This window comes from Microcebus murinus, chromosome 6 (genome assembly GCF_040939455.1).
Source record: "Microcebus murinus isolate Inina chromosome 6, M.murinus_Inina_mat1.0, whole genome shotgun sequence".
NCBI classification, from domain to species: Eukaryota; Metazoa; Chordata; class Mammalia; order Primates; family Cheirogaleidae; genus Microcebus; species Microcebus murinus.
Genome location: NC_134109.1, coordinates 99,043,992 through 99,115,241, shown reverse-complemented (window position 1 = coordinate 99,115,241; position 71,250 = coordinate 99,043,992). Strand labels below are relative to the sequence as shown.

At 45.7% G+C, this 71,250-nt stretch overlaps 1 protein-coding gene and 1 long non-coding RNA gene across 26 annotated transcripts; one reads left to right on the top strand and one right to left on the bottom strand.

The window, feature by feature from the left end:
• The first annotated feature begins 2,028 nt into the window (after positions 1-2,028).
• Positions 2,029-9,806, top strand: LOC142871401 (uncharacterized). The gene is made up of 2 exons (XR_012919650.1): positions 2,029-2,092; positions 9,673-9,806. It is a non-coding gene; the product is annotated as an uncharacterized LOC142871401 (long non-coding RNA).
• Positions 9,807-31,292: 21,486 nt separating this feature from the next.
• On the bottom strand, positions 31,293-58,983 carry TPM1 (tropomyosin 1). Of its 25 annotated transcripts, none has more exons than XM_012758659.3 (10): positions 58,758-58,978; positions 57,855-57,980; positions 57,534-57,659; positions 45,859-45,992; positions 43,351-43,468; positions 42,045-42,115; positions 41,181-41,256; positions 40,668-40,730; positions 40,317-40,386; positions 31,293-32,093 (listed from the first exon to the last, which is right to left on the bottom strand). In XM_012758659.3, exons 1-10 carry the CDS (start codon positions 58,869-58,871, stop codon positions 32,011-32,013), a joined length of 981 nt encoding a protein of 326 aa, XP_012614113.1. In that variant the 5' UTR covers positions 58,872-58,978; the 3' UTR covers positions 31,293-32,010. The 25 variants fall into 25 exon arrangements, with proteins under 25 accessions (XP_012614113.1, XP_012614102.1, XP_012614100.1 ...); XM_012758647.3 differs by lacking the exons at positions 31,293-32,093; positions 41,181-41,256; positions 57,534-57,659 and adding exons at positions 36,764-36,959; positions 38,823-38,901; positions 41,709-41,784 and having other exon boundaries at positions 58,758-58,981; XM_012758643.3 differs by lacking the exons at positions 31,293-32,093; positions 41,181-41,256; positions 57,855-57,980 and adding exons at positions 36,764-36,959; positions 38,823-38,901; positions 41,709-41,784 and having other exon boundaries at positions 58,758-58,980.
• Positions 58,984-71,250: the final 12,267 nt, after the last annotated feature.

Sequence of the window (71,250 nt, the reverse complement as noted above, 5' to 3'; positions counted from 1 at the left end):
ATTTATGATCATGTGACTAGTAGGAGGAGAAGGGATTTGCGCTCGGGCCTCCCTGGCACCAAAGTCTGTGCTGTATTCCCAAGAGCTTACCTAGCAGCCCACATGTCCCCAGTGACCAGTGACCAGCCAGTGTGGTCTTTGTGAGGAAGAGCCAGCTGTTCCCCAGGCCAGGCCAGGCCTCCCGGGGTGGAAGGAGCTTAGCACGGTTGAGGTCAGCCACACTGGTTGTCAGCGTAGCAGATCCAGAATCTCGATCCGTCAGCCCCTTAGCAGTGACTGGCCCAGAGAGACTGAGTGCCAGCCACCACCCCTCCATGGGCTCATGCATGATCCAGGTACTAATCCATTGACTTGATATTCACATTCTTTGGTGTATTAGTTTCTTGTTGCTGCTGGAACGAATTACCACAAACTAAGTGGCTTCAAACCACACACATTTATGACCTTACAGTTCTGGAAGTCCGAAGTCTGAGATCAGTTTCACTGGTCTCAAATCAAGGTGTGGCCAGGGATACATTCCTTCTGAAAACTCTAGGGAAGAATCTCTCTCTCTGCCTTTTCCCGATGCTAGAGACCACCTTCATCCCATGGCTCCTTTTTGATCTCCAAAGCCTGCAGCATCTTCCAGCCTCTCTCTCTGACTCCGATGCTCCTGCCTCCCTCTTGCTACCTTTGGCTCATCCGAATAATCCAGGATAATCTCCTCATTTCAAGATCCTTAGTTCAATCACATCTGCAAAATCCCCTTTGCCAAGTAAAGTAACTTATTCATAGGCTCCAGGGATTAAGACCTGGACGTTTTGGAGAGGTCCTTATTCAGCCTGCCCTGGGTGCTCAGTTTTTCCTCTCCCCGTAGCAGGAAAGGCTATGTTTGAGCCGGGCTATGATCAGAGGCTGCGTGGGGAGCCTGAAACCAGAGCATAGGGGTGTGTATGATCTGCATGGACAGGCCACCAGCCAACTGTGAGCCATCTGGGCCCCCTCGGAGTGGAAACCTCTAACGCTCGGGCTTCCCTTCTGGTAGACGGCGTAGGCTTTCGTCGGACAGACTCCAGCACTGATTGGCAGGTTGCTGCTCTACTTACTCCTCACGCTCTGTCCCTGGCGCACTCACACATCGTCTTGTATGGTTGCTTAGTGGGACTGTCCCATCCTGGGTTTCCTTTAATCATCTCCATCAGCCTCTCTGACAAACTAGAACCTAGTGACAGCATTCAACTCAGCTGTTTGCCTGGGGACCTCACTGCTCCTCGCCCTTCTCTCCCTACCTCTCTGGCTTTTGGCCACAGACCTGAGTTCCAAAATCTGCTCCACCCTTCCCATATGGCTTTGACAACCTGCCTGTTAGGACTTTATCCTCTGGATTCTGTGCACAGATAATTGCATCCATTATGTGTCAACTTCTATGAGTCACCTTTGACCAAAGTTTTGGGAATACCTGACCTTAGCCTTTGTACTGACCTTTTTTTTTTTTTTTTTTTTTAAATCTCTGAGAATCAATTTTCATTTCTCACTCAATTTCTACTTCTCCGAATATCATTCCCTAAGTGTCCTGTGAGAACCTGTGTATAGGCTGGACACTGAGGACGGCCTTGGGGATACGATAGTGAGACTTGCCCCTGCTCTCAGGGAGCCCAAAGACCACTAGGGAAGGTGGATCTTTATCATCTAATTACACTCACCAATGTGTAATTATGAATGGGGATAATTACTCTTAAGAACAGAAACATGATTAATGAAAGTTTAGACAAAGAGACCTGCCCTAGATTGGGGGTCCTCCAGGGAACCTTCCCTAAGGAAGTGCCACCTGAACTGTGATCATCAGGTGGGTGGAGGGGAGGCGGGGAGAGCTGGGGTGTGAATGTGGCTGCACAGGGAAGGGCCAAGGAAGGGTTTTGGGTTTTTGCCTATGAGCAAAAGGCTTTAAGCAAGGGGAAGGAAGTGACGCAATCAGATTTGTGTGCTGAAACCATCCATCTTCCTGTTATAGCATGGAGAACAGATTTTTGTGGGAAGGGGAGGGCAGACAGAAATGGTGCAGGGAGAGCAAGCGGTTAGGAGGCTCTTGCAGTCACAGAGGCGAGTCATGAAGGTAACTTGGCCAGGGTGGTGGCAATGGAGGTGGAGGGAAGTGGTTGGTTTCTAGGGGGTGATTCGCAGGTAAAAACCCAAAGGTACATGCTTCAGGTTTGGATATGGGGCGAGAGAGTGGAAGGTTTCAAGGATGAAACCAAGCCTCATGGCATACTTAAGCTGCTGTTATAATAACCAGACGGATGTTTACACTTAATTGCAGTGAAGCATTTTTAAAAGGAGGAAATACCAGCTCTTGTGTATCTTGTGACAGGCCTAAGGAGAACAGCTGGCCTCAGTGTGAGGGGGTTGCCCAATCCTTGTGAACTTCAGACACGACTGTAGAGGTGGCTTCTGAGTGAAGTTTAAAGTTTACATGGCCAAGTTCAAGTCTGTGGGTGGCCAACAGAATTAATGCTTTTTATCATCAGAATCCCCCTAACAGTCTTTGTAGTAGGGTAGTAGGGAGAGGGACTGTCTCTAAAACCAAACCACCACCAAGAGGGGGCTGACCTTAGAACGAGAGGCTCACAGTAAATTGGAGCATTCTGGGAATCCAACCCCAAGAATGCTGGCCCCCTGCCCCACTTGTGGCCGCCTTTTGAACTCCAGGATTTGGCAGTCAGTCAAACCAAATAACTCTGGGGTACAAAAGTCAATGGAGTCCAGAACAATCTCTGCCCCACTGCTTTAGACTAGATGTCTCTAATAGGCATGTCTTGGAATTTTTGCCCTTTTCCCTTTCCAGTTAGAACAGATTCTCTGGTATAACCAAAACAGATTCTCTGGCATGGACACTTTCTTCTCAAAGCATCTGCTTTTATTTTTTTCTAACAAGGCATGTGCTTACTGCTTTGTTGGGAGAGAGCTTCCAAGATTTCAGACTTGAGTCTTTGGTCCCAAGTATCCTGGTGGCACCACTTGGATGTCCTAGTTAAAGCCACTTGTTAAAGTGAGGGGACCCCTTTGGAATACCCAGAGTCTGCCACCCAAGCGCCAGAGACCTGGCCTCCCAGCTCAGCAGAGGGACAGTGAGGGAGAGGAGTGTGGACCGTAGGGGGAGGCTGAGGCTCTCAGACAGGGAGCCTGGCCAGTGCGCTCCAAACCTGCCATTACTTTTGTTCAATTACACATTATGAGAAGGGGAAGGAACGAAGAAGGCAAATTAATGCTTAATAATTATTGCCTCCGATGCACATCTAAGGAAGGCCCCAGTACCTGATAGTCAAGATCTACCTACAGCTGGAACACCTAGGAGTTGGAGGTTGCAGTGAGCTTTGAAGGTGCCGCTGCACTGTAGCCTGGGCGACAGAGCAAGATCCTGTCTCTAAGAAAAAAAAAAAACAAGAAAAAAACAATGAATACCTGTGGTAATGATTTCATTCTTGGGCACATGAGGTGTGAGTCACTCCTTCTCACCCCTAGGGCACCCACAGCCACCTCAGTTCCATTCTGTCATCTGTTCTGCTTGCCCAGCACACAGCTTCTTCCCTCCCCTGTCAAGACGCTTGCTGGTGTTCGCTGTTGCACTAGTCCTTACGCCCTGTCTCAGCATGGAAACTTCCTTGCAACACTCCTTTCTGGCCTCCCCTAATCCTGGCCTCCAGGAACTAGATCCTGCCTCTGACCTCCCACTGGGCATGTGGGAGGTGTTTAGATCCTCATGAGCAGACTGTGAAGGGGGAACTATCCCCATTTGACAGCTGGGGATACTAGTGCCCAGAAACGTTAAGTGATTCATACAAGACCACCAGCTCTGGACTTGGCTGCTTTTGATTTTGTAATCCAAAGAATCCATATTATTGCAATCTTAGTTCTAAAACAGCAAAAATCATCACCCACTTACTTGGGTGGCGAGGATTAGAGAGAGATATAGATGTAAAATTAGTGAGATTAGCATAAATAAGGCTTGAGTCATTGGAAGCCCACTGAACAAATTTTAAGCACTCAATCTTGCCTCATGTGTTTTGTATTCATTATCTTGGGCTGTCATAACAAAATACCACAGACTTGGGTGGCTTAAACAATAAAAACTTATTTTCTTACAGTTCTGGAGGCTGGAAGTCTGAGATCAGACTTGACAATGTCAGCTTCTTTGGGTCCTCTTCTGACTTGTAGACAGCCACCATGCCTCCTTCCTTGGCAAAGGGAGGGAGACAGAGCCCAGGGTTAGGGGTGGGGTGGGGGTGGGAGAGAGTGTGAGCATGTATACTCTCTGGGTCTCTTCTTATAAGAACTCTAATCCTAATGTAGTAGGGCTTTAACGTATGAATATTGGAGAACACGATTGCGTTCATAGCATGTTCCTAGAGAAATCATTAACTGTCAGAGTTGGAAAAGAACACAAAGATCATCTTTTTATTTGCACATTCCTTCCCGGTAACTCATTTTGGTGTTCAGCCTCCTTTCCTAGGCTGGGGAGGGGGGAGGTCACCTTTCTGTCTACCCTCAGGCTCCAGGAAAGGTTGTCCAAACAGACTTTAAGAGTCCCTTTCAAAGGTCTTTCTTGGCCTGGTGCCTGTAATCCTGTCACTCCAAGAGGCCAAGGTGGGAAGATGGCTTGAGGTCAGGAGTTTGAGACCAGCAAGAAGCAGCAAGAGCGAGACCCCATCTCTACAAAAAATAGAAAAATTAACCAGGTGTGGTGGTGCGCCTGTAGTCCCAGCTACTCAGGAGGCTGAGGCAAGAGGACTGCTTGAGCCCAGGAGCTGGAAATTGAAGTGAACTATGGTGATGCCACTGCACTCTAGCCTAGGCGACAGAGTGAGACACTGTCTCAAAAAAAAAAAAAAAAAAAAAAAATCAAAGGTTTTTCCTGCCTTTGGGTTGGTTATTCACACAACTACCTCAGGTATTCCCAGAGAAAGCCCCCAGATTCTGAGAAGCTGGCTTCCACTCTAGATTCAATGTTCTGATCCATAGTTCACTCGGCCAACCTTTCCATCTTAAGGAAAGTGAAAAACTAAATTGCAGGGGCAGCTTTCCTCATTCCCAGAGCCATTTTACACTCTAGGTGAAGAGGATGTTGGAAAACAATCCAAAATGCAGGTCTAAAGGAGTTGTCCCAGTGTGATAGCAATGGCCCCCAAAAGCATCCTCCATGGTATAAGGTCAAAGGTTTAGCTTCTCTCTGAAAGATCATAACTTCCCATTTTTGTCCTAAGAGGCTTTTCTTATTGTGTTATTAGAAGTGGGCTCTCTGAGAAAACCTTAAGTGTCCCTTACTGTAATAGTTATAAGAAATTTAAAATGTAGCTATATCATCAGGGCACTCCTATGAAAGAAAGGTTAGAACAATTTTAGTACCTGAGGGACTTGAATTACAGTTAGGAAAATCAGAGTTGGGAACTTTCTAGAACAGGATGGGCAGTCTCCCAGAGGTCTGTACTATCTGGGTGGGGTGAGAGGATGAGAGCGCACAGGAAGGAAGCCCTGGGGTCCCCTCCAGGCGAGGGTGTCTGCTTTGGGGTCGCCAGGCAGACTATGGGGTGAATCTGATCTCTGTTGCTAACCACCTCGTTGCCATGTTACGGAGCCTCATTTTCCTCAGCACAGCCCTGAGAGCATGTGTCTCCTTAATTTGTGGCATGCACACACGTTTAATTTTGTACTCTAGGCCCCTCATTCCCCTCACGCTGGTCCCACCCTGGATACTAATGTCTTCCTCATAAGGATTTGCGGGAATCAAATTACATATAATGTATGAAAAGCGCCTGGCACGCAGTATGCATTCAATAAATGTTAGTTTTTCTTTCTTCTCCTCCTTCTAAAAATATATTAATGGTTTTAGGAGGGACCGTACCCTTAGCTGTCACTTAAAATCTGAGTGAAGATAACCAATCCCTATTTAGCTCTTGGGTGCCAAGCACTGTGTTAACAATGATCGTCTATTGGGTTCTTTCTGTGCGCCATGTGCTTTACAGGCACTGTTCTAAATAATCCTCTCAACAATTGTATGAGACAATTGGGGGGGGATTACTGTCACCCCCCATTTACAGGTGAGGAATCTGAAGTGAGCAATGGAACCGTCTAAGATCACACAGCTACTGAAGAAGGGTAGAACGAGGAGTTTGGCTCCAGAGTCAGCTCTGAGGACCAAATTAGGAAATAAGAGATCTTGAAAGGGGAGAGGGAAGAATGAAAGCATGAAATGCTTTTTCACCTTTTTTTTTTTTTTTTTTTTTTACCAAAAACCATTGCACACTTTTACCGCCATTTTCCACGTGAATCCTGTGAGGTAGGTAGATGTACTCTTATTCTACAGAAGGGCTCCGAGAAGTGACATTTTTCATCCAGGGACACCTAAAACTTCTCAGCAGGTGGCCGTCAGTGCCCTGTGAGTTTTCCACTGATGACAGTGGCATCCTTAGGGTTCTTGGGCTCATGCATATTGCTCCAGTCCCAGCCACAGGTCAAGCGCTGATTCTCTGCTCATGCTTGTTTTCTTGGGCCAGGATTTCTTCATGTGCCCCACATTCAGGTATATATTATTTTGATTTTGTAGCTCTATATGTATTTAACATGTTTTGCTTTTACAGCTATAGAACAGTTATAGGCTGTTATAAGAAGTTTACACATAATTCCATGTTAGTATATATTCAAATAGCATTCAAATAAAATCGATTTTAGTAGGCCTAGAGGTCCATGAGATATATCCCTTTAATCTTAGATAACTACAAAGCCAAAGTAGCTCAAATTAATAGCATTCGTTTAAAGATGTTTTCCTGAAATAGAGTTGCCACTAGTGACAGGAATGTGAGATGGAGGCTTATGGCAAAACTTCAAGTTGCTAAAGGACAATTTTGATAAAAAGGTAATATCATGACTCATGCAAATATAAAATGTGCATACATCAAATAATTTTATTCAATTTGTTAATTAATAAGGGAAACAGCTGTAAAGACTAGTTTAAAGTGTGTTTGAAAAGCTAGGTATTTGTAAGTGATTTAATAGAGGAATGTTAGGATACAGTTGCTAGATTAGAGACAAAACTTGTTCATATTGTACACAGCAATAAATTATAACATTTGGAGTTATTGTTTGTACTGGGCAGAAATCATTTGCATCTTCCCTAGGCAAAATTCAACAAGCCAACATGTAATTTCACTAAGCCTTGGACCTATAGTGATTCCAGTTAAGTATATTCCCACAGTCCAGTGGTTCCCAAATTGGGTCCATGAGACTTTCTAGGTATCCGTGTGTTTAAAACTATTTTAAGGCCGGGCGCAGTGGCTCACGCCTGTAATCCTAGCACTCTGGGAGGCCGAGGTGGGCGGATTGTTCGAGGTCAGGAGTTCGAAACCAGCCTAAGCAAGAGCGAGACCCCGTCTCTACTATAAATAGAAAGAAATTAATTGGCCAACTAATATATATAGAAAAAATTAGCTGGGCATGGTGGTGCATGCCTGCAGTCCCAGCTACTCGGGAGGCTGAAGCAGAAGTATCACTTGAGCCCAGGAGTTTGAGGTTGCTGTGAGCTAGGCTGATGCCACGGCACTCACTCTAGCCTGGGCAACAAAAGTGAGACTCTGTCTCAAAAATAAAATAAGATAAAACTATTTTAATAATACTAAGATATTATTTTCCTTTTTCATAGAGTTAACACTTATATTGCTGGTTCAAAAGAAATGGTGGGTGGCTGGGCGCGGTGGCTCATGCCTGTAATCCTAGCACTCTGGGAGGTTGAGGAGGGCGGATTGCTTGAGGTCAGGAGTTCGAAATCAGTCTGAGCAAGAGCGAGACCAAACCAAAACAAAACAAAAGAAATGGTGGGTAAAACTGTTGTCACTTTCACATAAATCAAAGCAAATGGCAGCAAACTGAACTTGTTGTCATTGTACTATTTGTCAACAAGCACTCAAAAAAAAAAAAAAAAAGCCTGTTTCACTTAAAAATATCCTTGATGAACAGGCTGTGGTGGCTCACACCTGGAATCCCAGCACTTTGGGAGTCTGAGACGGGAGGATTGCTTGAGGCCAGGAGTTTAAGATCTGCCTGGGCAACATAGCCAGACCCCATCTCTAAAAGAAAAAAAAAATGTCCTTGATGGAGCTGTAAAAATTACTTTTATTAAATCTTGGCTGTTGAGTACACACCTTTTCAAATATTCAGCGTGATAAAATGGGAAGTCCACACAAAGTACTTACTTCTGTAGCATACCCAGGGATGATAGTTGCCCCGAGGAAAAGCAGTTGTACAATTGAGTTGTGAGGTGAATTAGCCACTTTTTAAGTGGAATGCTATTTTTACCTAAAGGAACAGCTGACAAACACTTATTCTTTTGACTTAGGAATTTGGCAGATATTTTCTTGAAAATCAGTGAAGTAAACCTGTCATTTCAAGGAAATTGTGTGACAGTACTTATTGCCAGTGGTAAACCTTGGGTTTTCAAGTGAAAATTAGAATTTGGGGAAGCTTATGTCTGCTACCATAAGCTTGACAGCTTTCTAGTCTTAAAAGACTAATGAATATAATTTTTGAATATAATTTTTGAGATTGAATATGATTTGCTATTATATAATGAATATAATTCTTGATATATATATAATGAAATATGTTAACATTTGGAAATACAAATCATTAAATCAGTATTTTCTAAATGACCAATGCATGATGTTAGAAAATCCTACATAAGCAAAAGAGCCATTTAAAATGTGAGACAACCCAGTGGAATTTAATGTAACTGAATACAAAAAGTTCGGTGATATGGTTCCAGGTTCTACCTTGCAATTAATGTTTAAGTGGCTACTACCATTTGTTGAATTTGGTGTAGTATCAAAGCAGAACATCTACAGTTATCTGAAAAGTCTTTTAAAATACTCTTCCCTTTTCTAACTATACTATGTGTGAGGTCATATTTTCTTCATATATACCAATCAAAACAACATGTCAAAACAGGTCGAATACATAGACACAAGAGACCAGTTGCTTTCTGTTTATCCAAACATTAGATGAATTTGCAAAAATGCAAAATAATTCTACTCTTCTCATTAAAGTTTTCTGTTTTGGGAAAATATATTTTGATTAAAAGTGTTATGTTAATAATGGGTTTATTATTGTTATTTAAAAATGAATGAATTAGTAAATACATTTCTCAGTTCTAATTTCTTACATGTAAATATTGGTAGATACAACCCATGTAAACAAAAGCTCTTTGGGAATCTCAATAATTTTTAAGAGTATAAAGGGGTCTTGAGACCAAAAATGTCCTCTTTGGGCAGGGCTTCATCCCTGTCTGGCATCAAAGCACCTGCTGCCCACCTTTTTTGAATATGTTTTCGACAGGAGGCTCTGAATTTGGTATGCCCATACCCCATGAGCTGTTTTTTATTGGAATGATTAGAAAAGTATTCCACATGCAATGCTTTGTGATATTCTTCGGCCTCTACTTGCTTATATATTAAGTCTACCTCTATTCTTTTTCCCTCCAGCCTGTGACACTTCAAACAGCATCCTTTGGCCCCAATCCTACCTAAACACAGTGCCAGTGTAGACACTAAAACCATGTTATGGTATTCGGTGGCTGTCCAGATGACCCAGAATCTGCAAACATTAACCTTATTTTAAAAAGTCATCAAATGAAATGACAAAATTTGAAAGTCCACAGGTGCTTGAGGGTGAGCTTGCAGATCCTCGCTTGAGAAGCCCACGCCAGCTGGCTCAGGAAGAGGAGCCCAGAGCCGTGACCGGAACCGCTGAGAGGATGGGAATGCTGCTGTTGTTATCGCCAACTGTGTGGTTACTCAGTCATTTTTTAAGGGCTTTACCTGGAAACCTTCTCAAGAGTTATTCCTCTTAGTTCTATGTTCGAAAAGTTCTCTTCTCAGCTCTCTTGATCACGAAAAGGACCAAAGATCTAAGTCTAGGTCCACACCCATTTCTCTCTCCCAGAGTCTCCATCAGGCACTATATTCTCCTCTTCTCCCTCGTAGGTGCCTCTTTGTTCTGGGTACCGAGGTCCTGAGTCATCTTCCTTCAATTGTCCCACGCTCTGGCTTCACCGGGTGGCTATTAAGCTCTCCAGCAGGTCATTATGTGGTCGTCCCCAGGGACGCTGACCATTTGTGTTTCACAAAACATTCCTTTCTTCCCCTGAAGTCATTCAGTATTTTCTCCCATGATCCCTGTGCCTCAGAGTTGATATGCCGGCACTCGCTGCGAATTTGGTCATGTCCTCTTAGGTCAAACACTTCCCAAATATTTAGTTCCAGCTCTGCCATTTCCTAGCTGAGTGAACTTTGGCAACTCACTCTGCTTTCTGAGCCCCGACACCCCCATCTATAAAATGGTCAGAATATTACAACACACTGCCTGCTGTCAACCCAAATAAATGACTGAGGTGAAAAATCTCCATCAATGGAGGTTTATTAAGCCAAGATTCTGAGGATGCGCTCGGGAAAAACACAAACTGCAGACAAGATGTGGCTGTTTTTCTGAAGGGGAAAAACAGGGGAATCTTCAGCATTTTAAAGGCATACAGAGAGAAGGAAAAAGGCCTGGGGGAAGCGGGGGGGATGAGGTAGTGGTTACATTCTTGTGAGGCCCAAGAAATCTATTACATAAATTAAGAGAGTGAAGGAAGCATCAATTATGTAGCTGTCCCTGGGTGGGTGGAAGGAAGTCTGATTCTGTCTTATCTCCAGTTCTGTTACCTGTAAGATAAACTTGTAATTCATTATTAGTGTGGAGTCAAACAGGCTTTAGTTTTAGGTGCTACACATATGGCCTCCACAGTTATCATTCTAATGGCAGAATAATATTCCATGAGCTTAATTAATCATGATCCCCTTTGGGTCAGGATTTAGATTGTCTCCAGGTTTTTCTTTTGCTACTATTGATAACGCTACAACAGACAGCTTCTTACATATAGCTTTTGTGCCTTTGCTGAAAAATAAGCATCAAGGGTAGAATTATTAGCTCAAAGGGTATGAAAAACCTTTAGGGGTCTTGCAAATATATTTCTGTTGCTTTCCAAAAGGATTCCACAAATTACAATGCCATTAGGCATGCCTGATTTCATTGCAAACATTCCAGCATTGAGTGATTTACTATAAAATTGTATGAATTTAATAGGTGTAAAATGCTATCTTTTAAAAAAAGGCTATTTTTATTTCCACAAAGGAAAGACAATTTTCAAGGGCTACTTTTGAGAGGGAAAAGTTTCAATACCAAAAAGAGAAATCCAGGTAGCGGATAGTATCTTCATTTGGTCCATACCAAAGAGGTAGGAGAACAGTTTGGTCTCCCCTTTAGACAGTGAGAGCAGCTAGACCTGGCCCCTCTAACAGCCAGGCCTGTGGGATGTAGTAGAGTGAACACTCCTTCTAAAACTCACCAATAGACAGTTTCAGTTTTGCTGAACTTCCAACCCAGCAACATAAGTTAAGGAACCAGGAATATTAGACTGGCAACATGCAAACTGAGTATCATCCAACGACTGGCAGCTAGACCCAGTCAGAAGGAGTTTTCAGGCAAACAGAATCTGGTGTGATGTTTATAGCTGCTGAGAGGGAGCCAGGCCTCTTAGCTTTGCTATTTGCATCAATTCCCAAGAGAACTTGAGTGGAAAAATCCCACTCTGGTTTTCTCAGTTTTAGGTTGCCCATTTGCCTGAGAGAAGTGAACCAGAATCCTGGAAATACACTGACAATCTCAGGTACAAAGGATGATTTTAATTATGAAGACTTTTTTCATTACAAAAAACCAGGCCCGGTGCAGTGGCTCATACCTGTAATCTTAGTCCTTTGGGAGGCTGAGACAGGAGGATGACTTGAGGCCAGGAGTTCAAGACCAGCCTGGGCAATAGTGAGACCTCATCTTAACCAAAAAAAGAAAAATTAGCCAGGTGTGGTGGCGCGTGCCTGTAGTCCCAGCTGCTCAGGAGTCTGCAGCAGGAGGATCACTTCAGTCCTTCAACAAACAAACAAACAAAATAACCAGATAATCTTTTCAGTATTTCATATTCTGGTTCAAATACTCTTTTTTTTTTTTTTTGAGACAGAGTCTCACTCTGTTGCCCAGGCTAGTGTGCCGTAGCGTCATCCTAGCTCACAGCAACCTCAAACTTCTGGGCTTAAGTGATCCTTTTGCCTCAGCCTCCCACGTAGCTGGGACTATAGACATGTGCCACCATGCCCGGCTAATTTTTTCTATATATTTTTAGTTGGCCAATTAATTTGTTTCTATTTTTAGTAGAGACGGGGTCTCATCACTCTTGCTCAGGCTGGTTTCAAACTCCTGACCTCGAGCAATCCGCCTGCCTCGGCCTTCCAGAGGATTACAGGCGTGAGCCACCGCGCCCAGCCTCAAATACTCTTAATAAAATGCAAAGAAAATGACTGAGAGTTAACTCCGATAAACTCAAAATCAGTAGCAAATTATAGAGGGGAATGATTTATTAAGAAAAAGTTATTAACATTTTGTTAAAAATGATAATGTAAGCAGAGGTGATTTTGGGTATTTAGGGACATTTAATTGTGTCCCATCCTGGCTTGCCCTTTATATATTTAATTTTTTTCTGGTAGGAAAGTAGATTGTAGATGAAGATTTTTGAAAAAAAATCTTATTTCATCTTTAAAAAAATTGTATGAAGCAATTATTGTTGCCTTCATTTTGCAAATGAGGAAACAGACTCAAAGAGGCGAAGGGCCTTGCCCCAAGGTTGCACGGCTCAGGAGTATGCCTCAATTCTCTTAGTCAAGCCCTTCTACTTCTGCTGATGGTTTACTCTTCTTGCAGTTGAAATTGAGGAAAGGCTGAATTCTTCTACCCAGGTTGTAGAACTGGTCTGGGTAAGACAGTAATGATCTTGAGAGGATCATGCATGAAGCTCTTGGAGAGAAGCCACCGGATGGAGAATGTGTGAACAGCAGGTGGCAGCAGTGTCCTTGGAGTTCGTGGTTGTCCCCTGCAGTCCTCAACAAGCAAGGTTACTAGGCACCATGGAAGGCACGAATCTATAGCCTGACCTCTCATCTCTGACCTGTCTCCCACCCCCATCCACCTCCTGCTGGGCCAGGTGGATTACCCATTCCCTGCAGGGTATCCCCAGGAGTAAGTGGGGGAGAAGACTGAGAAAGAAGATGACTCAGGAGTCATTTATAATTGAAAGTCTTCCATCTGGATAATTAATATAATGGGTGGTGGTGTGACTTACCACCGTGCTACCTGCCTTCTCTGTTCCTCGATATCCTTTTCTGTAAAATGGGGATAATGGCCTCTGCCCCACAGGGTCATTAAGATGATTAAAGGAACATGATACATACAAAGCCCCTGTGTGCCTCACACACACTGTGCATACATGTTGCTCATTATTATTATTCTTTTTTTGTGTGTGTGTGTGTGTGTTTTTGTTTTTTTTTTTGAGACAGAGTCTCGCTTTGTTGCCTAGGCTAGAGTGAGTGCCATGGCGTCAGCCTAGCTCACAGCAACCTCAATCTCCTGGCTCAAACAATCCTTCTGCCTCAGCCTCCCAAGTAGCTGGGACTACAGGCATGTGCCACCATGCCCGGCTAATTTTTTATATATATATATTAGTTGGCCAATTAATTTCTTTCTATTTATAGTAGAAACGGGGTCTCGCTCTTGCTCAGGCTGGTTTCGAACTCCTGACCTCGAGCAATCCGCCCGCCTCGGCCTCCCAGAGAGCTAGGATTACAGGCGTGAGCCACCACACCCGGCCTCATTATTATTATTCTTTGTAGAGAACTTTATCATTTGCAGTGGACTTTCATACCTAGCCTTTCATTCTATCCTCCCACCATATTTTGAGATGCAAATTGGTATTACAGCCATTTAGTAGAGAAGGACACTTAGGTAGAACCAGAGGATATAAAAATTAGCATGAGTTTTGGAGTCAGACAGACTGAAAGTCCTTAGAGTAGTGGGACTTGTGAAAGCTACTTAAGGCTTCTGAGCCTCAGTTTAATTGTCTGTAAAATGGGTCATAATATTACCATGAGGATTATATAAAACAACATGTATGACGCCATCTGGTGTAGTTCCACATATAGTAAACACATAAAATTATTAAAAGGCTATCTTGAAAACACATAGAAAAGTTATAAGGAAGGCAAGTGAAATTACTAACAATTCCATGACCCAGACATATGCTTGCTATTATTGTGATGTGTTTTTCCCCAGCATTTGTAAGTAACATGGCTGAGATCCTGTCACGTATGCATAAGTAACTTGACCAGGAGCTGCAGCTGAGGACGTGGCTGAGCTGGGCTCCCACACCACGCCGGGCTGCTCCAGGTCCGGCTCTTCTGTGTATCCACTTGTCTACATGCCACAATGAAGTGAGGGCTTAACTGCCTTTTGAGAAACCGATGAAAAAATATTTCAAGTGTTTCAAGTTGGAAAGTATACACTTATATTCCAAAGCATGTAAAGAAAGCAGAAGTAGCCGAAACAATTTTATCCTATAGTTAAAGTCTGGAATTGTACCCAGAAAAGTAATGTTTCCTGTGCAGAAAATGTTAATTCCTGTGGATTTCAGTCTGGCCCACATTTTAATTATTAAAACATTACTGGTTAAGCTGTCACAACTACAAGGGGTAAATTTGGTAAAACCCGTGAATTAATCATTTGACAAATTGACTAAATTGAGGGAATTAGTGATTCAGCAGATTGAGTTTTTGGGTGCACTAATTTTTTTGGCAAATTGGCTTGCATCTATTGGACATGGAATAGTGCTAAATATATGTTCTTGTTGGATTGATTTAATACATGAATGAATGAATGACATTGAATCTTGCCATAAATAAAATGACCTTTCCCTCTAAAAATGAATGACTTTACATATCAGCATTTTAAGAGCCCTGAAAGCTTCCTGAGACGTTCTGGTTCTAGGGCCACGAATACTCACCCTGTGTGGATCCTTCCTTCAAATTCACACTCATTGCCTGGTGGGCTACTTAGTGAGCGCCGGTGCTTCCCCGTTGGTTCTCGGCCAGAAGAGCCAGGTTGGAATCTTGCTCGGCTCAACCACTCACTGGCCACAGAACAGTGGCCAAGTCAGTGCACTGAACTGTGTCCTCATCTATAGCCTAGGAGCAGTTCTGATGCCTGTCCTTCCTTGATCCCAGCAACACTGTCAATACCAAATGAAACATGCGAATGTTCTCAGGGAGCAGGGAAGTGCTAAATGGATTTTAGTTCATCATTGTGAAAACCAGAGTGCCCATGTGTGCTCTGTGCAGTGGAAGGAGGTACCAGAGGGGATAGGGGTGCAGTTTTTGGGGAAGAAGGGCCAGGCCAGCTGTCTGGGAGAGGGGGCCGCTCCTTACCTTTGTTCTGGGTGTGTGCTGAGGCCCCCTTTGCCACACGCCCAGGCCGGGCAGGCCACTGGCACCAGTCTCTGCCTTTCTGGTCCCTGACACCCATGACAAAGAGGCACATGCACCTGTTGAACTGCCTCCCCAGATCATCGCCAGCGAGGGGTGGGCAAACACCAGAGACCCCACAAACACCTCCTCACGGGCCAATCAGGGGATGGGGGTCATTTGCGCAGAGCCGCTGGGGGTGGCCATTGGGGAGGAAGGCCGGATTCTCCCAGTCACTCCTGGGCCCTGCCGGGCCAGGCTGGGCGGCATCCTCCGCAGGCTGCCCTCTCTGCTCTCCTCCGCCCCTCACAGCCCTGAGCCCGCCCTGACAGCGGCCTGCAGGGGTGTCTGCCCGCCACCTTTGCTGCCTCACAGCAAGGAACCCGAGGTCGGTCAAAGAAACCTGGTGGCGGTGGAGGTGCAGAGAGAGAACACAGCTGGGCGTGCCAGCGAGGGCGTGTAATGGCATCAGCCTGGGGACGGGATCAAAGACAAAAAGTGAGGGGGGAAGACGGGTGTCTGGAGAGCACTGTTTTTTTCTCCTTCCTTTTCTGGAACATTACAGTGAAATCATTAAAGAAAAGAAAGGAGCCCTTCAAAGGGGAACTGGCAATCAGTGCTGACTTCTGGTGCGTGGCTGGGTGACAGCACATCCCAGCTGCAGCCGGGAGATCTATGGCGGCCGGATGATGTCGCCGGCGGCTGGCCCTGGCCGGGCAGCAATGGACCACCCGCTCATTCCGGTTCACTCTCTCTTTCGAGAATTACGTCAGCCCTATTGGAACCTTAACGAAACAGCTCGTTATACTTGAAAGTGCATCTTCCTCCCAGGCAGCTTCCCGCCCGCCCTCAAAGCGCTCATCTATCTGCACAGCCTTTCAGGGTAGAAAGCGCTTATCCACAGTCAGACTGTGGCTGGAAGGGTCTGAGGTTCCATCTCGTCCAGCTATTACACAGATCCCAGCTGGGGCCCTCATCTCACCCCCCAGAGATCTGGTTCAATTTAGCCTGAACCCCAATTCCAGGGTCTGCGGCTAGGGCCAGTTTAAGACCATCGCAGGCCCAGGGGTCTTTTTAAATTACGGAGTCCACGTTCCACCCCACATAAAACATGTTGGGCTAGGCTCGTACTTCACATTAGATATCAATTTTTGCAGTGGGAAAGATCAAAAGGATTTCGTTTAGTCTTGCTTTGTCGTTCATTTCCTGTGTGACTGGCTGTGCTCTCGGGCTGTCATCGTGCACGCACGGGCCGTTTTATAGACTGAGAAAGTCAAACCTGAGCACTATTTTTAAGCAGAGAATTTACAAATACTAAATTTAAAAAGGAACGAAGTCGACATCCTTATATGTTCCGTAGACATTTAATTAAAATGTATTGCTTCCAATTTCATACTTTTCCCTTTGTGTTTTTTTTAAATTTTTATTTATTTATTTATTTTTTTGAGACAGAGTCTCACTTTGTTGCCCAGGCTAGAGTGAGTGCCGTGGCATCAGCCTAGCTTACAGCAACCTCAAACTCCTGGGCTCAAGTGACCCTCCTGCCTCAGCCTTCCAAGTAGCTGGGACTACAGGCATGTGCCACCATGCCTGGCTAATTTTTTCTATATATATTAGTTGGCCAATTAATTTCTTTTTATTTATAGTAGAGACAGTGTCTCACTCTTGCTCAGGCTGGTTTTGAACTCCTGACCTCAAGTAATCCTCCCGCCTCAGCCTCCCAGACTGCTAGGATTACAGGCGTTTGCCATCTCGCCTGGCCTTCCCTTTGTATTTTAGACACAATACATTTTTGGTTTGGGAGGTCTCACGTGTTTTCACAGGCGTTGGAAGAAAGCTAGCTGGCCGGAGCCCTGTGCCGGTGGGGCCTGCTGACCAGGTGGCCCTGCTGCTGGTCGCTGAGAGCCCTTCCCAAGGTTTTGGCCTGTGCCTGCCTCGCTTTCAGTGTCTCTCTGAGTGCTTGCTCCTGCACGTCTGCCTGTGTCTCAGTTTCAGCCGGTCCCAAAGCTCAGTTCCTTCATTGCTATACCGGACGTTTCACGAGGCTGAATTGTCCTGCAGACGAATCCCGAGAGCCACGGAGAGTGGTCACTGATGTCCTCTGCAACCTTCTGCCACCCACCCAGCGCCCACCCTCTCTAGCTCCACACCATGCCGAGGGCAGCTCTCCAGGGAGCCTGCGCCACGCCCTCCATCCACCTCCCTTGTCTGGCTGCTTCTCTCCCACACAGCAGGGCTGGCCAGGTGCCTGCGTCCCCCAGCCCCCTCAAACCTGCACAGTGACATTTTCTCCATCTGCTCACGCAGGCGTTATCTATCGGATGCACCCACCTCCTCCAGAGCTTCCGGAGTAGGAGCTGCCACTGGACACCCCCCACGATGGGGACCTTGCCATCTCTCGGGAAGAGGCTTTTGCTTGCCTTTTTTGGCCTGTTCTCACCATGAGAAGGCAGTAAGATGAATCTGGATTCTGGCTTCATTTCACCTGCTCCGATCCTGCCTCCTCCGGGCTCCCTTGACCTTCATCTTACCCCTGAGAGACAGAGTTATGTCTCACGGACAGCCAAGGAGTCAGGCGGCAAAGTCCCAGCTGCGATCCAGGCCTCTCCACTCTGGTCCTGGGCTTTCTCTAGGTCTCATTCCCCACCCCCACCCCGACTGCCTTTTATTCCTGGGCTTTCTACAAGGAAGAAACTCACTGCGCTGTGAACTTCCTCCAGCAAACAGCAGCTCTCTGCTTGTTGAAGGTGGGAAGGGGGAGGGGCGGAGCAGGGCCAACCTGTCCCTTAGCCGCCCAGGGCCACCGAAGGGCTTCAGTTTCTTTTAAAATCAGAAGGAAAAAAAATGTCTTGATATATGATATTACTATATTTGTCTTCTTACCAATGCAGATGTAAAATGCAATTCTTAATATTTTTTAGTGGAGGAAGGAGCCCACAGAGCCAAAAGCCCTATCGTGAACACTGCTGTCCCTTAACTGAAGGGACCTGGGCAACTGGCTTCAACAGTCTGGTCTTCAGTGCCACGTCTGTGGTATTAGGTCTCCTTTCCTGACGTCTTTGATTCCATGACTTTGGGCAAATTCCAAGTTTCTTCACACCAGGAAGAGGTTGGGGATTCTTTGTTTAAAGGTATTTTATGACCCGCATTCCATTACGCTATGAAAACGGGGAGATCGAAAACTTCTCTGCCAACTGACCCAAGCGGGCCGGACAGGATCCAGCCTGCTGCCTTCCGTGCACGCTCCTCGTTTCACATCCCGAAGGTGGGGTTGACTTTCAGATTGTCCCCCAGCAACCCAGAGTGCAGCTAGAAGCCTCACATGCCGCGGCTGACCCCAGAATTCTCAGACATCACTGTGCTGTGATACCCGGTGACACCGGCTCACGTGAGAAGGGAAGACGGAGCTTCAGGGCTCAAACTGGTGAGACCAACAGAATCCCTCTGGCAAATCGAGGAAAATCTAGAATCCCAGAGAGCCGGGGGATATCACCCCAGGTCAGACATCAGCAGCTTTCTCGACTTGGAAATTCTTGTGCTGGCAGCTCAGCCGGAGTTTGCTTTCCTTGAACTTGAGCAGCTGTAAACCCAGAAGTTTGGTGAGAGAGTCCATGGGGGGGGTATGCATGGGGGACGGTGGGGGGGATTGTGTGGGTGGGGGGATGACAATCACACTTTTACCAATAAACTTGGGGTGGGGGTGGGAGAATGGGAGGAAAACCAATTCTGGAATTCCCATCCTTGCCCGTTCCCTCCCCCTACTCCTTGCGGTATGGAAACCATTTAGCTGCAGACACACGATTTCCCAGGCATAGGGTTGGGACTACCCGGAGTAAATCACTGCCTTCTCTACCCCTGGGAAAAGTCTCTCTCGTGTGTTTGGATCATAATTCAGTCTGCCTCCAGCGAGCTGAGGCTCTGAGATTAAGGATGGAGCGCGCCAGTGCCCGTGGGCCTGAGACGGGATAATTATGACGAGCAGTAGAAAGACAAGATAAAGAGGAGGCGTCTCTAGGATAACACAGACCTTGCTTCTAATAAATGCGTCCCCCCCAAACCTGGAGAGGCAACATTTTCATTTCTCTAACCTAAATTGCTATTTTAAATAGAAATATAAAATATATTAAAATATGATTTTATTAATAAGATTTCTTCTATTTAAGCATAAATTTCTAGGAATCTGTGTATCTCCCAAAATGAGTGTTCCCTATGAAATAAAATTATATGTAGTGATTTTGTAAAAAATACTGAAACAAGCTATTGGTATAAATATAGAAGTATAAATGGCCTCTCTTTAGATGCAACAAACTTTTTCTGTAAAGGGCCAGATAGTAAGTAGTTTAGACTTCATGGCCCACGAAGTCTCTATCCACTTCTCAACTCTGTTGTCCTAGCACTAAAGCAGCCATAGACATTGCATAAATGAATGACATGGCTGTGTATAAATAAAACTTTATTTATAAACACTGAAGTTTAAGTTTCACATGATTTTCATATCTCATGAACTAATCTTCTTCTTTGGAGTTTTTTTTTTTTTTTTTTTTTTCAACCACTTAAAAATTTAAACACCATTCTTAGCTCTCAGGTTGTACAAGAACAGGTGGTGGGCTGAATTGGGCCCAGAGGCCATAGTTTACCAAGCTCCGGTTTAAAGGTTTCCCAGGGCGAATATGGCAAAGAAGGTAAAGTTTTGTTTTTTATTAATATAATCTTTCCTTAATGGCACTGGAATTTTAAAAATAAGATAAGTCGACAAGAAAAAATGAAATCAAAGGAGTAAATTATTAATAGAGAAATTTCAAAAGAGTGTGGGACAATATTTTGAAGAAGGTCCCACATCTGACACCTTATAAACAACTGTTACCTTCAGGCAGAAGGAGTTTAACCTCTGTCACATTCAGCAGACTTTTATTGACCTCTGTTATGTTCCAAGGAGACAGTAAGTGCAAAGATGATTAAAAAATAGCCCCTACCGTGTGAGAGTGGCTACTGCTGTTAAATATCGACGGGTCCATTCCATTTAGTGATGGGACTCATTCATTCATTGAACAAACACTGAGCACCTACTACGTGCCAGGCCCTGGGTTAGGTGCTGCAAATTACAAGGTAAGTAAGCTCTGAAGATGTTTGCAGTGAATGATTTCCTTCCTCACTCTTGTTCTTATCGTATTTGCTTGTGGGAAAAACTTAGGCACAGAGTGCAAAGGTGGCTGTCCCAGATGGAGAAGTAAAGAGGGAGACCAAAGTGTGACCATAATCTGCCTTAGCAGGGCCGGGAGCAGGGTTACGTGAGGTGCCCAGCATGCAAAACTGAAGGAGTCACTCATGCACACGTACTTGCCTGACACCAGAATGGGCACCTCCTTACATTTTGCACCCTAGCTCCTCACTTGTCATACCCCCGTCCCGGCCTGTGCATTAGTGCCCTCTAAGGACTGCTGTGGCCCTGGGAGGACTCGGAGCCCCAGTTTCATTGCAGAGCCCACACGGTCCTTCCTCTCTGTCCCCTCCCTCCCCAGCAGCACTGCTATGCACACCCCCTCCTACCTTCAGCCAAAAGGGAGACAGCCCCAAAGACAGGAACTGTCTCACAGCCATCCGGGTCTCCAGATCTCCCTCTGGCTCCGTGTAGAATCCTCACTGGGGTGGGCATTTGTGGACTTTGGGTACCTAGTGCTCATGTTCCCTTCCTAAGATGCCCCAATTTCCTGGTGAGGAATTGAGGAATTACCTCTCTCACAATACCCAGTCTTGTGGCCCCCCATCCCCCCAGGCCTTCCCCCCCCCTCAGGGCCCTACCCGGAGCCTGGCTATTGGGGGCTCCTTTCTAGGCCTGGGAATCCCGAGCTGAATGAATTGCTTTCTGTTTCTTGCCACCAACCACCATGACACCTACGGTGTCTCTGAGCAATGCCCATGTCACACACCACGCCAAGCCTCAGAGCCCTGCTACTCAGAGTGCGGCCAGCAGCTTCAGCACGACCTGGAGCTGGGGAGAAATGCGGAGCCTCAGACGGGCCCAGACCAGTCAGAGTCCGCACTTGGACAAGACCCCCGGGCGGGTCCCGTGCCCAGAGCAGTGCAGGCAGCGCTGCCTACACCTGTCCTCGCCCTCCTGCACCGTTTCACAGCCACAGGGCCCGGGGAAGGGGCTGTCCTGACATGCACGACTTCCTGAAACCCAGTGGGGCTCAGGGCTGGCCCTCCCTTTCCTCCCCAAGAAACCCTGGCGACGGGCTTCTCAGACACACTTACCTGGTGCTTAGCCGATGGCTGACTCTAAAATACAAGAAAAAAATTAGACACTGATTTCAGAAAATAATGACCTTTGAACAAACCTCTCTCCAGAGAAGCCCTCTGCACTTCCAAGGTTTGGGGCAATGGAGGCCTGAGACTCGTGAGGAGACTTCAAAGGGGAAAGTGACTGTACTGAGCCGCTCGGGCTAGGATGGGATGGTGGTGGTCGTTCCTTTTGAGAAGGGACCCACTCTGTCTTCCTCTTAGAATGGACCAGGAGTGAAGAAAGAGCATTAACAACCCTAATATTTATTGATAGCCCATCATGTACCAGGCCCTGGACATGTTTTATCTTTTATTCCCTCCCCCCTCTCTTTCTTTTTTCAGATGGGGTCTCATTATGTTGCCCAGGCTGATCCGAACTCTTGGGCTCAAACGATTCTCCTGCCTCAGCCTCCCAGGTAGCTGGGATTACGTATGCATGCTACTGCGCCAGCTCTATCTTTTATTCTTTAGCACAACCATAAAGGGCAGGCTTTTACACAGGAGGAAACCGAAATTCAGAGAGGCCCAGTAACTTACCTCAAATACCCCAGTTGCTAACTGGGAAGAACTAGGGGTCACACCCGGGTTTTATCATTGCTGCAGACTCACAAAAGCACACGAAACGTAACACGTAAGGTATAGATGTGGTCAGCATGTCCCCTACGTGATCAGGGGTGGTGGCGGGGATGATGGCTGCAGGGTGGAAGTGTGGTGTACTCGGGAGTCAAGGGCACAGACGGGAAGCCTGTGGCAGGGTTCAGCTCTTCACGGTGGTGAGCCCTGGCATCGGTGAGCCATGCAGTCAGTTTATGACACCCTCTGCACCAAAAGCATTTTAATTCAAGATAAAATATCACAAAACTATAAAATAAATGCAATAAGACTAAGGAAATTCATATTTTTCCAATGATGACTTTGTTAATCCTTTTTTTTTAAAAAACAAAATATTAAATTCTATCACTTTTTGTCATTCTTTTGGGTGCCCTGCTTTTGTGGACATACTCAGCGCAAACCCCTGTGGGAGAGTCCAGCTCTGATGAGGGGTGAACTGACCTCCTGCCCCCTTTTAGTCCCAGATCTGAGGCCGAGGGATGCTCGCCCAGCTAGTTAGAGGTGGCGGTGACCCCCCGGACCAGGAAGGCCACAGTGCACACTGTCGTTAGGGAGGCAGGCGGGCTCAACACTCACGAAGTCACTTCTCTAAGGATTTCTGGAGTGCCCGCTGTCCCCATTCCTGGGCTCTCGGTCAAGAATGTAACTGAAGCCTCAGGACAATAGAGTGTGAAAGGAAAGATGTTCCCTGGTGTCACATACCCTGGCCAACCAGACCCAAAAGTATGGAGCAGATACTTGGCTTTTATTCCTGGCGCTGGCTGGGTCCCAGTGTCCTGCTCTACACTGGAAACCCTCTCGGGGCAAAAGCCAAAGCTAACCGAGAAGCTCGAGCTCCTGTCTTTTCCAGCCCCGCTCTGACTGAGAGCAGTCTGCTTCCGCCCGCCGACCCCTGGCTTAGAAGCTAAAGACACAAAGGTGGGAGCCACCAGCCCAAGGGCGAAGCACAACGCAGCACCTCAGATGCCAAGGATTTCACCAGCGGAGGACCAGGTTATTATTATCATCTGGAGTTAACTTTCCAGTGCCCTGGGTAACATTCCAGTGTCCGAGAGTTAGACTGACAAGCAGGTGAGCCACGCTTTCGTGGTGTCATTGACAAGTCCCAGGAAACCTAACCCCGGAGGCAAACCCTGATCATGTCCAGGGGGAGACACAGGACTTGGGCACTTTCTTCTAGATGCCGCTGGGGGAGGCCTCCCTGGAGAGCTGGTGACAGGTGGTCCTTGGGGTCTACTCAGGCCCCGCCTCTCCAGCCTGGATAGGGGCCATCTATCCTTCCTGTTTAGCCATGCGGGATTTTAGTCCTGCCGGGTGACGAAGCCTGCTTGCATGGGATTTCAGGGGCAAAAGCCAACTGGGCTATCAGGCTAACTGGCCACGGGCTTGGACCCATCCCGATGGATCCTCCTGGTGCAGTGAACAGCAGCCGCAGCTTTGAAGGAGAAGACGACAGCACAACATGGCAGCCTAACAGGTGAGGAGGCAAAAGGCGAGGGGCTGTCTTGGCTTTGAGTCCCGGGGAGGGTGACCCTAGCGCTCACTGCGGGGATCCAAGACTCGGTGTGTTTAAATAACACAGCAACAGAAGTTGTTCATGGTTGAGAGTTTGCTGCGTCAGGCACTGCACTAAAAACTTTACATGTCTGATTGACACTGTGGTGCTCACATGGTAGTAACATTCTCCAGGGATGGAGAGTTGGGGGGGGGGTAAACTCACTACTAAAGGACACAGTGAGCATTGTGGAGGGGAAGGGCATGCCTCTAACCCCAGCTAGGAAGAGGCAATGATATAAATAAAATGTAACCAAAATGTTTGTACCTTCATAATACCCGGAAATAATAAATAAATAAAAACTTCACATGCAATATCGCAGGTATTCATGTCCTGAGCTTTATGGCGCAGGTACTAGTACTATCATCCATCCCGTTTTGCGGCCGGGGGAAATAATCACAGAGAAGTTATATGACTTACTTTAAAGTCACATAACCAGTAAGTGGCAGAGGTGGCTTTCAAGTTCTGTCATTTCAAAGTCCGGGCTCTCGGCCACTCTCTGGGCTGCCTCCCTAGCAGCGTAGTGTAAGTAAGTTTCTTTCATGGCTGCATCCTTCCCCGTCATTATTCACTATCCAGTAATTAAGGGTCTTCCCCAAACCGAGGCCCTGGGCAGTGCCTCTAAGCCCACACGCCCACCATTCGCGTTTTATCACCTCTGGGTTTAGACGAGGGGTACAGGAAGGAGTGGGTGGCTCCAGTGAAGGGACATCTCACAGTTCAATTTTGTGTGTTGTTGGGGAGCAGAGGAGACAGGGAAGAGGAGAAAGAGACAGCGTGTGTGGAGTTAGATTTCTTAAAAGTCCCTACCCCAACTAGTTTGGAAAAGTGTTTTGTATCGTTTCTCTTTTAAGAACCAAAAGCCTGGAAATCAAATAAGGGCTGTCCAGTCCAGGCCGGAGCAGGAAACACTATATAGTTAAAAATCAGCTTAACAATATTTTTAGGGTATTTCTATGCTTAAAAGAAACAGTTTTTTTTTTTTTTTTTTAAATAAAGCGTGTGTTTTCATTTCCTACAAGTCAGAAAATATCCACATTACAAAGAATCTCTTATCAGTCCTGGTTATGAGAGCAAAACATTAGAAAAACCCAAACGATCAAAAATAAAACAAATGATGGCACCTTAACCAGACAGAATATCACAAAGTGATATCATGAAGACTAGGTTAGCAACACAGGAAGATGCTTATGCAAATTTTTTGAATAAAAAATAAAGTTTTGAATAAAAAGCCTTACATACATCCACAAGCAAAACATATGGAAAATAAAAATGTCTTTTTTTTTTTAATGGTAGTGAGATTATGGGTGACCTTTTTTTCTTTATAGATTCTCTCTACTGTTTTTATAATGCTTTGGGACAAATAAAAAACTCAAAATGTATGCAATTATTTGGTGGTTTTTACCTTACTTGTACATTTTGCTTATTTACCTTGCAACTCTGTATCCAAATGTGGCAAGTGGCTTTTCATTGGAACTTGCAAATTGCTGCATGAAATTTACATGTTCCTTTACATACACAACACACATCTATAGCTGGTACACAAACTGGAACCCACAATTCTTCAGGCTCAAGTCTTTTCCATCTAGATTTAATTATCCATGTTTATCAATATTATTTTACATTTCTTGGGTAGGTACCCAAACTAGAAAGGCAAAAGGAGAGCTCACAACCTGCAGCAGTTCATATTAATACAGTGGTGAAACCCAGTTCTCTCTCGCACACCATCCCACTATTCATCTTTCTCGGAAGGCTAGAAAATGGATTATCTGGAGGTGCCCCGGGCTCCTAACCCTTCAGGGAGGCTCCGAAATTGGCTGAATTTCTGAAGCCTGGCAACTCAAGCAGATCAGTTCACTGTCTGTTCTAATGACTACAAGAAATAGCACTTGGGGAGTCTTCCCACAGACAAAGTGAATGTTAGCAGTGATTCTCATCCATGTGCTTTTTGAGAAATCAAAAGCTCCTTTTAGACTTCTCTAGTGGAGCAGAAAGCTGATTTTATAGTCTCTAAGAGTTTATGTGATTATTTATTAATATTCTTTCTTCCAAAGATTCAGACATAAAAGCAAAGGTATGGTCAGACTGAAAATTAAAGAGAAAATTCAATGGCATAAAGCAAGGAATGGGGAGGAGGAGAGAATTTTTAATGAGAGGCTGGCAGAAAAAAGATATAATAATGAACAAAAATTTGGTGGCCAGAGTAAATAGTAAAATCAAAGCCTTTATAAACCAGCAGAACTCTTCTGTTTCTAAGATTTGGGAGGTGAGGGTGAGTGGTGAACTGCCCGTGGCTGGAGTACCCTTAGAAAATTATACAGCATGCCTAAGAGAGCCTTTTCTACTGGTTTTAAGTGGTTAAAAAGCTTCCTGGGCACAGTGTAATTACATCTGTAATCCCAGCATTTTGGGAGGCCAAGGCAGGAGGATCACTCGAGGCCAGGAGTTTGAGAGCAGCCTGGGCAATACAGCTAGACCCTGTCTCTAAAAAATAAAAGTCAGGTGTGGTGGTGTGCACCTGTAGTTCTAGCTACTCCAGAAGATGAGGGCAGGGGGATCTCTTGAGCCCAAGAGTTCGAGGCTGCCGTGAGCTATGATTGCACCACTGTACTTCAGCCTGGGCAACAGAGCAAGACCCTGTCTCTAAAAAAAATAAAAATAAAAAAATAAAATCTCACAGGAAGGAGGCATGGTATCTGTTTTCCATGTACTCTTGTATCATTTACTCTCAATCTACCACATAATCATATGCTATTATTATTTTTCAGTGTGTGCATATATTCAGTAACTTTCTTTATAGACTCTTTGAGGGCAAGAAGTCTGTTTTATACTTTTTCTGTATTTTCCTACAAGCACCAACCTATATCCCCTAAAATGACGTAAACGACTCTTAAATGGAAATGGAATTTCTTTGTCCTTCAGGCCAAATTATGAACTTTAATTTTCATAAATTCTCTAGTCAATGAAAGACAATACGGAAGCCTTTCCTGTGTCGGAGAGAAAGTGAACGAAAGCCAGAATTGGGAGGAATTCCAGGTAGGAGTTTCCAAGTAGAGGGCTAGCAATTGAAGAGAGGTGAGCGGTTTCGCCAGGATTTGAGACTAGGAACAATTCATTGAGGCACATTTTCTTTACATTCTTATTCCTGGACAAATTATTCTGCCTTGTTCCTTTCTAATTTCTTGGGCAGGTGCTAGGCAGACAGTCCTGGAGTGTTCTGGAAAGGAGTGCTCTGTGTAAATACAGCAGGAAAACACGTCACGGGACTGTCAGGCTTCGAGCTGAATAAACCAGCAATTAATCACTTCCCGGCTGGCTGCAATCCCGTGGTGCAGACACGCCAGCCATCCCCACGAAGCCAGCATCCTCCTTAGAAACAAAGCCCCCATCGCCTGGGCGCTGGTTCCCGTTTCTAATATGCAGCTCGCTGCACTTTCAGCAACAATACTTAATCCTTTTGGGAGTGGTGATGGGGCTCGCTTCAGATAATGGTGTCTTTGACCACAGCGTGATTCACGTTGTCGTTCCTTGGCAACTGTTTTATTGTGGGGTGCGGGTTTTACGGAGGAAGTGGGCTTTGGGATGGGTGGGGAGAGTGGGGTGCTGATGCAGGATGGGGTCAGCCATCAAAATCCAAGGGTTATATTATTCCAGTGAGGGTAATGGGGAGTTTAAGATTTGATTTATGAGCCTAAACAAGAGATCCACTGGAAAGGCAGTACTCTGAACACTGAGTACCCCCTGAGTTGAACACACACCCGGACTCACCATCATAAAGTGCATTGCCCGCCACCCCCCAGCCCCACGCAGCGTCCATTAAGAGGAGCTGACCCTTCTAGTTCCCGCAGCCTGCACACCCTCACCAGGCCCCTAGGCCTACTCAGTCATCAGCCTTCCTCTGCAGACGGCGGATTGCACAGCGGTCCTGCCTAGCGGCTCCTCAGGAACAAATGAGGCCCGAACTGCGTCCTTTGCAGCTGCTGCCAGGCCTGTGCGCAGTGTCAAGCGCTGCGTCCACCTCCGCCTGGCAGCGAATCCAAAGGCGGCTTGAGAACGGAGTAACGGGCAAGGGGTCAGCATTTTGCTTAAGAGATTTGAATCGACTACATTGGCACAGATGACCAGCAACCTCCTGTGCACAGGTGACCAGCAACCTCCATGCTGTCACTTGTGCTTTGTTTCTGGGCCATTTGTCCAATCAATAAGCGTATTTTGTGTTCCATGTGTGGGTACACCCTGGTCATGCAATTGATGCCCTCCAGGGCAGTGGTACTAGGGATTTTCATTCCAAAAGAAGAAAGTTACTTTCGGTTTCCCTAAGGACCCAATGTGTGTGTGGGGGGAATGTCTCGGGGCTGAGGAACAGAAAGGGCACTGGAGGGGTGGCCACCACCAGGCGTCAGCTCATTCAGTGTTCAGCCCTGAGGAAGGGCACGAGCATGGGAAGAGACTAAACCAGCTCCTTTAGGGATGAGGACATCACTGCCCATGGGGTGGCATTAACTCAGGGTCACATGGTGAGCATGGAGCGGGAGGCAGAGCTGGCATCTCTGGTTTCCAGGTCCCTCTCTTTGCTGCCTGCCCCATGGGAGCTGAACTCGACTAGCTGAATGACCTTGAGCAAGCCACTTAATCTCTCTACATCTCATTTTCCTCAGATGCCACCGAGGATCTTAAGGCTCCTTCCGGTTCTGAGTCAGCATTTCAGTCCGGGACGTCAGCCTTGGCAGGCCCTGATAAGCCCTGACTGACTCTTTGTTCTCCATGGCCTTGGTAACAAATGGAAATAAACTCTCACAGGCAGCAGAAACCAGCCTTGTCCTCCGGGTCCAGGCCCATTTGTCAAAAACTTGGCAAAAGTTACATTCTTACTAGTGAACTCTCAACATAGCTTCATTCATTGTTTGACACACAAAATTGATGACATCTGTTGGAGGAATGTAGCTCTGAAAACCCTCAACGTCAAAAAGTATATATAATGGGAGGAACACTTCTTGTACTGCCTGACATTTCTAATTTCTTTCCAAACCCTTGTCTCCAATTCTAGGAATGATGGCTCCCTGAACACCTTCGTGCTTTTTCACTGGAGGATTTAACTTTTTTTTTCCTGTACGTATATCTGACTGTATTTTTTTTTTTTTAATCACATCTACAAGTAGTGTTGACAAGTTGAAAAAGTGGTTAACACACACTCAACTATTTGTTCAAGTAAAAAAGATATATACTTTTTTTCCTGGAGAAAAAAAATCTGGCCCTAAGTACTGAATGCCAGAGGAGACACAGCAGCATTTAAAAAAATTAGATGTTTCTGCTAACAACATCTCCGAGAGCGACAAGTAAGGGAATTGTTCTCTTCAATGCCAGTCTCAGAAAGTTCAGAATGTATCCACAAAGTACTGTTTTTTTTCACTAAAGAGCAGACTGTAGAAATCTCATCACAAATTTATGTTTATTGAAGATGCTTGTATTCTTATCCTGTACCCTTTTTCTATGGAGTTCCACAATGTTTAACTCTGAACAAGGCAACTGTTCCAGCTGTTCTTTCTGAAACCTGGGCCTGCTAATTTTCAGCAACAGCATTTACAGAGAATGAATCTCGAATTCTCTCTCTACAGTTCCTCATTCTCTAAATGGGGACCATATGGGCTTCCAGCCCTGGCCTTTCCATACTGAAGAGTCCCAACTAATCTCTTTGCCCTGACCTCCCAGAGCGCCATGTTCAGAGGTTATCACACTGGGCCAGACCATAGGCATGCACCATGTGGAAACAGGTAATCATTCTTCGAATTGCCATGATGCTTCGTAACTTATCTTACCTGATTCCTGGAACCCAGAGAGAAATTAGGTGTTAATCTACTCACTCATGGTCCTATCAGCTTCTAAATGGAAGATTAAGCCTACATCTTTCCAGCCTCCTCCTAACTATACCTGGTGCTTCACGTTTTCACCTGTATCTAGTAGCTATTTTTCTCCTGCTGTAAAATGTCTGAAACAAGTGGAAGTAGAACCACTTCTTCCCTGGGTGACAGGGCCTTGGGGTGACACAGGCCAGGGTTTGAAGCCTGACCCCACTACTCAGGGGCTATGGGACTATGAGTCTGGGCCTGCTAGTAAAATGAACATTGATGTGAAGCTGAAATGGAATATCCCTTGCACGGTGAGTGCAGGTTCTAGGATACCTAAATAGTATCTGAGAATACTACTGACCATCTTCATCACAGATGACTATTAAGCATCATTTGTGGCTGTCTCTGGAGCACACGTGGCAAGCTGAGGACCGTGGCCTTTATGGAGTGTGCCCCGAATGTCCAGCACTGTGCTGTGCACTTTACTCAGCTGTACAACCCACGAGCAAGGTGCTAACCTCGCCTCCAATTCATAGATGCAGCAACTCAAATGCAGGGACTTGGCAGGTTAGGCAGCTAGTAGAGTCCTGGTGTGAAGCCTGACCTGGCTCCCAAAGTGAAAGAGCGCTGGCTCCAGGAAAGGCTCCCACGACTACAGTGAAGCACAGAGGCTGCCCCGCCACCCCCAACCCTGGCTGAGGACTCGGGGTGGGGGGTGTAGAGCCTTGGGGTGGCAAAACCGGGAAGGCTGAGACCCAGAGCATTCATTTGCCTTGAGCAGGGGGACGGGGAGTCTTTTTGGCGGCGAGATCTAGAAGCCAGGCCTCCATACTCCTCTTTGGGTCCTCTGCCTTACAGATTTTGCCTGTTTGCAGAGAGGAGACACCTGATTAAGGGGCACGAAGAACAGCTACAGAGACGCTCAGCACTTCTGAATGAAAATGTATCTGCATCCAAACGAGTTTTCATTTGTTTCCATTCTACTGTGTTTGCTTGTGGTGAGAACATCTTTTATTCTCCCTGCAGCACAACTTAAGCCAACTAATAATCTTTGTGATCTATTTTTGTTTGCTTAAAGTCTTCAAGAGCGAGGGAAATGACTGATGTCTTCAGTTTCCAAGTCTGAGGAACTGAAGATGTACTGGGATTTAGAACTCACACGAGTTAGCAGAAAATTGTGAAGACTCATTAAAGCAGTACTTCTAAGCAGAATCACACTGCTGGGGGACAACAGATTTGGTACATTAGCCCACCACCTGCTGATGTGTGGCTATGTCACCACTGACCACTTAGCTAGTATCTGAGGGGGGAAAAACCTCCAAACCAGTAAAACCACTGCAAAAGGCCTATCCGTACATGCAAACATGTACCAATGACATGAAGAATGACTTTCGGAAGGGCCATTCCTGCCTGGTTTTAACTGTAACGGACCAAAATGATGCTACCTTTAGTGTTTCTGAGAAGTAATATAGGAAAACCAGTTCTCTCCCTGGACCCCAGGATATTGTTTTGGGAAACCATTTGTAGGGGGAAAGGCAGGTCAATCACACGATCTAAAGCCCACAAAGCCAAAACCATACAAATGACAGGACCACTAAATTTAGAAAATGTCCTACAATGTGCATTTTATTCCATATCATTATACAATGTTTACATATAGTTTTAACTCTTAAGAAAATGCTCTTTACCAATTCATGTAGTGCCTAAATCTTTCACTTTCACACGGAGACATGGAGAGTGGAAATCCACATCGAATGTTACCCTACGGAGCTGCAGTGAGCTGCAAGTGTGCCAATGAGAAAGGAATGGAAGTCTTAAAAAAAGAGCAGCGTGGCTCACAGACCCTTGGCTTTAGTGAATTCAGGCATGCGGGATCCATAGTCTCACCTCATCGCAAAACTCAAGACAAAATAAATTAGTGTTGGACAGAGCTCTAAATTGTACAATATCGAACAAAAGGCCACAGGGGACCTTTTGTCTAAAGTAGCACCAATCCACACCTGATTGTGTTTCCAACATTAATCTTCCCGTTCCCTCTATCGTTGGCACTTCGAATGGAAATGTGTTTGCTTTGGTGAGGACTCCTACACTGACTAAGCATACTGTGTTGCTAAACTCTCTACAAAGTGTGGCAACATCAACCTGGGAAATGGCACGTTTCAACCATTATGACCCTGACATGGTATTTCGCAGATGTTTCTGTGACAGTGGTAAAAGTAAATAAAAATGCATTTAAGGGGTTCCATGGTAAGCAGGTTTAAAAAAAAACAAAACAAAACAACAAAACAAAAGAATGTGGTCGCGGCTAAGGAGGTTTTCACATGTTGTTTAACTCCAGTAAAGTCTGATCCAGCATCTGATGCATACTAAGGTTTTCTTCTTTGGCATGAGCCACTTTCTCTGCGGTGGGATTAGAAAATTAAGTCATGAATAGCTGCACTTTGGACACAACGGTGGTTTGTACATTTAAGCAGGCAAACGTCAATCAACAAACACAGGATGAGATGATTAGAACTAGGCATGCTTGTAAGACATCGCTCATTTCCAGACAAGGACCTAAGAAGGGGGAAAATGTCTTGGACCCAAAGGAACCATAGGCACAGAGTCTCAGAGCGGTCAGGTGCACCTTCACCAACGGTCTACTCCGAGAATAAAATGCAGGGGGGCTTTGGTGAAGGTTCACTGATCGTGTGCCGTGGGAACAGGGAGAGGTAAAAACCAAATACAGCTTGCAGCACTGTTACACAAACGGGAGAAGTTAATAACAGCAGACATTTTCTGAGTTACAGGCAGTTAAAGGTCTGGGAATTGTGCCGTAACACAATCTCACAGAAAACAGATGCCAGGAATAGGTTTTCTGACAACTTTTAAAATGATTTATTTCTATTGCTCATAAAAAAAATTATCAATGTATTTCATGCACACTTCATCAGGATATCGTCTTAACATTTTGACAGTGTTTTATTTATCATTAGCATGACATTCTCAACCAGATTCCAACAACACCATTAGGCTGAAGAAGGCATACCTTTCAGACAACCGGGGACTTCTGACATGAGCTCCTGTTTTCAAAAGCTATTTTGCCCAAGCATAGGTACATTTAATCGTATTTCAAACACTAGACCAGATATTAAGAACTTAGGAATACGAATATGTAATTAAAGCAGCACACACAGTTGTCTGTGGGAAATAGAAAACATTTTTTTGCTTTTGGTCCTTATTATGTATCAGTTCAGACAAGAGGACCAGCTGTTGCAAAGAGGAGTGCTAAAGTGACTGTTATAAATATTTTACCATAAAAGCTGTTTGGGGATTAAAGATAATTTAATTATTCCAGCTATATAGAGAAAAATGCAGGCAAAGCCAGCCTTTCGGCGGTTCCTTTCATTTGCATTTCTGCAGAAAGCGACTGCTTTCAACTCTAGGTGGAGGGAGGACAGTCTTAGACTTCCTGCACATGGGCTCCATTCCTAGAATTCAGCCCAAGTGTGTTCACACTTAAGTTTAATCCTCATTCAGGGCCAGCTTTAGTTCATTAGTTAGGCGGCGGTTTTGCTCAAGTTGCTGGTAGAGTTGATCTGTACAGGTCAGCAAGCAGGTTAGCAGAAAAGAAGAGGCAGAAGGAAGAAGAGGTTAGCCAGACTTGGTGAGAGGCAGTTAACAGAGAACACAGATACACCTCAGGCAGGACAGCAACTGGTTCCTTGCTGAGCAGTTTACCCTTACACCACATGGTCATCTGTCCTGTGCCCAGGAAGGGTGGGTGGTAAAAGGCTTGACAGACTTAGGAGGGCCAGAATTTCTCCCTTGGTGGGGTGAGAAGAGGCAGAGAGAGAAAAGGAAGGGGAAGGGAGGGGAGGGGAAGGGAGCAACAGGATAGGAGGAGGGAGCGGGAATGTTCCCTGTGTACTTCACTAAAGCACCTTGTGAACTGAGCCATAGTTTCTGGCAACAGATTTGGGAACTGAGGCCCGGCTGCAGGTGAGCCCAGCACATCGTGCACCCCTTGCTAGGAGGCTCAGTGGAGGACCTATGGAAACCTCGACCTGCCCATTTCTGCCCACCTCTTGCAGAAGCCCTTTCCTCTCTGCTCACGGGGAAGGCTTCCCCCTCAGGTAATATCCAGTGTGGGCTACTGCTTCTGCTGCATGAAAACTTTTTGAAATGCAGAACTAAGTCCCTGTCCTTCCCCCAGTCACCATGATACAGGGTACAAATTCTGAACTCTTGTCCAACTTTGATGTGTTACCCTATTCAAATAGCAAAGAATAAGCATTATCTCCACTCATCACTGATTAAAAATTCATCTGCTTACCATCTGCCATCAAGAGGATGGCATTCGTGTTTGGTGCTAATGGATGTGTATAAAATGAATAAAACCTGGAACACCTACATGACGGCCAGTGTGATATACTCTTTACATATTGTCAAGCAATCCGCTCATGTGGCTAGGAAGCAAACCACAAGAGTCAGTCTGTATCTGATGACTCAAGAGACACCCAAACAATGACAGGCAAAAGCCTGGCACCCACCACGAAAAGTTGGAGGATGCATGGTTGCTTTGAATGATGGTGACAACCGGGACCTAGAAATACTTAATGACCTTAAAAAGCTAACAAAGCTACTCCTGGGAAAATGTGCCACCAGCCCCCAGGTCTATTGGGAAATTGAGCAATTCTCATATTAGCAGTCTCTCATAAATGGTAGGAGACGGGAAGATGCTATGCTCATGCTTTCTAGCTTGGAATATCTGCTGCCTTGTACTCTTAGCTAATCCAGATTTTCTGAATATTCAAAACCCGGGTCAACTGTCACCTCCTCCTGTAAGAATTATTCTTTTCCTTCTTGGCTCTAAATGCACAATGCCTATTAGTTTGGACGTGCTTCACTATTTACCTTCCCACAAGATGGCCAGCTCGTTGAGGGCAAAGAACATTTCTGGCTCACCTCTTTACCACACCCCCACTACCTCTCACAGTGTCTTGCCTGTGGCATAAGATTGGAGGTTGCAAAATGTAAATCCCATCACTGAATCCACACTATTGACATGGGGTACCGTCACCAAGGCAGGATGTCTTGGTTTGCTGAGCCCAAATGTTTGGCCAAGCTGGAATGGAAGGACTCTGGAGAAACCCTAGAGAATCCAGATGGTCAGTGAATCCAGCTGAAAGGACAGTGGTCCCTCCCCCAGCCTCCTCTGGACCTTCTCCCCTATAGCTGCCATAGAGCTGGTGTGCATGGGTGGCCCAAGGGCAGGGACCAGACACATTTATACCCTTGGAAGTGTTTTCTCCTCTTTTTCTATGGGGACTGCCAGATGTCTGATGCCTGTAGTGCCCAGACTGAGTGAGGCTTTTGGTCTGGTTTTCTTGCAGCAGCTGCAGCTATGGCCTGGCCTTGAACTAGAAGCCTCGGCTCCAACAATTTCTCGATAAACTCAACTTGCTGTTTACCCTCTGTGTACACATACCTCCTTGGGCTACTCCAGACCTGCCTTGCCAGTCCATCAGTTTCCCATTTCCTCTAGCAGACTGGTACTTGTAGAAAGTACGCAAGTCTCCAGAAAGGTTCCCAGAGACAGATGCACCTCCGGAATTAACTGAGCATCTGCTCAGCAGAGGTTTTGGACTTGTCATTTTGTCTCTGGCAGGAAGCAGGATTACTCGGAGAAGGGTATGCTTATGCTACTCTTAATTTAAAAAAGAACAAGGCAGGGCTCATGGTCAGAAGCAGGCCCAAGGAGCCTTAGGAAAGACAAGACATCATGTTATAGAAGCCCTTATATCTCAAGGGGGAGACATTGTCCAGATTCTAAATTTTAAAGCCTACCATGCCACTACTAAAACACTTTAATTCACAGCTCTCTTTAAAAAGAGTATTTCTTCTCTCCTCTGAAGTCTTTGTAGAGTGACAGATACTATTTTCAGAGTTTGCCCAAATTTATTTGAGTATAGTAGTCATATCAGCTCTCTCAGGCTAATAAAACTATACATAAAACATGAAGAGCACCCGCATTTAAAAACAGGAGAAACACAGCAAGATTGCTGAGGAAGGAAAAATATTGAAAATTAAGAAACTAAAGTCCACATTACCTAAAGTTCTAATTTTGTAGTGTATTAAAAAAAATCACTTAATTGCTATTTGTGAACTGAAATAGTGAACTCCAAATAAAATACAACTGCATTCTGAACAATTTCTACCAACTACTTTTTTGGAAAAAAGAAAAGAATTCACATTAATGGCTACATTTTTTAAATGTCCACAAATGAAAAAAAACAAACAAACAAAACCCAGCTATTAAACACAAAGATGATGTATGTACAACTCCTCCTAAAGACTACATGATGTGCTTAAAAGCACAAAAATAAATTATGACTGAATGTAGCGATCATATTCAGAAAACCTAATATATCATTTTCATGATCAAAATGAAGGTGGCTGAGTAACGAATATACTTTTAAAAAGCTTGAACTCTTCTTTGTGCTGTAAGGGATGATCAAAAATAACCACAACTTACATCGTCTGGATTCAAGTTATTTTTTGCTTTTTCCGATGTGTAAATTCCTAGCAATTGTGGAACAGCGGTGGAGCCACTCATGAGCCTCACTTTAGTTAGCCCCGTCCTCCCAAGCAGGGCCAAATATCAACACAGAGGGCTCGCCACATCCCGGACTAAATCTCTGGCAGAGGAAGACACTGATCAAGCCAGACGACCTGACTCCCAACAAGCAATGGACCCCGTGCAGAGGTTCTCAACCCCACTGCACACCAGAACCAACACAATTTCCAAAACACCCCACAGATGCCCGGGCCTCCCTCTAAACTCTGCAAAACAAAACCCTGAGAGGGATGCAGGCCTGGGTATTTTTCTAAAAGTTCCACAGGGAGCTACTACTTTAGAAACTCCTGATATTGAAGTGCAATGTTCAGAATAAAAAAAGCAAAAAAAAAAAAAAAAAAAAAAGCAGCCGCCAAAAAGTAACCCTCGTACCTGTGAAGCAGACTTGTAGTTTTATTCGGTGTTGAAACTAAAATGCCAATAAATAAGTAAAAAGAATAGCAAACAGAAATAGCTTACACAGTGTTTATTTTACACTGAAACGAAGAGCTTCTGTACAATAGAAAGCAGTGTGTGCCTGGCTCTAGGGCGGGGTGCTAAGAGAAAGGACCAGGCTCGGCTGGAGAACAGACAGATGCAGAGCTCAGAGAGGTGGGACATCCAGCTCGATGAAGGAGTCTTGGGAGAAGTGAGGCAAAGAAACTTATCTGCGTGAAGATAAAAGGTGGGAGAAAAAAGAAAAAGTGGCACAATGGAAAAAAGGAAAACCAAACTAACACGAGGACAGACAGCACTTGCCACGCAGACATGCAAACCCCCTCGCCATCACAGCCCTGGGAGGGTCTCCGTCTTTGCCCGCCGAGATCTGTACCCAAGGCCACCACGGTCCCCTTTGGGTAAGGGTCCATGTTAAGACGACCCATAAACAGAATTTAAAAACAAATTTTCAGTTAAACCCACCTTTCGGAATATTTAATCATGCTTGACGCTAAAAGTTTTTCCATAGAATCGCCACATTTTAGCACTGGAAAAGACCTTAGAGACAGATGATCTGATCCACCCCCTCATTTGCAAACGAGGGAAGAGAAGATGGAACTCTCTCTCGATTCCACGGTGACAGTCATGTCTCTAAGGGCTTTTTTTTTGTTGAGTGGAGATTCTATAACCTCTAAGGCAGCAGGCACATGCCCCACTCTTCACGCTATCGTTTTCTCTGTATGGGTGAAGGAATGACAGGAGGGCTTGGAGAGTAACATTTCCAGCCTCAGTGGAACACAGTGCGATGTTAGAATGAAGAACCCTTTGTGGAACATTCCAGGTTAGAATTTAAAGAGGTAGAAAAAGCTTAACACTTTTAAGTTTGGTTAGTAATGTGTAAATTGACTATGCAAGCTCAAGGTTCTTCTCATGAAAACACAACTACCTACTCTAACACTTACTGCCTCACGGTAAAATCTGGGCCATTAACTCCCAAACTGACATTGTACAGCCTGTGTTTTATTTCCCATTTCTTTGACACAGGTGGTGGTAAATATTTATTTTGGGTTATTTAATTCCTTTTATATAAACAGAAAAGTAGAGAGTTGGTTCCCCAGCAGAGGATCCACTTTACTCTGGAATTCTTTTTTTTTTTGGAGACAGGGTCTCACTGTTGCCTGGGCAGAGTGCAGTGGCACCATCACAGCTCACTGCAACCTCAAATTCCTGGGCTCAAGTGATGCTCCTGCTTCAGCCTCCCGAGTAGCTGGGACTACAGGCATGTGCCACTATGCCCGGCTAATTTTTCTATTTTTTGTAGGGACAGGGTCTCACTCTTGGCTCAGGCTGGTCTCTAACTCCTGGCCTCAAGCGATCCTCCCGCCTCGGCCTCCCAGAGTGCTAGGATTATGGGCATGAGCCACCATGCCCGGCCTACTCTAGAATTCTTAAAAGTGAAGAAGAGATGATCTTTTATAGCACCATTCTTTAGTCTGTATTGGATTTGCCAATTTCCTTTTCTTCCATACAAATACTGACCAGGCCTGACCCTGCTTAAGCTTCCAAGATCAGATGAGATCGGGCATGTTCAGGGTGGTATGGCCGTAGACCCAATTTCCTTTTCTTTAGATCCTTAATAACCTGACACTTCAGGGTTTCCTTAAATGTATATTTCTTTTATGGAAATGATCACATTGTACTTAACTGAATCTCAGGAAACCAATTTTTGGTATTTCTTGAGAAGTTCCTCCACAATTGCATGGCCTTCTAGTTTTACTCGAGTCTAGTTTAATTCCTTAAAAGGGTGGTGCTCAAGGTCATTCATATTCCAGTTCATGGCTCAGTGGGAACAATCTAGTTGAGCGTTTACAAAATAAAGGGATTTTGAAAGGAAAATGGTTTGTACAGACAGACTTCACCTACTTGGCTTTTGTATCAGTAGAGAGTGAGAAAACAGTGACTATTCTAGTCATACGAAGGAGTGAACAGAGGGTGCAAAGGCGGAGACCAAGCAGCAGAGAAGGGAGCGGTGGTGAGTTTGTCCCGTTAGCATGAGGGCAATGGGTGTGAACAGGCAGTGGATGAACATTTACATGGAAGTCATGTCGTTGAGAGCGTGGTCCAGCTCCTCGCTGATGGCTTTGTACTTCAGTTTCTGAGCGTACAGCTCGTCTATGACCAGGAAGTGGAAGGCAGAGGTGCAAGGACATGGAGAGTGATCAAGAGATGGAGGGTGAGCGAGGGTGGCGTGGGCGCCATCCCGACACAGCAGCAAGGAAAGGGCAATGCATGGAGGGGTTGGTGCCGCAGCAGGTGGCCAATGCAGGAGGCGTGCGTTTTGTTTTTAAATAAATTGAAACAAAAACAGAGAGAACAAAACCCATTAGAAAATAAAATGAGAAGGACTCAATATGAAAATCATAACAAATATGGTAGGTTTATCAGTAAACCATGTTAAATCCTAAAAAAAAAAAACCCACAGAAGGCTGTCTCCTGGGTGGGTAATGGAACATACTTTTTTTTTTTTTTTTTTTTGCAGAGCTATATTTTAATTACACTGGAATAGTCAGCCACCTGCAGCTATAAACAATGGAAAAAAACACCCAAGGGCAGTGTTTTGGAAGAACAGTTTGCAACGATAGCTTGTAATATCTGGCTCCACCTTCAAACCACTGACTTCCTGACCAAACTAGACCACTGGGATATTGATTTCTCGGTGTCATTTAAATTACTCCTGTGGTCTTCCCACTCAAGCTGCCTGTTACTGGTCCAGGAGACTTGAAAGGCAAAGAGAGCCACACTTCTTATGGTAGTGTTGTGGCAAGTGTGCAATTGAGTTTCTGTAATGAAGGTTCCAGACTTTGCCGCACTTTGGCAGATTGTTGTGCAACCATTTGTCATTCTGTTTTCTCCACTATCTTGGTTATTATCTGCACCACACTCTAGTCCTTCCTCTAGCCCTTCTGTCTGTGATGTATATATTTTCTTTTTCACAGCTAACCCTTTCATAAGCCTCAGAGCTGAACATCTAGGACTTCTGTGAGATAAAGTGGGTATTACACTAAAATAAAACCTAAATTGCCTTGGGGAAGAAATGCTTAAGTCTTCAGTATAATCTCAAAATGCAATGCTCTATTGATTTCCCCTCCTTTCAGGATATAGAATATTTTGCTAAGACAGCAAATGACTTAAAAAGAAAAAAAAACCCAACAAACCCATGCATTGAATTAATACTTGGAAGAAGATAGGTTGTGTCCAAAAACAAAGATACCAAATATGCTAGACTATATAAGCATCTATAAGCACTTCACTTACAATGAAAAATGAACCTGTCACACTTCTGATGGGCATGAAGTAAAGCTAGATGGCATTTGCCATTACAGCTGCTGGCTAAATGTCACCTCATGAGCAGAGGACTCAGGTCCAAGAGTTTAAGAGCCACAGATGAAAACCCCAGAGGACAGACAGGAAGGATGTGCAAGAGCAAAGAAGTATATCAAGGCGGATGCCCTCGGAATGGAAACTCATTTTACCAGGTCAGTATTCAACCATAAGGATTAAATTAAAACTGACACTTAAGATCTTACCTTCTAAGTCGTCAATGCTTTTCTCCAATTTAGTTACTGACCTCTCCGCAAACTCAGCCCGAGTCTCAGCCTGTAATGATTTAATTTATTTGAATCAAAGTTGGGAAGTTTCACGTTTCTAGTAGCTACAAATATAGGGAAGACCAGAGGACGAAAATGAAGCGCATCAGCCGTAAAATGGGCCTGAGACTACTTGTCCATTTCAGAGTGATAGCAGCTAGCACAACACATACATTCCGAGACCGCCTTTGCATATTCCCGACTTGGATCGTTATTAACTTTAAAATGAAAAAGCCCTGACTAACTCATTTAAAATCCTGTTGGCTCCATCCAAAACCCTCAGAATATTACCTCCTTCAGTTTGTCAGAAAGGACCTTGATCTCTTCTTCATATTTGTCTTCCTTCTGTGAGTACTGTAATTAGAAAGAGCATTCCAGATGTCAGGCTGCAGCTCACCCTACTCATGCCTCCTAATGCAAAGAACGTGCCAGCCCAGCCAACAGATGTTAAAGATCTCTCAGGAGGTAACACAACCTCTGATATCCAATGGCATACTACAATACATTCTCTGCTTTCTTGCCTATTGTTTTACATGGGATAAGAACAAGATAACTTATCCATTTGGCACTTGATTCCAATTAAATTGATGACTCACATACCTAACATAAATTCTCTACTAAAAAAAAAAGAATCTGCTATCCAATAACCATCAGGAAATAACCTCTCGATGTTGCCACGTTGTCATGTACTAAATGCCTGCTGCACTGTCGCTTTCATCAGCAGGCCTCAGAAGAGGAAATGCTCGCCTCTTTTGTGTAGCTCTTAAAAGATGCCTTTTCCCCCATGCCATGCTCCTGGCCTACCTTCTCGGCCTGAGCCTCCAGTGACTTCAAGTTGTTCGTCACAGTTTTCAATTCTTCTTCAAGCTCGGCACATTTGCTAATGTTTTCGATCAGAGGCAGAAAGGGTGGGAGACAAGCCAAAGGAAGGAGGAGAGAAAAAGGAGAGGGATGGGAAAAAATGAAAACCGAGTCCCAGAGACGAAGGGCTGCCTTAAAGTAGCCAAGTCATCAGGTCTTAAGATGCTCAATATTAAGACGTTGCCATGGACGCTGCCTCCCAACCTCGCAACAGCAGAAAGGCAAGGTGACAAACCCCAACAACTTTGGAGTGTGATAATTTGGCTTCTTTTATGGCTGCCCAAAGAAGCATTTATGAAGGGAAAAACAAAGGAGCATAAAGGACCAAGGGAAAGCACTTAAAGCAAGATATAAATAGCAGAGGGTGTAGTGAAGGTGCAGTCGTTATACCAAACCAACCAGTAGGCATTGGAAGCTGAAAGACATCTGGGTTGCAGTTAAACCTAAAAACCACACATGAGCCATCAGTACCTTATCCTCTGCAGCCATTAATGCTTTCAAGGTCTGATCCATTATTCTTAATTGTTCTTCCAGCTGTCGAACTTGGCTGTTAGTGGACACAGGAAATGCACAAGGCCATTCACAAAATCAGTGTGCAGGTAAGGCATGCAGTGATACACGCATTCATACATAGACACCCCACACGAGTCCTCCATGTTCCATACTCGTGGCTCATCCATACATCAAATGAGCACAAAAGGAGCCCGGAGCTGAAACAGGTAAATGTGCAGCTGCCAGAAGGTCATGCTGTTTAGTCACCGCTCTGCAGCACCCCACACGCGGCCTCCTGGCGCCGGGCCGGCTTACCTTTCTGAGAGCTCGGCCCGCTCCTCTGCACGTTCCAGGTCACTCTCAATGATGACTAGCTTGCGGGCCACCTGCAGCAGGAAAACACAGCACACACACACACCATGGGCCTTGCAAGCTTTGTGTAGGAGGGTGTGGGGGTGGGCATCAGATCCCATCAGCCCCTAAGGGCTCTTGTCTACAAACATGATGATCCTCTTTCCAGCAGACTGGAGAGCAGCAGTGCCAACAGGGAGGAGACCAGAGGCTTCTGCTCACAAAGGCCCGGGATGGTTAGTTACGATTGGGCAGTCTCAGCTGGAAGTCTGAGCCAGGTGTGTGTATAATTATACAGCGGCAAGACCAGAATGCGGAAGGAGGGAGAAATACGAAATCCACAACCTCAAAAATAGCAGCAGGATGAGACATGGTGTATTTTACACTGAAAAGGTCGGGGGAGGGGGGGAAGGAGCTGCCAGGAAGACACTGAAAATAAACCTAAGAAACCCCATCAATTTAGGCCTCTATACGTCAACCTCCTTTTTGTGGAGGAAGAAGGCATGAGAAGCTAACATGAATAAGCTGGTGAAATGATTAACAAAGTCCAATCTGTATTCAGTGGAGAACCTGAGAGGAGAAAGGATACTCTGATGCAGTTCAAGATTAGCACTAGTGAGCATAGTGTTATCAGAAGATAATAATAATAAAAAAGGAGGGTCAGTGCTGTTTCCTGGCCATGTGATACAATAAGGAAAAAACTAAAACCTTAATAGCAATGTTGGCTCTGTTACCGCAGGAGATTGTTTTCCTGAGGACATGACCAGGAGCTGATTCTCCTGCAAACCTGTGTTGATAAAGGGTTTTCTACCACCCTGGAGGAGAGAGGCCTCCATGAACCTCCTCCGAGCAAGTGCATGGTCCGTGGTCTCTAAGCTGCTGGAACAGGACGTGCTAGGTGAATCACACTGGCAAGAACTGCTTGCACCGTGACAGCACGAGAGCCTCCTTTCACAAGGCACAAGTGGTCCAACTCTCCTTTCTCCTGGCTGAAGAAAGATCTTTTGTCCTGGTCTTTGGGGACGGGGGAGAGGAGTTGTGGTCTTCCTTCCCCTTGCTATGGACTGGCTTCATGATGAAGCCTGGGATCCCCTAGCAGGACCAGAACAGGAACCGACTTCTGGAGACAAAGGAACTTTGCTTCTCAAAACCACCCATTTCTGCCAAGGAAGCAGACTGCTTCGCTCAGGAATCAAGGCGGTACCCTGCTCCCTGGCCTCCTGAAGGCCACTGCTGGGAGCCCACGAGGCTCTGGGCCTCAGGATCTGACCTCTTCATACTTGCGGTCGGCATCTTCAGCAATGTGCTTGGCCTCTTTCAGTTGGATCTCCTGAATTTCCATTTTTTCTTCATCCTTCTGGGCTCGACTCTCAATGACCTTCATTCCTCTGAAAAGAGAGAAGCAGGAAAACCCAAGATTTACAGCTGACCTCCCCAAATGCAAACTGCGCTGCTGTGGTCTGTGAGGCTTAGGGTAAACGGCAGGCCAAAATAGAGTACAGAGCTACTTTTATATTCCAAATCATGAAACAAGACTTTCCAGAGCTAAAAAGGCAGAAAAAAGACATACATTTCTCTCTGTTCATTGTGAATGAAATCTCAGATTTTGGGCACTGGTGAAACTGTCCAGGCATCTAATGTTAAATGAAACGTACTATGTCAGGATCCTGTTGGAATCTGGGAGGCACGGAAACAGAAAAAGGCAACATGCTTTACTTATTAAATATATAATGGGATTTCTTCCCTTTCCTGTGGGAAGCCCCGGCTTGAAAATGGACCACAGCTAGAACAAAAGCAAATTTATCTGCAAGTACCTCTTTCTACACAGAAGCTTCTTAATCTATCAGCCACAAATGAAGATATTAGGCCGATCCACATGAAACTGCTGATATCGGACCAGTTTAGACTAGGAAAAAAATGGCAATTTCAGATGGTTCAACTGAATACTTTGGATAAATTTTGCTTGTAATGAAATCCTTTCATGTTAGGGGTGGTGGGAGGCAGGCCTGATACTGTCTTCTGTGCTGATGAGTATACCGGGGTCCTGTGGCATGGTGCTATGTTTCAGAAAATGTTAATTGACCTATATTTTACAGATTTGTGGAATAAAAAAATCATGTTAAAATGGGATTCATTTACTCAAATTTAAGTAGGCTGTAAGCTAAGTAAACCACTATTTTTTGATGAAGCATTAGAATCTACTTGAGCAGGCTAGGTGTAATCATGCCTGTAATCCCAGTGCTTTGGGATGTCAGTACAGGAGGATCACTTGAGGAAAAGAATTTGAGACCAGTCTGGGCAACATAGTGAGATCCCATCTCTACAAAATATAAAAAAATTAGCATAGTGGTACAGGCCTGTGGCCCCAGGACTCAGGAGGCTGAGGCGGGAGTATCACTGAAGCCCAAGAGCTTGAGGTTGCAGTGAGCTATGATGGTGGCACGGCACTCCAGTCTAGATGGCAGAGTGAGCTCCTGTCTCACAAAAGGAAAAAGAATCTATGTGAGGAGACCTGAGACCCACTCTTGGCTTAGCTACAAATATGCTGTAAGCCTTGGGACAGGGTACATCAGTCTCTGAGCCCTCATTTTCTCATATGTAAAACCCAGGGACTGTAGTAAATGATCTCTAAGTTCCTTTTACCCCAAAGCCTGACATTAACAGATTGCCTTGAAGGTTCACTGACAGGTGTATTTCAGAAAGAAGTAAGCCACAAAACCACTGTTGTGTGTACAACTGTAAGAGATGATTCGTTGTCTTAAAGAATTCCAAAACTCTTGGTTAGCAAAGAGACACTAAGCAACAATGAATAACAAGCTGAAAACTTTAGCTAAAAAACTTCCTTTATTCTGAAGTGTGAAGTTGCTTTTTATACCTGGTGGCAGGGTCACTTCAGAGATGGAGAAATGGACAAGATGACTGATTGCATTCACCTGCCCAGGTTGCAGCGCAGGCAGATACACTTTCAGTGTTCTGGGCCCCCTACCGCCATGCTATCCCTTAAGCAGCTGATTGCTCTCATCTCACGGAGTCTTTCTTAGAGTGCTTCGATGCAACATGGCAGATATATTAACTTGAACAACTATCTGAACATAACAGAAAAGCTTTCTAGAACATCTGAGGTTGTGCTGGTCTATATGAACGATGTTTTCCCTTTACTACCAAAAGGCTGAATCTTGGAGTAATAAGTCAGGTAGAGGCAGGTTAGCGTGGAGGTGGGCTGCACCTGCCTATCTGTTTGTGTGCACATCTTATCTGTATTAAGTCCAAGCCCAAAATAATTTACTATTGCAGATCATATTTCTGTTTTATCTGTGCTTTTTCTTCCATCTATTTGTTACGCTGTTTGACAAATGAGAGCCCACAGTTCCTTTATCTAGACCTAAGCATCCTGGGAATATTTGGGAAAAAAGTTATATTTAAAAAAAAATGCACAACTGCTCTGTGGTTAGTAGGAATGAGAGAACCAACACGTGTCCCTGAAATTTCTCATTTACTTGTCTGTCTCCCTCATTGGATGGTAAGCTCCGTAAGGGCAGGAACGAGATCTTTTTCTTCTTTGTAACTTTGGGGCTTAGAAGAGTACTTTGCACATAGTAGGTATTCCACCAAGGTTAAATGAACAAAACCAACCGAGTTATACCTGGGATCAACGGAGGAAATGATCCCACCAAGGGACTGTAAAATTCTTAAACCTCAGAGACCAGAGAAGCCTTCCTTGTTCATTCCACTGGAGGAAGGGCTCGGGCTAAAAGGCGGCTGGATGAGGCGTTCTCACCTCTCACTCTCATCTGCTGCCTTCTCGGCCTCTTCCAGCTTCTGCAGAGCTGTGGCCAGACGCTCCTGGGCCCGATCCAACTCTTCCTCAACCAGCTGGATGCGTCTGTTCAGAGAAGCTACATCGGCTTCCGCCTAGGCAGAGAGTGAAAAGCATTCCAGGATTAGAGAGAAAGTGAGGGAGGTACCTTCAGGAAGCGGCTGGGACTGCAATGCTGACTTCAGACAGGAAGCCTTTGTGGTGAGCTACCTTTAAGTGGCATTACAAACCCCAGTCAACTCTGGAGTTCTCAGACACATTTTTCACATTGACTTATACAATGAGCATCCATATTTGTGTATTTACAAACCTATACACACAATTCTCACGGGACAGATGGATCATCAGCAAACACTCTCTCACGCGGTTCCTTTCTTCTGTAGATTGCAATGCCCTGGCTTTATTTCCCTATTAAAGGAGAGCTGCACTGCAGCTGCCTCACTGGGAGCCTGGGGTGTGTACAGAGACACCAAGACACCCAGGTTTGGCCCCCTAAGACAACAGCAGTATAGTCAGAAATTGGACTCAGGAGTTTTGCTCAACTCTCTTTTCTTCTGGCTACTTTCTCAAAAGAGCCTTATAAAGGAATATACATATTCTATAAATATTTTAGAATACTTCAAGATTCACTGGTTCTAAAATACTCACCATATGAAGTCCTAACTCATTCCAGTAAGTCTCACCCCACCCCCTCCCCTTTCAGTAACTCCTTTAAAATAACTGGTCATGCTGGAACAGAGCCAAGAAAATTTCCCAAGTGCTTTTGACATGAGCCTATGAAATTTCTTAGAAGTCAAGAAAAGTATCGAACCCCTAAGGAGAAAAGCAACACAAACATTGTTTTTACTTGGTATCTATCTCTGAAATGTTTCTTTCTTGTGGAGCCAATGATCACCTTCTAAGAAATTGCTATAATTATGAATTTATAGTTCTCTGCACAGAGTATGGGTTCAATAAAACAAGTACAACCAACCTAATTTAAACAAAAGCAACTTTCTTAGCACATGGATCTATGATACACAGATTTAGAAATGCATATATAGTTAGAGACTGTCATGGCCTTTAGTCAAAGAAATATGAGAATATTCAGCTTTTTGCTTGTCTAGATTCATAAGATTTTAAATTTTCTCTGGGCAGAGGCGATTAGGGCATCACCAAGCATGGTGATGGATTCTATAAAAACATTTCAATACACCTTCAACTGGACAAAAATGTAGTAGCATAACTGGTTGATGGAGGCAGGGAGCAGAGCAAATGTGCAATAAATCCGAGGAGGAGGGTTTACAACTGTATTTGTTACAAAGTAAGTTGTTATCAGTGCACAGTTACTAACTGGGCCCAGCTAGCAGTGACTGACTGATCCATGACTATTGTTTCTACTTTTGTTTTGAGGAAGTGTGAAGGTATAACAAATTTCTTTTAAAAATCATTATCCCTATTTAAAAAAAAATTGGGAGGATGCATACATTAGGAGTATACTTTTGGTCAGGTCAGATTTCTTCACTTTTCTATATTTTCCATTTCCAGTAAAATTCTATGCCTTTTATGAGCAGGAACTCTAAAAGTTGAAGCAAAAACAAGAGCAAAACAAAAACAAAATACCAAAACCACACACACACAAACCAGTCATAAAAACAAAAAAACTCCGCACGACCACCAAAAAACTCTGTAGAGTATTTACGTCATGTACTCAAAAGTACCGCATGTTTTCTTTTCTTTTTCCTTCTTTCTTCTCTTATTACTATTATTTTTAATATGAAGGCAAATATCCTCATTACAGATGCTGTGGCCTATCGGTGAAATGTCACAAGATTTTCAAAACATTTTTGTAGCCACCAAGTTCTAGGTTCTCTAATGTGCTTCAGATCTGGGCCCAAACCTCGAGGAGTGTACTCACAGAAAGATTGTTTATGCTTTGGGGAAACAGCCTTCTGGGTGACAGTTCTGCCCCCAGCTCCCCACACAGCTGGGTCACCAGAGAGGAAGGAGACAGTACCTCGTATCTGTCCCAACCTCTGCACACAAGATCTCCCTGAAACGTTCCCACCAATCGATCTGTATCGTCCCTTTCATTCCCCACCCCCACCCCCAGCCAGGAGCATTCTGTAGCACCTTAGACTCCTTGACATTAGGGCATATGTCCTACAGGAATGCCAGCCAACAGGGCCTCACACAGGGCGCCAGGCACGACTGAGAATGGACATCTGTTTCTAGGAGCCAGTCTGCGACGCAAAGGCAAGACTGGTATGCACACACAGAGCAGACCTGCAGGTGGCTGGCCCTTCCTGAGGAGCCCCTGTAAGTCTGAAAAATGGAGCTGGAGGGGTTCTCAGGCACCACCCAAATCAGCAGTTCCCACAACTGGCTGGGCGTCAGAATCAACTAGGAGATGAGTATAAAAAATACAAACTTCTGGGTCCCTTCCCTAGAAACTCTGATTCAGGAGGTTGGTGCGGGGCAGGGAGCAGGAATCTGCATTATAAATAAGCAACCTCCTCCATTCCTCCACCAAAAGAAGCTGGAAAACTCTGTGGGAGCTGCTCATCTAGCTCTTTGTTAAAAAGAGGGAGAGGAAAGAACCTTGAGCCAGAGCGCTGAAGTATGCTTGGGCCATATAGCCATCGGTGGGAGATAAGCCTAAAACCCAAGTCCCCTGGCTCCCCATGTGCTGGCTCTCCACTTGTCACTTCTCTTCCTGGCCTCCTGAAATGTCATGGGAATCTTGGAATTGGCAGTTCTCACCCCTGGAGTCTATTTTCTCACATCAGATTGGGAAGTTCTCTACCACTAGCCCCCAACCCCAACTCCCCAAGAAAGGCCTTTGGGAATGGACCCCTACTTGGACTAAGGAATAGTTACTGTTATGAAAGTCATCTACTGAACAAGTCATCTCAATCCTTTTTGAAATAAAGTAGGGTATAAAATAGAAAACTTCATAAAATAACACTAATAGGCAATAGATAGCTCACATATGGACACAGAGCATTTGCTCTGTAGCCTGGAAGTCAATGTCTACTGCCTCAGCGGTTGCAGAGCGGGAAGTGCAGGTACTTGTAGGTTAAAGTCAGGACTTGGGAGTAATCTTGAGGCACATCTATCTTTATGGGGAAACCCTGGAGTCTTGACAGGCCTTGCAGGTCCTGTTATACTGGGCTAATAAAAATTTTTTGTTTGGTTCCTTGGAATTCAAGATGCGTTTTATTTCATAATTTAAGTAGGGGCAATTCTCTCTTTCTTATCTTTATTATTTTTTTTTTTCTGGATTTATTATGCTCTATACCCAAGAAGCCTCACACCTCTCACCTTCATTAGCTTTTATTTCTGGTACATTTTTCCTAAGTTTTGAGGCTTAGATATTTTCAAAGGTTCTTTTCATCACGGTACCTGGGTAGTCTTAAGGACCTGCTGTTGCTTGTGTCAGTACAAGCCCTTAGCCACTCGAGACCATCTGTTATTTAAGAGCAGATATAAATAGCAAGGCATTGGGGAGGGTCAAGACCCCAGAAATAAATTATTTCCAGGCATGTAAATCACCCTTGGTATACTGGGTTAGCTTTCTTCTAACAATGGCCCATGTGTTGACTGCCAGTGAAGTCAATCCCAACTCCAGTTTGGGATGCTGGTTTCTTTTATTTCAAAAGTGCTATTGTGTCCCAACATGTAATGAGCTGCTCAAAAAAGAGACTGCTGTATTAATAAAGGCTACCAATGTGTTTGCAGATCTGTTGTTAAACAACCTCCTAGTGCTTGGCACTCGTGAGGTGCCCTGGAATTGCACATGGCCCTCCCCCTATAATGGCTACCTATACAGAAAACAAAGGCATGCACACTATTCCCTCACTCCCAATAAGATACTATGTAGAAGTCAAGGTCATGCCCATTTCAATAAAGCACAATATTACTGTAAATCAGAGTTTGGGAGGAAAAAAAACCCCACACTCACAAACTCTTACATGGCCTAGATTTTCATGAAATCTGGATGTTTTAGCTAACACAACAAAAATTAAAAATAGCAATGACTTTCTTTTTTTAAAAAAAAAGTATTCCAGTTAAGGCTATGAAGAAGAAATACTGGGAGAATACATATCCTAAAAAAAAAAAAAAACACCAAAAAAAAAAAAAAAACCCAAAACAAAAACCATCAATCAATCTTCTGGAATATGTTTCCAAAGTCCTGCCTGAACCACAGTGGAACATGGGATGATCAAAGGTCGGATCTTTTTAATTCACACAAACTGTAGTTATACACAGAAGATTTCACTCAACTTGCTGTGTAAGACCAAGTGACCACAGCCAAGCTAAACTTCTGCCCTTATATGGTAAGAAAAAGGGGGAAAAAAAGAAAACCACTGATGACATTAAGGGGCACTCCCATGGATAATAGATAAACACAACCTCCTCTATCTGTGCCAAGGCCCATAATTTATGAGGCATATTTGTATAATGAGGGAGAACAGACATGAACAAGGCATTGTAGTGCCTTCGCCTTGCCCACATATGAAAGCAGAAGTTGAGTATACATTCCAGTTACAGCCACTCTGGGAGTGCCAATGCAAGCACAAAATGAACTCTCCGTTTCCTTGTCCCAGAAATATTTACCAACTCTAAAGAGGAAAGGGCTGGGAATTTTTGTAAATTGGTTGTTTCCCATGATTCAATACAGTTACTGATTAAGAACCTACTGGCTACAACTGTGAGTCTCCTTGTTTGCTGGGTACCCAGAAAGGAGGAAAGACATTAGCTCCTTCTTTTTCTTTCTTCTTCTTTTTTTTTTTTTAATAATGACGAAAAACAAACAAAACCCTGGTAGGTCACAAGACCTAGAGTCAATCATTACATCAAGCAAAGTCCCCTCACTCCAACATTTTGAAGGGCCCACACACCCTGGAAAAACAAACTAGGAGGAAATAAGGGATGGCTGCTTTTACCAAGGTAAGTGTTGGATTAATAGGACCTATTAACTCCAGCCTGTCTGAACCTTTGAGTATTTGAATTTAGGCCAATTTTCCAGTCAAATATTTTTTACAGTGGTTCATGGCTTAGTCACTAAACCTTTATCTTTACTGCCAAGAGAAACTGTTACTGCTAGCTTAATTCACAGCCCAAGCTGTGTCTAACAAGTACCTAAATTAGCTATGTTTGAGTTCCAGTTTCAGAAGTTAGGATTAATTCTCAACCTAAAGGTCTCTCTTTAATGGTCTGACCCAGTCCTCAAATTGTTGTCTTATAAGGTTCTGTGTCTAATCATCCAGGTAGACTGTTTTCAAAAATTATTAAAAAAAAACAAAACAAAACTTGACACTATTTAAATCACTTTTGACATAAAGCCTTAAAAAGAATGACAGCATTGTCTTTAGCCAACTGGCACATGAAGAGTACTGTTATAAAAACGATGTACAAAATAGAAGGTAAATATAAAAGTAATACCATGCTCTTCATAAAATGTATCTTTTTTGTCTAACATTAATCACTAGGCCAGGAGTCAATATAAGGCTCTCCAGTATAGGATCACACCTGCCACTTCTTAGCAGAGTAAGGGGAGTTCTTCTGATTTCCACCACAAATGCCACTTCAACCCACCCAATGTTCTTTCCAGTCTGCCCTCTTCCTCTCTCCAATCAAGTTCCAAAAAGAAAATATTCTTGATTAAGAGCATTAAATGCTGTGTTTTTTGAAGTCATGTAATGAGCAGACGATTTTTAAGACCCTTGCTAGGTGGTGAACGGAAGGAGATGCCATGCTGTGCAGTTAAATAACAGCTGACACACAGCACATACTCTGTTGTGACAAACACCACTGTGATGTCTTTCCATACTAACTGCTTTAAGCAACAGGTAGGTGCTATTATCATCCACATTTTACACCTAAGGAAGCAAGGCAATGAGCAATTAAGTAACTTGCCCTGAGCTAGTAAAAGTAGTGGAGCCAGGATTCAAATCCTAGCAATCTAGGTCCAGGGTTCTTGTTCTTACCCATCATGTTCTATTAGTTCTAATGTTCAAGGACAGCAGCTAGCCAGAGGAAGTTGAAATTAATTTATTCCTCAGCCACGCTCAGAGACATCCCCAGGACTTTTGCTGACTTATCCTCTAAAGCAAATACTGAAAATTCTCTTTTGCCTTTTGATTTCCTTATTCCTGTCTGTATTGTATCTGAAACTTCCTCTTGTTAGGCTTTCCTCTTAAGAGGACCCATTTGTTTCTTGGTATTTTATACAAAACTGGTCTTGAAGTTTCTGCAGCCAGCCATACAGCCATTACAAACACTTAACCATCACCACGGACTCAACTCGGAACAGCCTTGTATATTAAGCACAGCTGGACATCATATTATGGCTTGTCATAAAATTCCCAAGGTGTTTGAGTATCTTGATTTAAAACACACTCTCTCAAAAATCAACAAATATCAAATACCTAAACTACCTCTGAAATCCTGTTTCTGTTTGTTGGATACATTTGCCTTAGGAGAAAGGAAGGAAGCCAGGTATTACATTCAACAGGGGGGACGGGAAGCAGGCAAGAGAATACACCCAATAACCGTTGACATTTAGCCAACTTTTTTCAAGACTCGGCAACAAAGGACTGTCTATCTAAGAGAGCATGGGAGGAGGAATGGTGGAGAGAGGGAAGGGTAAAAGGCCTGCATACGATATAAGCTACAGCTGCTAAGCTGTCAGTGTCTCAACCGACACAGAGGAACGGGCTTCCAGGAAACCACAGGGTCAACGGGGATGGCACAGTTTTAGCATCCCCAGGCCCCCAAATCCAGCAGTGCCTCTCACCCTTGACCTGTCAACGTCCCTTCCCAAAGGGACGGATCTCCAAAAGGACGGACCTCCTCCCTCGCCACTCTCAGAGCAAATAATGCCAGCAGCGTAAAGTGCACATCCCGGGCACCTGAGGGACCGGACCGACGGCCGCCACCTGAGAAATGAAGCCCCTTTCTGGGAAAGTGCTGCTTCCAGAACCTTCTCAACCCCACCCCTGCTTGCCCTCGGAGCTTTTACTTTAGACCAGCAGGACGACAAGGAAAGGCAAAGGAGACGGGCGGGGCCGCTCCCGAGGGCCGGCGCCAGCTGGCCCAGGTGCGCCAGGTGCGCCCCGGAGGCGTGGGGGCGGGGGTTGGTGGGGTGATGGGTGGGCCCCTTACGGTCTCCCTCAGCTTCCTCTCGTGGTCCAGCTCGCGCTGCAGGCTGCCCGCGCGCTCCTCCGCGGCGTCCGCCTGCTCCTGCAGGCTCCGGATCTTCCTGCGCACCGCCTCCAGCGAGCTGCTCCCCGCCATCGCGCGGGGCGGCGGGCAGGCTGCGGTGGAGAGCCCGGCTGCTGCGCTGCGGCCGCCGAACGCCGGTCCGCCCCGCCCAGGCCGCTCGGCGCGACTGCGGCGCCCCCTGCGGCCCAGGAGCAGCCCGGAAGTCGCGGCCTCCGGGGCAGCGCCGGCGAACCGCAGGCGGGTGCGCGAGCGCTGGGGGCGGGCACGCGCGCGCCGCCGACCCCGGGAATTGGCGGCGCGCCGGAGGCACTGCGCATGCTCGCGGCGGCGGCGGGCGTGGCGGGCGCGCGGGGTTCGCTGCGGGGATACCTGGCCGGCTGGGCCCGGCGGGCGGGGAGGCCGCTGTGCGAGGGCTTTTATGTCACCGCTCGGCGTTCCTCCCCGGTGACCTGGGGTAACGGACCTGGCTGCTAAGGGCGACAGCGGCTCCTGCTGGCCGCGGGAGCGCTCCGCTCCAGAGTCCTGATTCCCACGCCCGGGAGCTAGAGAAGCTGAGCGAGGGTTTGGAGCCCGAACATGCCCTCAAGGGACTGTTTCCTCAGAAAGAGCCCCAGAACACAAGATCCTAACCGCAGCACCCTCCCTGCCCGCAAAAAAAAAAAAAAAAACTCCACGAAGTGAAAACCACTAACTTATAGAGCATAGTGCTTAGACCTGCTGTTGTAAAAGCAGTTTTCCTACGTTGAATCTGGTTCCTGGTTCCCTGCTGTGTGACTTTGGGCTAAATAACTTGACTTTGCTGGGCTTCATCTGTAAAAGTGGAGATAACAGAACTTTCCCCATAGGGCTGCTATGAGAATTATGACATAAGAAAGCGCTTAGCACAGTACTTTGTACATAGTTAAGAACTCAAAATGATAGCTATAATCAATAAATACACAGGCACCGTTTTAAGAGTCAAGCTGGGGCCCATAATCAGTCGTGTGATCTCAAACCAGCCTCACTTTCAGTAAAAACAATCATCTCGAGGGGCGCTTCTCCTTACAACTTTGGCTGGCGTTAGACCAGCCCATGAGATCCCAGAATCTGACCTATTCTAGCCTGGACTTGGATGCCTTTAAAAGGCAGCCCAGGGAGGGCCACAGAACCTATGAGAGGGCCTCTGGCCAAAGCTGGGTAAAGCCACCATGGACACAATCTCTGGGAACTGGAGTCCCTCCTTGGGCTGCGTTTTTAAATGCTTTCTAAGTCTCAGGGCTTATTTTCCCTCTCACCTTGGTCACAGGGGGCTCTTAAAGCCAGTTCCTGATGTGCTTAAGAGTGGGAATAATGAAGAAAAAGAAAACATGCCTGACAACCCCCTCCTCCTCCAAGCCCTAACAAGGAACCTTTGCTTTCCCGACTCATTTTCTGGGGAGTTTCTTTCTCTCAGCCTCTGCTGAGACTCTCACAAACCCCAGCTCTGGCCCTCACATCCTGTAGGTGGAGCCTCTTGCTTTGTTTCCATGCCGCTCATCTGGTCGGGGGGTAGGGGGGCGGGTGGTGGCTACAGTTCCCCCTAAGCACACAGGCCGCTGGCCTCCAACATTGAGGATGGTGGTAGCGGTGTCTGGAAACCTCCAGAAACAGCCAGGAAAACTGCTGGACAATTGCAAGTGCTCTAAGCAGCCAACTAGTGACTTAATGTCCTGTTTTTTAAACACCTGGGGAGGTCAGTTTCAGGTGAGTTCATTTTTATGCTGATGTCATTATACAAGAGTTTAGGGCAGTTGTTCTCATCTTTGGCTTTGGGTTGGAATCACTTGGGTGCCAACTGGATTCCACACCCAGAGATTCTGATTTAATTGCCTGGCGTGTAGCCTGACTTTGGGTTTTAAAACTTCCCTAGGTGATTATGTTTAGAAAGGTTGAGAATCACTAATTTAGGAAGTAAAGACCTATGGGGGAATAAAGACCCACATACTCCAAATAGACACATCACAATTATTGGCGAAGGGGTTGCGGCCAGAAAAAAAATGGAGTCCTCAATCTCCTTCAGCCTCACTTTCCACTTAAGTGGAAAGACAACAAAAAATTCAAAACAAAACCATCAGGGATACTACTCCTGAATGACAACCTTTTGACCTAGGAAGAGCCCACTTCTGGAATAGGAAATTTGATTCTACCTATATTACCTCCCACTTCACTCTTTCTCTAGTGACATCTGTCTTTTCCTCTTCAAGTCTTCACTATTTCTACTAGTTTAGGAATCACTCTAAATACAGTCATGCAACACAATGTTTGGTCAACGATGGACAGTGCAGATAGATGACAGCCGTCCCACAGTTATAATGGAGCTGAAAAATTCCTATCACCTAGTGATTTGCATCACAATTGTTTACAGTATTCTGTACAGTAACACGCTGTACAGGCTTGTAGACTAGAGACAAGAAGCTATACCACATAGCCTAGGTGTGTAGTGTGTAGTAGGCTACACCATCTAGGTTCCTGTAAGTACTGTACACGCTGATGTTCACACAATGATGAAATCACCTAATGACAAAGTTCTCAAAATGTATCCTCTTTGATTAAGCTACTCATGACAGTATAGCATTTCTTTGCTAACTTCTTCAACATCCTTACAGGTTCTAAACAGCCTAAAACGTCTTAAAGGGGAAGAAGACCAATACACTATCAAAAACAGTATACCATATTTAGGGACAGTTTTCCAGTGGGAAAAAGGAACCAAAACACCACTCAGGAACCTCCCTTCCCTGCTGGCCCCACCCCTCCAGCTGACTTTAAATAGCTTCTTTTCCATTTCTGCCCCACCCCATTCTAATAACTTTTCTATAAAGACATGATTAGCACTACCTAGTTACAATAATTATTATCCTTTTTTCCTTAAGAATTGTGGTAAGATTTTTCTTTCTCTTGCTTTTAGTCTTAGTGGGCTATTTTCAAATTCTCTGCATTCTTTTCCTTATAAGGAATATCTCCCCTTGATCTATCAGCGGCTCTTTTGAAAAAGCTAAGTAAACGTCCTGCTGGAGAATTTGGGGGAGACAGGCATCCTCCAGTTAGCCATATATGGAGCAGACATCTGATCTGCATTATACAAAGCAGGCTCAGAGTTATATATTTTTTGTCTCTTTTTCTAAAGCCAGGTAGGTTATAACTTAAATGTTTTAGCTAAATCAGTGTTTCCTCCAAACCCCCTTTCTAGGAACCTTGATTTCCACTGAAAATTTCTTTTTGTCAGATTCTAAATGTCCTATGTCTGGATTTCTCATTTACAAAGCACACCTGGAGATACGTTTCAACCCTTTCATGCAACAAAAAGCCTTTGCTGATTTCAAGAACTGAGACAGACCCTTCAGTAATTTGCAATTTACCCTCACACAAAAAAAATCCTGTCGTTGCACTTGATGGTTCAACCTCTGGCATAGCTTTCCCTAGTACTCACACATTCTTGGAATTGTTACCAACTTCCCAAGGAATTCTTTTCTAATTGGGCCTCTAGGCTTAATTAGCTTCTAGAATGGAGCCCAGTGGTGTGAAAAGAAGTCGGTCCTTTGGAAATCTAATGCTTGGCTTGACTTTCTGAGGCAGGAGAGGCAAGCTCTTCAATTAAAAAGATTCCAGAGGGCAGCGGACAAAGGGCTGGTAGAGCTTTGGCTTGTGTGCATCACCCCTGAAACTATGTGGTGGTTGTCAGAAGGCTGACAGGTGGGGGGTGGGGTGAGCAGGAGGGGGCAGGGGGCAGCTAGTTCACTATACCATATAAAGCACGGAGCTATATATAACTCCCAGCTTACTTTCTGGATCTAGTGCTCTCAGACTGCAGACCCAAGCAAGTATCATCTTCCCAGCAGATCTTAAGGGCTGGATTAAGGCTTTGCTAGTGTGAAAGGAAGCTTCAGTGTCTCTGTGTCCCATCACGAAGCTCAGCCTTCTAAGCACCACTATGTCATTTCTTTGATTTAGAGGTCAGGCGTTCTGTACCCTGCCTGGACCCACTACTCAAATCCAGAACTTCCCACCCACTGGAGATGGCAAAAGGAAAGAAAGTGAAGAAAACCAGGCATTCTGTTTGCACAAACCTTGGCGATGATACCTCAGGGGTTTTCTGCCACCAGGGAGGAAAAGTTCACCTCCAGAATCCAATTTCAGCTGCTCTATTCTCCCAGCTTCTCACCCCACCCACCTTTACCCTTAGGAGGGTAAAGAAAAGGTGAAAAAAGAGAGAGAGAGGAATGGATGAGATATAAATGCAGGTGAGCAGTAGCAGTCAGGGGCCACATCCAGTGCTCCAGGCCATGGCGGGGCTGTGTACAGGTGTTCGGCAGGAGGAGGTAACCCTCCTCCATGGCTCTCCAGCCCCTGTGATGACCCCAGAGTGGCCACGTGGGCAAGAGGTGAGGGAAGCAGTGTGAGCGTGCACTTACATCGGTGGCCTTTTTCTCCGCCAGCTCCAGCTTCTCCTGGGCATCTTTGAGAGCCTCGGAGTATTTGTCCAGTTCATCTTCAGTGCCCTTGAGTTTCTTTTGCAGCGACACCAGCTCATCTTCCAGCTGGGAGTTGGCCGGAGGGTTTGGGGAGGGGGTGTGCAGCAGGCAGCGTGATCCCCGCAGGGGAGGGGTGTGGGTGCACAGAACCAAAAGGACAGGGACAGCGGGAGAGAGACAGGGAAAGACAAGGAGGGAGAGAGAAAGAAAAAGACAGAGTTAGCCATTCGTGCGCAGCGCCGCGCCGCACGCCCCGGGTACCTTGGCGGCGGCCTCGTCGGCGGCCAGGAGGCTGTCCTCCGCCTTGTGCAGCTCCTCCAGCACCCGGTCCCGCTCGTCCTCCGACACCCGCAGCAGCTTCTCCTTCGCCGCGATGTCCTCCTCGAGCTGAGGGCAGCGGCGGGCGGGGCGGGCGGCCGGCACGGACCGGGTGTCAGACACACACAACACAGGGCGCCGGTTGGCAGGGGCCCCTTGGGCTTGGGGCGCTGCCGAGTTGGAGCTCAGGGGACCCTAGGTAACCTCCTCTGTCCCGGAGCTGGAACCGCTCCGTGGCTCACCCCGCGCCCCACCTCCCCGGGGACGAGACTCCTGCCGAGGGCGCAGCGGGCTCAAGTCCACAACTTGGGGGCGCACAAAAGCGCCCCTGCTTGCCTGGCTTTGGGCTGTACCCTCCATTCTGTCCCATCTTTGTTCTTAGGAAACAAATCCATGACTCCCTTCTCCTCCCCCGAAGTCTCCATCCCAGTTTAAGTTCCATTCTCCCCAGTTAAAAGTCCAAAGAAATACACTTTCAGGACTTGACTCCTTCCCCCGTCCTTCGCCCTTCCTTCAAACTTCCCCAGGAACCGTTGTCCTTCCCCTCCTTCCCCCAGACTGATTCTCGGTCCCGAGAGCAAAGCGCCTCCAGGACTTGGAAGTGACCTGGCGGGTCTGGGAACCGGCGTCCTCGGACGGGACTGAGAAGTTGGAGTCAGCCTGCGCCTTGCGCTTCCCCTCCCCCCTGCCAGACGCGCGCCCCTGGCCACCCTGGTGGGGGGTGGGAGGTGGCTCCCCAGTCCTCGGGGTGGGGGGCCAGGAAGGGGTGCCAATCCCGGGTGCCAATCCCGGGGCTGGGGGCCCCGGGCGGGCGGAGTGCGGGCGCAGGGCCGGGGACGCGCAGACCTGCTTGCTCCTGTCTTCCGCTGCCTTCTTATCCGCCTCCGCCTGCTCGGCTCGATCCAAGGCGTTCTCCTTGTCGAGCTTGAGCATCTGCATCTTCTTCTTGATGGCGTCCATGGTGGCGGCTGCGAGGGGCCCTCGGGCGGCGGCGGGAGCGGCGGGGCGAGCGCGCGGTCGGGCGGCCGAGCGGGAGTGCGAGCGCGGAGCCGCCTGCTGCTCCCAGATATGTACTTTCCCAAGGGGGCGACCGCATTCCTCAAGACAGCCAATACTTTTTTGGAAAAGCTTTTTTCTCCTGCCCCCTCTCCCCCTCTCCTCCCTCCGCCCCGCGCCCCCTCCCGCGGGGGCCGCTCGCCCATTCGCTGCCGCCTGCCGGCCTCCCAGTAGACGGTGGATATGACTATATATGGGGACCCGAGCCGCCGAGGCGGCGGCCAGGCGAGGCCGCCCTGTTTCCAAACCTGCGCGCCAGGGAGAGGGCGCTGGGGCCTCGCGGGGGCCGAGCCGGGGCGAGGCGCGAACCCCTGCCCTCTGCCCTCCGCCCTCCGCGCCCCCTTCTCCCAGGCCCCGCGCCCGGCCAGTAGGGTCCCCCGCAGAGTCCGCCCTGAGCCTCGGGAGGCCCGGGCAGCGGGGCAGGCGGTGGGTGCGTGTCGCCTCCCTGGGCCGCCAGACCCCAGCGTGCTCCGCCTAAGACCCGGGTTCCCCAGCAGCTCCACACTCGGCACCTGCCAGCGTGTCCCCCGCAGCTCTCAGCCCGCCAGGTGTCATTCAGAGCGCTCACATTCTGGAAACTCAGCTGGGACAGAGAAAGGGCGAGCTGGGAGGAAATCCCCGGGGACCGCTCCTGGTACTTTGCCTGCTGGTGTGGGTCAGAAAGGCAGGGTGCGGCAAAATGACAGCACACGGGAGTTTGTCTTCCTGCGCCTTTCTCCTCTAGGGCAGAGACAGGCAAATACTTTAGGGACACAGGACCCAGGTGGCTTAGTGCTTTTGCAGAGAGAGAGAGAGGAGAGAGAGAAAGTTGGTGTGTAGGTGGGTGGGTGGGAGTTGAAGGGGAAAGAACTCTTGAGTTTAGACTCAAGCAACTTGGTCTTCGGTCTGTCTTCTACCCCGGGCAGCTGGGTGACCCTGACAAATAACTCTTGCTGTAGTCTCCTCATCTTTAAATCCAGGGGCTAGATGATCCCTGAGGTCCTTCTGGATCTAGCTTTTTTAAGTCATTGTTCTTGCACTGATCTTAGCCCTTGTCTGTGTTAGGTGCTCAGGTGCCAGGTTGCCAAAAACACGGGATCAACGTTACCCTAGCTAAGTCATTGCATCCACCGCTGCACCTCTGAGGAAGGCATAGGTCCAGCCCTGGGTTGTGAGCTCTGCTTGGAGGCAGGATTTCCCCTACACCTCTTATTTTTAACTCCACTGCCCCCAACCCCAAGGGGAGAAAAGGCTGCTCTGTTCAGAGCTTCAGTGGGAGGGGAGAGAGGGGGCTGCCCTCAGGCCCCACCTGAGACCAGCTGGGGCAAGGCCGGTGAGGGTCTTGTTAAGAGTCCCCACAGGATAATTCACAGCCTGTACTACATGGATACCGAATATTCCCCAGACGGTGTCTGAGCAGATTAGGCAGGCCAAACAACTTGCAAGTCCTTCAGAGAATGATCAAGTTCCCCTCCAGGATTTTATCAAGTTTCTTCCACTAACCCAACTGCCCAGGAGGGAAAAAATACTCTGACCTAATGGTCAGAAAGTTAGATCTGTGTACCTAGGGGCTGCGTGGCACAGAAATTCACCAGAGCCCTTTAATCATCTTATGTCAACTGAGCCACTGGCAAACTGACAAAGTTCCAGCCTGTGGGCAACATACAGATGTGTGGGCTCTGGGAAGCAGACCCCCTAGCTTGGCGCTCAGCAGAGGTGGTGAGAATAGGGACTCTGGAGTTAGACCCTGAGATCCAAACCTGGGCTGGCTACTGCCTTGAAATGTGGCCTAGCCATGTTACAACTTTTCTAAGCCTCAAGTTTTCTCATTTGTAAAATGAAGCAACTGAACTAGAGAAACTCCTTGGGGGACCATATATTACTGTCTTGTCCTTTCTCACTGTGTCTAACATAGTTGAGGAATGCATTAAAGTTTCCTTAAATGAATAAGTGCTATAGATAATTCACTCAACACACCATTACTGAGAACCTGCTATATACCAGCAAGCACTAGGAATCCAAAAATGAGTAATGCACATCCATGTCTCCCAGGTCTCAGCATGAGCAGGGTATAAGAATTCAGAGGATGGCCGGTCGTGGTGGCTCACGCCTGTAATCCTAGCACTCTGGGAGGCCAAGGAGGGCAGATTGCTCGAGGTCAGAGGTTTGAAACCAGACTGAGCAAGAGCGAGACCCTGTCTCTACTATAAACAGAAAGAAATTAATTGGCCAACTAATATATATATAGAAAAAATTAGCCGGGCATGATGGTGCATGCCTGTAGTCCCAGCTACTTGGAAGGCTGAGGCAGGAGGATTGCTTGAGCCCAGGAGTTCAAGGTTGCTGTGAGCTAGGCTGACGCCACGGCACTCTAGCCTGGGCAACAAAGTGAGTCTCTGTCTCAAAAAAAAAAAAAAAAAAAGAATTCAGAAGAGGAAGAAATACAAGTGACCAGGTTGGAGCAGACAGAAAAGGTTCTCTGAAAAGGTGGCAGCTTTTAAACTGATTCTAGAGGAAGGCTAGCAATTATTATAGCCAGAGAGGAGGGCCATTGTGTGAACCAAGGAAAGAAAAAAGGAATGTTTGATGATGGTCGTATAGAAGGTTTTATGGGGTCTAGAGACTGTAAAGGTAGGTTGGGGCCATATGGTGAAGGAAGGGCCTTGAATTCCAGGAACTTATTGTGAGGTTTAAAACCATCGTTGTCCCTTCTTTCCACCTCTTCCTTTCCTTGACCTTCTAACCTAGGGTAATAGTCAGAGGTTGAGGCCTGTGATGCTCAAGTGTGGAAATGGACCTGCACACAGCTAACTTTTGAAATCCCTTGGTGTCACATCATTGATCCCTAGACTGATGGGTGAACATGGCAGGTCCCTGAATTCAGTCATTTCTATTTCATCCCTGTTGAGATTCTGCCCCATGCTAGGCTGAACCTAGCTTCATGGACTGCACCCACCACCTGTGATCTTTTTGTCATCAAGGGCTAGGACAAGCATTATGTCTGACTTAAACAACAAATTCTTCTGTACTAAACAGATCTCCTGGGCTTCTGCAGGGGTGGGCTTTGCTGCAGTGTGTATCCCTGTTCCCCAGCTGATTGGCCAGGACTCAGGACTAATCCAAAGACTAAGGCAAAGATGGGCTGGACCACTCGGCTTCTCTCTCAGTGAAGTTTGAACTGAGGAATGTGGAAAACATGAATCATTAGCTATGGCTACTGAAATGAAAAGACATTTGCAGTTTTGGGCTGGAGATGCCATGTGTGAGTATGGTTAAGGTTATTCACAAATATCTGGGTTTCCTTCCCATTCCAGGTCTCGGTAAGATTGCACATCCCACCCAGTGAAGTTAGGTATGGGCATTTACTTATTCTGGCCAAGGAAAAATGTGAGCAGAAGTGATTTATGGGGGACACTTTAAGAGTTAGCACATGCCTCACCATATGCATTTTTCAAGATTGTGGCTGCTCTGTTACTCTGGGTTCCCAAGTGGCTTCCTCCTTTGCCCCCACTTAACACTTGTGGACATAGAGGGAGAGCAAGATACAAACTTTTGTTATTTTAGACCACTGAGATCTGGGGGTTGTTTGTTACTGAAGCATAACTAGCTTCTTCTGACTAATGTATCACAATAGGAACGCATCATTTAAGTTAGCAGGAAGTAGAGAAATCTGCTTATAGAGAAAGGAGAATGGAGCAGACATATCAAGATAAGCAGAAGCCTCACTCAGAGAAAGAGACTGGGAGAATGTGACCAAATTTCAGTTCCAGAGGTCCTTAGAATAACCCCACTATATATCTTGAGGTTACATGATAGAGTCAGTATTCCCTGCAAGTAGAAAAGCTTATCGGGTCATGGTGGTGTAGGGGCCTGAACAACATCCTTGGCCCAGAGGTTCTGTGTGAACACCATGGACATGCTGAGAATTTCCAGATTTCTCCAATGCTTTGTATTCAGTCATTTCTCAATGAATGTTTCTTAAATGATTTTTTTTTTTTTTTTGAGACAGAGTCTCACTTTGTTGCCCAGGCTAGAGCGAGTGCCGTGGTGTCAGCCTAGCTCACAGCAACCTCAATCTCCTGGGCTCAAGCAATCCTGCCTCAGCCTCCTGAGTAACTGGGACTACAGGCATGTGCCACTATGCCCAGCTAATTTTTTCTATATATATTTTTAGTTGGTCAATTAATTTCTTTGTATTTTTAGTAGAGACGGGGTCTCACTCAGGCCGGTTTCGAACTCCTCATCTTTAGCAATCTGCCCGCCTCGGCCTCCCAGAGTGCTAGGATTATAGGCATGAGCCACCGTGCCCGGCCTGTTAAATGATTTTTATTGGCTGTTATTTTAATATGACTATTAGCCATACAAGTAAGTTGGAGAAGTAGTATCTGGGAAGGTAAGTTGACAAAACTAGATTCAAAAGACCTTGTTTCCATTCAAAATATGGATTCTGTGTTGTATTTCTTGAAGAATGAATATAAGTATTGTGGTAGGGTAGGACAAATGTTTCACAAATATATGTTGAACACCTTTTGTGTGTAACGTATTTAGGGTCTACGGGATCAAGGGAAGTGGATCTTTTTCTCTAGGAAAAGTGTCTATGTATGACGCAGGGTAAAACCCTCTCTCTGAAAGTCATTTAATGTGTGTTTCCAGTGGCATCACCATTGTCTCAAATGGTGGCCTGGAGCCCTCTGTAGTTGTGAAGATCATATAGCTCAGGTTTTCTAGGAAAACTTTAGTATTAAATACATTGTCCCTTTTCCTCCATAAAAACATCTGTGCTTGTCATGCCACATTTTCCAATATTCGGTTCCAAAAGAAAGTCAACATGAGCCTAGTTTACTAATGTGACCCCTTTAACAGGAATGCTCATTTGAATATGTACATCATGGTTGGTTTGTTTAAAAAAAAAAACAAAACAAAAACCTCATTACCTGATAGTCACCCTTTGTTTAACAGCAATAGCAGTGCCTGGGGACTGTGACTCCCCTGGAGTCAACAGTGCTGACTCAAGCAATGAAGGGAAAGTGAAGAATCTATAATTAAACTGGGAGACAATTGCTTCTTCCACGGGGTTGTGGAATGCGGTGTGTTATGCTCAAGGCTCAGTGTCCCACGGAACAAGATACAGCATGTTCTCCTCGTACACTGGCGAGTTTTGTTCGCAAGGGTTTGTGATGCTGCCATAACAGACCCACAGAAATTATGCTCTGCTTCCCCGGGGGCTGGGGGGTGGGGTAGGGGCTGGCTTGGAGCTCTGAGAAAGGTCTCTAGGCCATTGTGGATGCCTGCCTTTATTGTCTGGTCACACACAGATGGGCCTGACTCTGCTGAGAGGCTCTTGAGTATGCTTGCTACCTGGAGGGCTTGCATGGGCAAAGTGGTTCCCGCAGTGCAAAAAAAGGCATAGGAATATTCTTGCTTTACATCTCCTCATTTATCTCTAGATGACAGCAACTGTGTGTAGGTTTAATCAAGCTCTGTACGTGGGGGAATTTAGATGTCTCAAGAATGGCGATGTTCCCTTATGTATATATATTTAATCGTTTAACAAGCACTTTCAAGTTCATTACCTCCTGCTCACAACCTCTTATGACAGCATCACATGAGTGTTCCTATTCCTACTCTGACTGGTTCGAGACCTCCCAGCTGGGAGGTGGCAGTATAGGGACAAGAATGCAGCTGTCCCGGCTTCTAGTAACAGTGCTTTTTGTTCATTCATTCATTCCCCAGCCTGTTTTTATATTCAGTTTGATTTCATATTTAAAAGCAACACATTATAATGTGAAGATAAGAGGAGTGGGGGCCACCAGAAGTCTCTCCTACATGTAGAACATGGTTAAAACATGACACCAATGAGGCTGAGACTGAAGGCGCCTTAGCCTGCACAGGCCAGCTCAGTACTGCAGCCTGGCTCCTAAACCCACCCACCTACTCCTACTCTCAGCTCATGGGAGACACTGGTGAGAAATGTGGTTAAGCCAACAAAACCTTTTCCCACTTTCATGTTTATGGCCCAAGACAGGATAATATGGACACCTTCATGAAGATAGAAAGGTGGATATGTTAATTTTATTTGCAGTAGCTTTAAGGAAGAACTTGGGGTAGTCCTTAGAAATCTACCCTGGCTTCCCTCAAAACTATCGGGTTAACAAAGGAATGAGCCACCAATTAATCTAGGCAGTATGTTTGGGGGGAAATGAGGACAAAATCTGGGTCGGGACCGTGTCAAGTGCCTCCTGAAGCCACAGCCTGTGCAGAAAGGAACGTGCCCATGTAGACTGCATAGTCTAGAGCTGAGCCAGCCTCGGGGCCACATTGAAGCTCGGAATGGTCTTAATCACTGCTTCCTGGCAAACTCAGCATTCTTTTCCTATTGAATGCCACCTGTTCATTTTTATATTTGTATGCTTGGTTCTCAAGTTCCTGATGATGTCCTTGATAGGAGCCTGTATGGAAGTGACCTTTGCAGACTCCTAATGGCAAGCAGAACTCCGTTCTTCCTTAGCAGACGGTGAAACCCGATGCGGAAAAGCCCACGGACGTGGATGACCCAGGTGCCTCTTGCTCTGCTTGACGTCTCACCGCGACTCATCCAGGCTCTGGGAGGCAGCCGGTGTTAGGTAAATTCAAAATTAGGGCTTCTAGAATTTTGTTTCTGCACCTATGCCGTACTCACTGCCAACAGCTGAGTTTCCAGTGGAGATTATTTGGTTTGGAGGCCCATGGGTGGGCCTAGATTACTGAAAATAAGCAGTAGACTTTTTTTTTTTTTGAGACAGAGTCTTGCTTTGTTGCCCAGGCTAGCATGAGTGCTGTGGCGTCAGCCTAGCTCACAGCAACCTCAAACTCCTGGGCTCAAGCAATCCTCCTGCCTCAGCCTCCCGAGTAGCTGGGACTACAGGCATGTGCCACCATGCCCGGCTAATTTTTTTATATATATATTAGTTGGTCAATTAATTTCTTTTTATTTTATTTTATTTTTTTATAGTAGAGACGGGGTCTTGCTCAGGCTGGTTTTGAACTCCTGACCTTGAGCAATCCGGCAGCCTCGGCCTCCCAGAGTGCTAGGATTACAGGCGTGAGTGACCATGCTGGCCTTCCTTTTGTTTTTGTAAAGACCCTTTCTTGGCTGATGAGCTCAACATTTTTCCCTAAGCACTTTCTACTGGGACCTGGATTCCCCTTAAGAAAGCCTGTTTTGTTGCTTCAATAGGAGTTGCTATTCCTCAGTAGAAATGCTTTCTCGAGTGTTTTTTCTCTTGAGGACTATTTCCACCTCAGTGACTTCGATGGAGCAGGGAGTCAGAACCTTCCTACTGCTTGAGACAGAGGAAACTCTCTGTTCTTTTCCTGAGGTCCCGCTGCTCAAGGAGGGCGCTCTGTCAGGGCTGCCGGAAGAGTTCCAGAAGAGGCCGGTATTTTTAGCGTGGCCTTCTTCACTCCCCAGCACCTGCTGTGATCTGTAACCCAAGGGGCTACTTAAATGCCAGTGAGATGACTGAGGACAAGGCAGCCTGAGCTAATGTCCTAAAATACCACCCAAGGGAGGTGTTTCTTGCCAGAGCCATTTCATTTCTGCCTCTTCTCCTTTTCTTGTTCCTTCCTAAACTGTGGGGCTATTACAGATCCTGGCTGAGATGTGTGACATCTGCTCTGGGAAGAGGTTAGGAAACAAACCAAACCACCAAACAACCAAACAAACAAATAAACAAACCCCACTGGGTCTGTCTACCTTGATGCCAGCCAGCTATAGTTTTGTGGATTCTACCCTTGGCTCCCAATTTCAATCTTTCCTTCTGTTGTTCATGCCAGATGGAAGTAACAAGAGAATGTCTACACACAGTTTCCAAAGCAAAACCCTCTTTCGATATCCCTGAAAATATGTGCAGATGAGAGACAACGTCCGGGCAATGTGTTAGATCAGAGAGTGGGGGTGCAGACCCCTTTCTCATAGCAGATGTAACTCACCCAGCTCATTATCCCCTCAAGATGGTACAAGCTGGAAATAGAAATATGTTCTCAAGAAGCCCGTTACGTTTGTGGAGGACAGATGCATCCTGGGTCACGAAGAATAGTGAGGATGTCTTGGGATGGCTCTAATCCTGGAGCTTGACATCAGCCCATACCATCCACAGCATTCCTGGGTGTCACTGTCAGATCTACAATGCTGGGCCGATACGTTCGAGGGCTGACCCCGTGTCTAAGTTCTTATGTGCCCCTGCTGATTTGTCTGGCTAGTCTAAATTTTCCCAAATGCCACGGAAGGCCTGGTGTGAAGCCAAGAGCTTATTTTAAAAGGAAGTAAACCAGAACTTAAATATTGAAATGGGTTTTGTCCCCTTTTAAGGCGGTCATACATATGGTGACACAATTTAGTTAAAAATGATATGACACACATACAATATATATCATATATATGTATGATTTTACATATATATATACACACACACACAAAGATTTGGGAAGTTGCACATCAACCTGATAATGGAATTTACTTTCTCTGGGGAGGTGAGAGGGGTGCTAGGATCACATATGGTGGTCAAAAGGGAATATAGCCATAGCCCTTTTAAGTATATTCTACTTAAAAAATTAAGGTTTAATTTTTAAGTAGAATATATTTATGAATTATATAATTAAAGTATTCACAGTCTCTCACTGTCCCTTTATTGTTATTTAAAAATATATTCTTGAGTGTATTACAGAAAATTCTGGAGGGCTTATAATTGCCTGCATCTTATAAAGGAAGAAAAATCCACTTCGGCATGCATACAAGCCTCACAGCAAGTAAAAGTTGATTTAAAAATAAAGTGGGAGATTTCATACCGAGCACTCAACTGTTTTTAAGTGCCAATTATTTGTTAGGCACAACACTGGGCACCAGAGATTTAAAAGTGATCAACCTAGCATTCTGGCCTTCTATGAGATCCTTTATTTCTAAGTCACTGTTTGTGGCAAAGTCACATTTCAAACTACCTACTGGAACTGTTGTCAGTGCTCTTTTACAAGCCACCCAGTAAAATTAGTTTCATCACGTTACCATCTTGTGTTTGGACCGAAAACAACAATGCCCCCAGCTTGATCACTTATCAAAGTTGTCACACCTGCCTCCTGACAACTTAGGGATGTTTCCAAAACTCTAACTCACCTTCTGAGGATAAAGATTTGCCTCATGGAGCAAAGTCAAAAGAATGTGCTACAGAGTCTAGAGGAACAGAGGCTGCAAATATGGAGCTCAAAAATACTGTTGGGAGAAAAAGCCCAAAAGAACACACAGCAAAATGTTGACTGTAGTTTTATGGGTGACGGGATTATGAATAATTTTGGAAACACTTTCTGTTATGTTCCAAAGTTTCAAAAATGAGCATGTTTTACTTTTATAATAATAAATATAAATGTTGCTTAAAAACTCCTCTTATTATAAAAAAATGCATTATTTGTAAATATGAGATCTCCCAAAGTAACAGTTTTGAAAGGGACAGCTCAGTGCAGTCTGAATTACCTGTGAGGTTAAATGCCATATTCTGCATGTTTCTGTTTTCATAATCATAGGCAATTTGTGTACTTGTCCTAATGCCTCTCCTTGAGCATCAATCCTCCCCCACCAGCACCCACCTTAGAACTTCTAGTGCACGGTAACACAAGCGATAGCAGCAGCAGACTCTTACAGAGACAGCAGACTCCCCTAGATGAGGCCTGAACAAGGCCAGGACTTGAACTCAGTTCAGGCAGGCACCAGAGTTCATGTTCTTGACCACGAGATTATACCGCCCCTCCCAATGCCCGAGGGAGTAGCCCCACAACACATGTTTACTGAGTGAACAATTGTTCCTAAGTGCGTTAAAAAAGTGAAGCTTAAAAAAATGCAGCTGTGGTATCTCGAAGTGACACATCATTGACAGCAATAGGAAAGCCAGCAGTCCGGATCTCCTCAGCTAGAGAAGAGAGAGCAAAAGTCGCTGCAGCCTGTTTGCACCTCCGCTCCCTGAGTGGGGACCGTGAACTCATGTCTGGGAATGACGTGCGTGGTCAGCAGGGCAGCCCTTATTCATGCCCTCCTCTTTCTGGGGAAGCTGGGTTGGCTTGTGACTTCTAAGTCATCAGCTAGATTCCTCCAAGCCCGGGGTGCCGGTGGTTGCTCTCGGGGTTCCTGGGTTCCTCCATTACGGGGATCCCAATGTGGGCTTTTCTCCTCTGAGTCATCATTTCTTGGTGCTTGCCGAGCTGGTGGGCCTGAGCACCCTGGTATTGCCAGAGACGGGCAGAAGCCCTGAGAAGTCACAGCCCCGTCACTGAGTACACCTGGTCTGATGCAAGGCCCAGTCACACATGAGACCTCCTGTCCAACCCCACGACCAACTAGAGCCAGTTCAAAGGTCAACACAAGGATGCAGACTGCCTTGTTTGGGGGTGAAAATGCCTTCTTGGGCTTTGGAACCACCCAGGTAAGAGTCTGATGAAGACTCCTAGTCCCTTCCAGCCTCAGTTTCTCTTTCAGTAAACTAGAGATTAGAATACATATCTCTTAAAATTGTTAGGAGGATCATGTGTGGTAACAGAACAGCCTTTTCTGTTGCTTACCCTCCTACAGTCACATAGGAGAAATTGACCTGCAAATTAATTATCTCCTATTTGCACCTTGTAACAAGCTCACTTTTCTTGCTACCAGATGTGTCCGCAGTATAAGCCATTGACGAATGAAATGGGATGTATCCTGGAACGTATTTCACACCGAGGAATCAAGGATACAAATCTCTGTGCTCCTTCCTTTCAGGGAAGTTGGAAAGTGTCATTTTAAAAGCATAGGCTTTGGAGTTAGACCAACCTGATTTTGTCATTTATGTGACATTAGCCAGGTCACTAAACGTCTCTGAGTCTCTGTTTCCTCATCTGAAAAATGGGAATAATCATTAGGTTGTTATCAAAATTGAGCCATTTAATGAATGTAAACTACAGTGCCTGCTATGTAGAAAAGTTCAGTAAATATTACCTTTATGATTATTGTCAATTTATCAAAATATTCAAGGCATGTGCACACACACATATGTGTGGTTGTGGGTCTGTGTGTAAAACATTAGCCCAAACACATTCTTGTCACACCATTTGAGGTTGTCTTCTTAACAGTGAGTGCTTCTCCACCCCTAAATTCTCCTGAGAACAGCACTGCCCTTCTGTGACTTGGTTTCCTGATTCCTATGTCCTTCCATGTAGCTTTGGTCATTTATTCTAACCAGATATCACTGTATAAAAATGCTGGGGAGGTGGAACCTTGAGTCCTGTGTCAGATGGGCTCTGGGGCGAGTGTACATCATACACGCACTGAATCTTTACAAACTGAGCAGACCTGCGGAACCAGCACCCAGGTTGGGAATTAGAAAATTCCAGAAGCCCTTTGTGCCCCCTTCCACATACTATCTCCTTTAAAAGAAACCACTGTCCTGATTTTTTCCCCTGGTTTTGAACTTGATAAATCTGGCCCCTGATTTTTAGCAGTTCAGAGGATCTCTGTTTCTCCCCAAAGTCTACACTGTGATTAGGTCTCTCCCTGTTTTTGATTATTAATTCAAGTGTCAATACACTTTTATTCAGCAGCACCCATGTGTGCAAGCACTGTGTTAATTACATAAGCAATGAGGCAAGAGAAGTTCAGCGTCTTCAGTGAGTATTTTTTGCAGTGTCCCTTGTGTGGGGCTGCCTGCTTGAGCAGTTCCTCCTGGAACAAGGCCCCAGTTCCCCATATTCTTCTCTGTTTTCTGGCTTCCAATCTGCACCCTATCTATGAAAGTGAGTCTTCTTAGTTAAAGATCCCAGCAGAATCTGAACAGTGGATTCGATTTCCAATTTCAGAACTCCAGGAGAGAGCATTTGAATAGCCACTCTTGGTCTACTCTTGATCATGTCAACTGTGGCTAGAGGGTTTAGGGACACATGGTGCTAAGTGGCTGTGAATTGCACCCTGAAAAGAAGGAGTGGAGCTGGTGTGAGGGCAAGGCTGTGGCTTGGAGGTTCCCAGTAAGGACATTGGTTTGAACTGGCCCCTTCGAGCTCTGATAGTCTATGATTTTCCTCTCTTCTTCGATGCAGATCCTTAATGCAATGTCTAAACTGATTTATTATTCACCTTCTGCACCAAATTTGATCTAATGCAACTAGATAAGATGGTTCGTGGAGGACTAGGCCTGATGCTCCCCAAACCGCCATTGCGGGGCATTTCTGGCTCCGACGAAGCGGCTGGCCGCTCAGGAAGGCGGCTCTTTCATCTGACTGTGAGGATTAGCTGTGGCTTTATAGACACACATGCTCC

What these genes read in the sequence shown, in the direction of transcription:
- TPM1 (XM_076004448.1), bottom strand. Translation starts at nt 58,871, where the DNA reads ATGGACGCCATCAAGAAGAAGATGCAGATGCTCAAGCTCGACAAGGAG. An exon ending in TAATGGCTGCAGAGGATAAG is followed by an intron (nt 40,731 to 41,708) that starts GTACTGATGGCT and finishes TTCTAATTACAG; the next exon opens with TACTCACAGAAGGAAGACAA. An exon ending in TTTCTGACAAACTGAAGGAG is followed by an intron (nt 40,387 to 40,667) that starts GTAATATTCTGA and finishes AAATCATTACAG; the next exon opens with GCTGAGACTCGGGCTGAGTT.